Source organism: Pteronotus mesoamericanus, unplaced genomic scaffold, assembly GCF_021234165.1.
Source record: "Pteronotus mesoamericanus isolate MK-2021 breed Mesoamerican mustached bat unplaced genomic scaffold, CSHL_Meso_final contig_116, whole genome shotgun sequence".
Classification (NCBI taxonomy): domain Eukaryota; kingdom Metazoa; phylum Chordata; class Mammalia; order Chiroptera; family Mormoopidae; genus Pteronotus; species Pteronotus mesoamericanus.
Window position 1 is genome coordinate 37,991,969 of NW_026555027.1, and position 72,089 is coordinate 38,064,057.

Here is a 72,089-nt window from a genome sequence, read left to right on the forward strand (position 1 = left end):
CCAACAGCAAAATTAATGGGATTTTTTTCCTAATGCAACATTGAGTACCTAAAATATTTCTAGATTGTCCATCAAGTACTGGAAATAAAAGGTGATTAAAACAAGGAAGTCATCATTCTATAAAGAACATAAAGCCACATATAGCCCATTCTAACTCAATGAGATGCATGCTGTAACAGGGGCACCGATAAAAGCCCCGGCTGGTATGGCTCAGTGGATTGAGGCAGTGATGAAGTATTGTGGGAGCTCTTTGACACTACCTACCCAACTTGCTCTCTTGAACCTCTATTTCTCTGTCATCCTCCATCTCTGTTGCATATCCATACTCCTTGATTGTATTATTCTCAAGAAGTTCCCCCATGGATCCCTCCTAAAAAATGCCATGTTCTAGACGATTTTCTGATATGCCTTGTCCTGCCGCCACTCCTTGCCACCCTCGCAAAACACATTCTGCATGTTCTATTTCTTCACTCTTCTTCAAGACACTGACTTGGTAATCGGGCAATGATTCTAGCTCAACTATTAAAACTTAATGATGGTTTTATGACCTACTCTTTTTAGATGACATTGCATTTTTAAGGGCGCAGAAATAAGGAAATTTCAGTCAGGCAGATATTTGGGGAAATGTTCTGATTCTTTGTTACTGAGACTGGAACTAAGCTACAATCTAGAGGCCAAGAAGGATTGGACCAGGCAGTGCCCTCAGTGCCTGGGAGATAGCTGTATCTAAGCAATGAGTATGTATGATAACTGAGGAGGAGTGCCAATCAGAATGTTTCCATAACAGCATTAGGAGTCACGGGTTCATTCACCCTAGTGCATTCAGAAACATGGAGACCAGGCTGGAGGTCAGAAGGCAAGGCTGATAAACACCAAGCAAAGTAGCATGAGGAGCCAAGTTGTAGACTGTGAACACCATAGCCTGATGGTCCCTGACACACACAGAGTGCTAACTGTTCAACAAAGCCTTTGGATAGACCTTGGTTTTAGGTGTGGGATCAGAATGAAAAAGGAAAGGGAAGTATCTTCAGTATTAATCATAATGGTGCCTAACATTTGTTTAGCATTTAAAGTGTAAACTTTATTTTACATATGTGAAGTCCCCATGGTCCATTAGATAGAGGAAAAACATTGTTTTGGTTTATAAATGACATATGAGAAACACCCTATAAATGTCTATTGGGTGGTTGATTTGTTAATTGTGATTAATTGTGTCATTGATTGAGCAATAATCCATAAGAAAAGTGACAGTTCTTTCTTCCCAATAAGGCTGGGTAGGAGGAAGATGTGACCATTTTATCAATGAGGAACTAAAGCTTAAAGATGTGATTTGGCTATTCTCCTAACACATAACTTGTAAATTGACCCAGAGTTTGAACTAGAGTTTTCTAAGAACATTTTGAGAATTATTTTTATTGTACTCATTTATTTATAGATCAGCTTTTCCGGCACTTTTGATGGTACCATTGAACTATGTCTTTGACATCAAGCTAGCTCTAAACCTGCTAATAGAGAAAATGTCCTAAAAACCTACCTTGGCTGCAGGGTATATCTAACCAGGAGGACTACACCAGGATCAAGAGCAAGATGTAAAGACGTCTTCTGCTGCTATTCCCTTCCAAACCTCTGTATTCTGGCTATGATAAATACATATATATACACATATGCATGAACTATAAAGGGTGATAAGGTTATACTAAAATAATTAAGTAGGAAAAACACTTCAAATTCCTTTCTGAAAATGTGAAGCAGAAATTCTAAATTTTTCCTTCTTCCCTAGTAGTTTATTCCAAAGTACTTTATTCATTCTTTTTTAGTATAAAGCTTTTATAATCTAGATGTACATCAATAGTAATTTTATTTCCTCTTCTGTGTTTTTTTCCTTATCAATGAATGGGACAGCTGGGTGATAAACAATTCTGAGAACAGATGAAAGGAAAGCAGAAGTCTTTTCACCCACACTAGATTTTAAAAGTGAGATAAGTATTTTGTGTAATATGGATATTGAGTAGGATCTAAGAAAGAGAAGAGGGAGAAGGCTCTCATTAACAGTTGGGTGTCAGGAGTTTGGACATAATTGAATATCTAATTCAGTGTAAACAACCACCACTTACTAAAATGATCTGCTTGATGAGTACAAATAAGACTCATAGAAAAGATCTTAAAAAATAACAGGGGGTGGATCTGTAGGTTGTCCTAAAATTCAGAATGAGGAGGTTGAATATGATTTTTAAAAAAAGAAAGAAAAAGAAAGCAATGGTGTTTAAATGAATCATATTTAAATACCTATTCTATGAGAAAATACTTGTAAACAAAATGTTTGAATAAGTTAATGGCACCTATTTAAAATAATAATTCAAAACATTCTACATCAACAGAACTGTTGCAATATAGAATAAAATATCATTTAACTATCATCACCTTCAAAAATGTATTTGCTGAAGCTTCTCACATGCATAGAACCAATATCTAGTAAGTCATCAGACATTTTCTTTGAGCTTATAATTTTTTGAAAGTATTGACATAGGAAAATGTTTTAAATAACAAGCAAATCTAGGATATATGTGTGATTATGTGGCATATATACAATATGTATATATATATAAATTACTGAAACAAGGTTATAATTGTTGTTCCAGTAATAAAGAATATGTTGTCAACCTAGTCAGCTAGTTCCTGATCACACATTTGCAAGAAGACAACAAAATATATTTTGTCACCATGGTGAGTTCCTCCCTAGGCTAAATTAATTGGCTTAAATCAATTTCAACTTGGAAAGAAATGAGGAAGGTAAAGGAAGGAAGGAAGGAAGGAAAAGGAATAGAGAAGGGAGAGAAGGGACAACCCATGGAGAGGCAGAAAGATAAGAGGCAGAGAATATTGAAAGAACGAGAAAGGAATAAGAGAAGTACAGATTGGCAGTTACAAAATAGTGACGGGGCAGTAAGGTACAGCATAGGGAATATAGCCACCAATATTAGGATAACTATGTATGATGCCAGACGGGTACTAGAAACGTCAGGGCAACGCTTTGTAAAGTATGTGATTGTCTAATTTCTATGCTATACACCTGAAACCATTACAAAATAATATTGAAAGTAAACTGTCATTGAATTTTTTTAATTTAATTCTTTTTTTAAAGAAGAGAAGAATAACAGGGCAACACATATTGTCTACTAGGAACTTACATATCACAAACTCATTTCACCAACACAGCAATCCTGCTTTGGGACCATTATCAACATCATTTTCTAAATGAGAAAAGTGATGCTCAGAAGGTATGGTTACTTGTTCACAACTAACAAATGGTGGAGCCCGATTTTCAATCTAGAACAACGACCCCACACCCAAGAGTGCTTTACTCCAGGCTCTACCTTGGGCTCTCCTGTGGTCCCATCACAGGGCTGTGGGGCCATGGAGGTGCTTGCTCTCCCTTCAGGAGAACCCGCTCCAGGAAGCACAAGAAAACTGGCCATCTCCATCTGCCACACCTTTGAACCCACTGCAGATTCACACCACGCCTCTCCCAGCTGCTTCCAGCCAATGAGTGAACACAATTATATATGAAATCAGGCAATTTCTGTCAACCTGGGATTCCTGTAACAGGCACCTGTAGCACAGGGATCCCCCATTGGTGAAGCTGAAACTTCCTCAGCAGTGTGCTGGGGTTGGAGATCCTCACCTGATCCCTCCTTTCTGTCTTCTCACAGATGGCAGATCTGCACTGCAGTCTGAAGATTCTTCCCTTCCCCAATCCACTAACTGTATGCTTCACAGGTGTTTACCCAATAAACCTCCTGCAGGTCTAATCCCACTTTACTGTTTACTCTTTAGAGGACTGTACTGACAGAAGTGCACATTCTCATGCATAACAACACCTGGGTAAATGTATCATTTTACAGTCTAGATGCAGCCTGGATAAGATAGGTTATGGATTTACATACAATTCTCAGCACACTTATTGTAACCTCCAGAAAAATCATGGTAGACCATAAAACTCTGCCAACACCACTGCTACTAGCGAGTAAACAAAACCACGGGAAGATGATATGCTTTCCGCGGGGAAACCGTGACTCCAGTAGGATTGAAGGCATGCAGCGATCTCCTTGGTGTGAGTTAGAAACTGGAAGAGACACAGCCCATGGAATTCATTCATGTCAGTCCCCGTCAGAGGTTTAGAATGTGAATGAGCTGTTTAAGAGGTGATCCCCCAAAGCTACGCCCTTTAGAGTATCATTGTCATCCCTAAGATTTTTTTTAAGACTCTGAAATTTATTCACACCTCAGAGGAGAAAGAGGCACGATCACAGGCATGTAATCCTTCACCAGTCCATTTCAGGACACAAACCCACTCTCATACATTCCCTTCAGTGACTGCAGATTAATTTTATAATAAATTAAATCATAATTTGGAGAAAGAGGACAACGAATCACAATGCTCTTATGATAATCAATAGGTAATTCACTGTTTTCACAGCACTTTTCTTACAACTTATATAAGTAATATCCCAGGCATGAGAATAAACACAGCGCAGTGGAATGTCCATAATCTTATAGCACAGTGTGGAGGAATCAAATAGTGTATACAGGAAACACAGAAAGGTCACTGGTCTTAATTTATAAACTTTTCCTTTTTTATGCTTTTAGACAAATCAAATTTACTGACCACATTTTTATGAGGATTTGGTCAAATTACTGTGTGCCTCAGCTATTCCTACCTCCTAACACAGAGTCTCTACCTCTATGTAAAAAATTCTCTTCTATCTTCTCCCCCACAAAAAGAAATCTGCATCTGGCTCTTAATTCTAAATTATGTTATTTTTTTTATGGTAATGTCTTTAAATCCTACATGTCAAAGACAAGACAATTAAATAACTGCTGAAATCTGAAAAATATACAATTAGTTGGAGTTTTACCTGGCATTTCATGCCAAAAACTACAATCATTGGGATTAAAATGTAACTATTGTAGTATAACATAATAACTCCATCATTAAAAAAAGAAAATATGGTTTCATAAAATATAGACAAGAACTACTGCCTTTTTACTATTTTAAAAAACAAAATTTAGGCCAATCTTAGGTCAATTTAGGTCAACACTCATCCTTTTGCAATAGTAACTATAGATTTTTATCTATAGATTACTATAGTACTATAGATTTTTATAGATTTAAAATTTTTTTTAAATAAAAATACAAAAAAGTAAATTTTGTGTGGCCAAAATTACTTCACTCTGTTGAAGTGAAATGAATTTTCAAGGACTGACATAGATTAACTCTTACATTTAAGTTGGCATTTTCCACTTATTGTTTTCAGCTTTAAATAGCAAAGCATTATTCTTATTAATAACAGCACTGAGCTACAGCAACTTTAATGTATGGATATTGGTTACAACAGTTGTGACCCACTGTAAGGAAACCTAACATATAAAAAACTTATTTATAAAGACTTGAAACTGATTATTAATATTACCAAAAAACTTCCTCCCTTCAGAAATGACTTAATACAGAGAGCTTTCTATTGCATTATGTAATCTATTTAATATTAAGTAGTAAATGTTTAAATGGTGACCTTTAAGCTACTGTCTCCTGGAGAATGTTTAATCAAGTTGGTTCAGAAATGTCAAGATGCCACACAAATGAATGATTCCTTTCTAGTCAAATCTCCAGGCAGAAGATTTTACCTATGAAATGTCCACAGAAATCTTCCCAAAAGCATAGCACACTAAATGAATGGATTCAAAGGACAAGGAAATGACATACTACTACATAGCTATTAAAAAGCAGGTTGCAAAAGTATATTGAATGACACAGAAAAAATTTTTAATACTACTGAGTGAAAAAAATACATAAGAAAATTTTTAGTATAAATTCTATTTTTTTAAAAGTACATGTGTATTTCTAAATAAGCATATATATAAATTTCTAGGTAAATAAGCATACATATAAACTTCTAAAATTCCAGGAGACATTTACCAAGATTTTAGAATAATAATTGTTTTTTTATTTGTACAAAATTCTGTATTTTTCAATTTTTTGAATGACCACATCTTTCCTTTATAACAAATTATATCAGTAAGTATAGATAACATTATACTGTGGTAACAAACAATCCCATGATCTCAGTGGCTCTACCCACGAAAAGTTTATTTCTCATCTATTTATTTACACAGGCAGCAGAGCTCTGCTCATGGAGTTAACCAGAGACTCTGACTCCTGGAGGCTTCATCTCCATATCCCTCCCTGATCCCTGAGACCAAAAGCGGATGGTGGGGAAATGTGCACAGCTCCAAAGACTTCTACCTGGGAGTGATATAGGTCATTGCCACTCTGTTCCATTTGATGAGCAAACACATGGCCAATACTAACTTTAAGAGGGTTCTATAATCCAGGAAAACTGGCTAAAAATCCTTAACAAATACTAAATCACAAGAATAATAGTTTTTTTAATATATTTCTGAGTTTTTCAAGTTTTCTAAAATATGTGCTTTTTGCAAGGTCTCTGGGAAAACTCATAACAAATATTATTCATTAAAAAAAAAGAAAAACTCATTCTCATAACATGGATGAGAAAAAAATTATCTTCCAAATACAAGATAACATCACCAAAGGAGAATATTAACTCTAACACAAAATAAGGTAAGCTTATATTAGAGAGAAAACAAGATCTGACAATATGTCAGTGATCCTGGAGTACAAAGTAAAGACTGCTTGGTACAAAAACATAAGCAAGGGCATTTTGTAACATGACCTAAAGAAGTTCCCTCAGTCCAGACAAAACTATTGATTAAAGAATATCGCCCAGTGAGAAGGAATCAGAGAGTAATATGAGAGTGTACCCCATAGCGTTGGTGGTCCATTGTTCTCAGTAAATTCTAGGTTTTCATCATTACAGAGCCTGACTATGGTCATATGCTCATTTTAGTTAACCCTTTTGTGCTTTTTATTCATTTATCAAATATTTATAATGTAATTAACTATAGGCTACACATCATTCATTATAGGTCTTAGGACAGAGCAATGAACAAAACAGACGTACTACTCCCTGGTAGGAGGCTATTATAATAGTCTACGTAAGATAACTTGAAATACAGTGAGAATGTGGAGGTGAGGAAAAGACTGAGGATATCATTTCAGACAGAGCCAATGGTGTTTGCTGATGGACTGGACTTGGTATGTGAGAGAGACATTATTTTATGATAAGGCATAGAACTCCCTTCTACGTATCCTTACATAAAAATCTCTAGAATGGATATACCCCCACCTCACACAGAATTTTTTTTTAACAAAGCATATTTCTGTCTGGCTGGGTTACATGCTAAAATTTCAAAATGAATTCTAATTTTTAAAAAACACCTGATGAGGATATAACCTTTCATATCTACTAAGTTTAGGTACCAACCCTTGTTAAGTGAATGGAATCTAAACAAATAATTCTTTCTGATTCATCTGTGGACTTGAGAGATCTTAAAGAATAGTGTAAATAAAACAAGGACAGAATTGAGTAGCAGTAGAACACTCTTTCAAGAAAAATAGTGTAGATTGCAACAGTTTCCTCCCAATACTCTTATTTAATTCAAAGAATAGGATCAATCTTTTTTCCTCAACAATTCTCTATATCCTGAACAGAGTTATTCCCTGGTATAATTTGAGTTATCTTACCAATATCATTATGACTTAAGATGGAAGGAAATATTAAAATAACTTAAAGTTTAAAAAAATAAATATTTTCAGGAGAAAAGTAAAAAAATGAGCATCTGTAAATTTTGTGAAACAATTTTCAACGTGAACCTTGAGAAGAATTAACATTAAAAACAAAATATGTAAGAACTATGGGAACTTTTGAGGGCAAAAAAAAGATCTGGAGGAAAAAGCGGTTATAGTAATGGAACCATAAAAGAAAATGTAGATATTATATTAAGTTGATAAATCACAGCCAAAAAATTCCAATGAGAGAAGAGAGGGTAAGATTTGCCATGTGCAGCATCACTTAGAGTGAAAGACAACAGTTACAGATACTCTTCACCTTCTCTTCTTCATCATTCCACTACAGCTGAGGAATCTCTCTCAGCTCTCCCTCTCCAGCTAGACACTTGTTAAAACAAAAATCTTATCTCCTATAGGAAGGTTTTCTAGACTTATTTATGAGGATGGTATTTTTTAATATCAAGTAGGAAAAATGAAATTTTTCTCAATATGCAGAAACATTTTTAAACAAAGTTGAGTGAGCATTTTATAAGAGAAAAGCAATTCCCATGTTAAAAAAAAAAAAGTTCTCTTGCCAGCACTCTATAAAAAACATTTCTAAAATAACCGAGAACTGACATGGACAAACCCTGCCTTACTCAATTTCTCGGGAATAATTGTGTGTCCTCTGGGGCTCCAGCTAGGTATGCTTTCTTCCCTCTGTATAAAAATAAGTCTGTAAAAGGTCAAGAAAAAGCTTATTTTTCAAAAATATAATGACTGAAGTGAAAAGGAAGACAAATATTGGATAATATGTCCAATGTGATATCCTTGCCTTAATTATTAGCATGTTTTAAGACAAGTATTTAGTATTCACTTATTAATTAATAGATAATGACCTCCACTCTGTTATTTACTTCATTAGGAAAAGTAAATATCTAAAGGAGTGGTTCTCACTTCTAATTTGAGGGAAAAGGAGGGAATATTGGACTGATTATTAAAATCTTCATTTGAGTACAATATGAAACACACCTCCAACAGGTGATTCAAATCCCAAGACCCCTTCTCTTTATCCAGTCACCATCAGTTGTAAACAACTAGCCTATATGTGAATTATGAATACAATTCTATCACCTTCTAAGCATCCTACACCTGAGCAGGGAACTACCCTTATTTTCAGTCAAATACAACTACTTAACCTAACCTAATGAGTAACATCAATATAGCTAGGCTGGCTCACATGAGATATTTACATACTGTCACCTATTAACTCTCCAAAAGACCACCAGAAACCTGTTGAGCAAAGGGCACTAATTTGTTAGTAACACCACCTTGACCAAGTCTGAGTAGTGTTTCAGACAGAGATGGTAGACAAAGACCTTGCTTGGGGTCTGGGCTCAAACGATATAAGGCAGGTTGCTAAGGCACAAGACAGATAAGGATTAGACAAGATTTGTGACATAAAAGTTTCTAACTAATGGACACAGTAAAGCAAATACCTTGAAGAAAGTCTTTTTTTTTTTTATTCCTCTGCTTCATCTTTATTTTTTTTTATTTTTTCAAATACATTTGTCTCTGTCTACCCCCCACCACTTTCCCTTGCCCCCTCCCTCCTTCTCTCCCTCAGCTCTTCCCCTTTGGTTTTGTCCATGAGTCCTTGCTATATGTTCCTTGACTTTCCCCTTCCCTTCCTTTTCCCCGCCCTACCTCCCTCCTTCCCTCTTGTCTCTGTTTTCCTTTCCTTTCAGTGTTGCTGGTCTTATTTTCCTTGCATCTTTGTATTGTTGGTTAGGTTCCACTTATAGGTGAGATCATATGGTATTTGTCTTTCGCCCCCTGGCTTATTTTGCTTAGCATAATGCTCTCCAGTTCCATCCATGCTGTCGTGAAGTTTAGTAGTTCTTTTTTTCTTTCTGCTGTGTAGTATTCCATTGTGTATATGTACCATCACTTTTTGATCCAATCATCTACTGATGGGCATTTAGGTTGCTTCCCACACTTGGCTATTGTAAATTGTGCTGCTATGAACATTGGGGTGCATAGGTTCTTTTGTATTGGTGTTTTGGGATTCTTAGGGTATAGTCCCAGCAGGGGAAACACTGGATCAAAAGGCAGTTCCATTTTCAGCTTTTTGAGGAAATTCCACACTGTTTTCCACACTGGCTGCACCAGTCTGCATTCCCACCAACAGTGTATTAGGGTTCCCTTTTCTCCACAGCCTTGCCAGCACCTGTTGTTTGTTGATCTGTTTATGAGGGCCATTGTGACCAGTGTGAGGTGGTACCTCATGGTGGTTTTGATCTGCATTTCTCTGATGGCTAGTGATGCTGAGCATCCTTTCAAATGCCTCTGGGCCCTCTGTATGTCCTCCTTGGAAAAGCGTCTGCCCAGGTCCTTTGCCCATTTTTTGATTGGATCGTTTGGCTTCTTGGAGTAGAATTGAGTGAGTTCTTTATATATCTTGGAGATCAAACCTCTATCTGATGTATCATTAGTGAATATATTTTCCTATATGGTTGGCTCCCTTTTCATTTTGCTGATGTTTTCTTTAGCCATGCAGAAGCTTCTTATTTTGATGAGGTCCCACTTGTTTATTCTTTCCTTTATGTCCCTTGCTTTGATAAGTAAGCTGTTGCTTCAGAAGCAAGCTGCTTGCGTAGGTGTACAGTCTGTTGCTGAGAAAGAAAGACAGTTTAACTAGATGAGCAAATTATTTGCCAGAATAAATTAATTTTCAAAAATTTCCTAAAGTGAACAGTGGGGTTATTTGTTGGTTTACAGTCTTATTTTCTTTTATTAAAGTGTTTATTGTATTTTTTCCAGTACCCTTTACCCCCTTAAACCCCCTTGCCGCCCTGCCGTCACCACCCTCTTGTCCATGTCCATGAGTCCTTTCTCCTTCTTGCTGTATCCCTCCACTCCCTCACCTCCCCCACCCCCCGCCCCAGCCAATAGCTGTCATCCTGCTCTAGTTAAGTTTTGCAGACACAAGTGGCCTTAGTCATTAGCCTAAGAGTTCAGTTATGTTGGTACTGATGGTGTACTTCTTACTACGAAGGCCAGCAGATGCTTAGAAGTTCAATTCATAAAATGGGTGTTGGGATTCATAATTTCATTAGGATTAAAAGCAAACAAAAGAGTTAGCTGGATCCATGAGGAGAAAAATGAGTCAAAAATCAGTACTTGGGAAGAGAGAAACTAGTAGGAAAGCAGAATGAGAAATCATGTTAAGTAAGTCATCACAGAAACCAGGAAAATTGTGAAGTGTCTGTTTGCTCACTTGCAGTGGATAAATAATGCTACAGGTATGGACCTAATTATTTAAGGTACCAGGCTGAATGGAGAGGTCAACACATTTTGCTCTTAAATTCATTCCCTGTCTGGAGAAGGACCAGGACTAGAAAGTAGAACCTCTAGTAGTGTTGTCAAAAGAGAGCAGTAGGGGAAAACTGATGAAATTCAGATAAGGACTCTGGTTTAGTTAACACTGTTATACCAATGATACATTTTTTATTGTTATCATTGTACTGTGATCATATAAAACATTAACATTAGGGAAAGTTCAGTGAAGGGTATATGAGAAGATTTTATTTTGCAACTTTTCTATAAGTCTAAAAGATATATCTCAAAAAATTTTTAATTTTATTTACAGATTTTAATACTTATCATTTGGCAATGGGTTAGTCTAATTAGAGGCTATTTGTCCTACCTCAGTGGGTGCCTGTTAACTGAGAAGGCGTGATTTGAGTAGGGGCACCCCTTATTTGGGTTGTCCTGACTCTGGAAAGCCATATGACAAAGCAGCACTACTATACAAGAGAAGCCAAGTTCTATGTCAAGATAGGCAGAAGGTTCTTAATAAAGCATATGTAAGAGGACATTCAAGTAACGAGGAAGGGAGACGAGCAGAGAAATCATCCCTAAAGAGGTGGCAACACGTGCATTAAAGGGCCAAGGCTTCGAATGCAGGGAGGTGGCCGTCCTGAGCTGTGCCAGGCAAGAGCATCCTGAATTCTGATCCTGCAGTGCCAGCCCAGAAACCTACATGTAGGCTTGCTGGCAGACAACAGGAAATGAGGGGATTTGAGATGTAGGTCACACAGGCCCATCTAAAGGTATTCCTTTTTTTATTTTTTAACTGTAAGAGCACCCGAAGTTTGTCTATGAGTCACAGGTTTTCAATCCAGGTAGGTTCTCGACTTCATGGGAGCAAAGTACAAAGGATTTTGAGGTACTTGTCTAGTCTAGCATTAAATAAAAAAGTCAAGACAAGTTGAACACAGAAGCCCAGCACAGTACTAAAGAGCTGACGTTTGATGTCCTTTGGAAATAAGACCACAGGCTTGGAATACTTCCATTTAATTAAAAGTCTGCACACAGAAGTGAGGGCAGCAACTACCAGACTCCTGGTGAACATCTCACCTTAAACCTTAACACATCACTGTGTGCGTTTTATTCATAAGCACATCCTGAGATTCCCTCCATTTCACAGATTTCCAGGAACTGTTTTTGGGTCTGCAGGGAAGGGAGCCTCTTATATTTAAAAGTAAATGAATTTCAAAAGGCTGAAATTTCATTTGACTAGTGATTTGAGTCTGTCTAAGTTTGAAATAGAAACCATAACAGTAAATGAAGTCAAACGTATTTTTTACGAAAGAGTCAAATAGGTACATTGAAAATAAGGGCATTCTTGTAAACAATGTAAAACATACATCTGAAAAGAGATTTAGATAAACATTCATAACGGAGCAGAGTCACAGTATTCTATAAGTAAAACAAATAAAACTTGATATTGAGTATCTACAAAAGACTACAGGTTTGTTCCAGGGAATAAAGTATTAAAGGTTCTTCTGTTATTTGGGCTTTAACAAAAAATATGACTTGGGGACTCCTTTCTCTTCAGTCAGTCTCTGTAATCTTTCTCTCAGTAATCTGACTCCTATAGCGACAGCCAAGAGAGGAAACCCCAAACACTCATTATTTTTCATAATAAAAGCATTTTGCAAAGAGAAACAAAATTATTCTTTTATATAAAATACTGCAAAAGGTTTCATAAACTCAAATACCAAAGTGTATAAGAACTTAGAAATGGAGCCATTATATCAATGTGATTTCAGCAACTTATTATTTTTTCTTTTTTGGAGGAGAAACTTTTTATTTTTTAATAAATATTTTATTACTGTTCTATTACAGTTGTCCCAATTTCTCTCCCTTTGCTCTCCTCCCCACAACATTCCCCCCCCCCCCGCTCCCACAGCCAGTTCCCACCCTGTTGTCTATGTCCATGGATTATTCATACATGTTCCCTGACTAGCCCCTTCCCCTCTATCCACCTTTATCCCCTCCCCCCTCCCCTCTGGTCTCTGTCAGTCTGTTCCCTGTTTCCATGCCTCTGGTTCTATTTTGCTCATTTGTTTACCTTGTTCATTTGGTTCCTCTAATAGGTGAGATCATACAGTATTTGTATTTCACTGCCTGGCTTATTTTACTTAGCATAATATTCACCAGTTCCATCATGCTGTCATGAAGGATAGGACTCCCATCTTTCTTTCCTCTGTGTAGCATTCCATTGTGTAAATGTACCTCAGGTTTTTGATCCACGCATTCATTGATGGGCACCTGGGATGTTTACAGCTTTTGGCTATTGTAAATAACACAGCTATGAACATTGCGGTGCATAGGTTCTTTGAATTTGTGTTTCAGGACTCTTAAAATGTAATCCCAGCAGTGGAATCACTGGATCCAAAGACAGTTCCATTTTCAGTCTTTTGAGGAAATGCCACACTGTTTTCCCCAGTGGGTGCACTAGTCTGCATTCCCACCAACAGTGCACTAGGGCTCCCTTTTTGCCACAATTTCACCAGCACTTGTTTGTTGATTTATTAATGATAGCCATTTTGGCAGGTGTGAAGTGGTATCTCATTGTAGTTTTAATTTGCATCTCTCTGATGGCTAGTGATGTTAAGCATCATTTCATATGTCTCTGGACCCTCTAAATGTCCTCCTTGGAGAAGTGTCTGTTCACGTTCTCTGCCTACTTTTTAACTGGATTATTTGTCTTCCTGATGTTGAGTCATATGAGTTCTTTATACATTTTGGAGATCAAATCCTTGTCTGAGGTATCATTGGCAAATATGTTTTCCCATTCAGTTGGATCCCTTTTCATTTAGGTGTTTTCATTTAGCCATGGAGAAGCTTTTTAACTTGATGTAGCCCTATTTGTTTATTTTTTCCTTTATATCCCTTGCCCTAGGAGATATATCAGCAAAAATACTGCTTCATGGGACAACTGAAATTTTACTGCTTATGTTTTCCTCTAGTACTTTTATGGTGTCTCTGGATCTCTCCAGGATGGCGCTGAGGAGAGTCTCACAGCAATACTATACCATGGGGCAGCAGCAGGGTGCTCTCCCCACTCCCTCCAGCGATTCTCAGTCTCAGCCGGGGCTGCTCCCACCATGCTGTTTCTGCAGCCAGCACCTCCCCAGGCCATCTCTCCATGCCCATAGCTCTCAGCTCTTGAGCCAGTCCGCAGATGCTCCCAAATCTGTGCAGCCAGAAGTACCAGGTGGCGTAGTGGCAGTGGGAGCAGTTGCTCCACTAGAAGAGTCTGGGCCACCCTCTCACAAGTGCCCTGCAGGCAGGCAGGCTCTTGCCCACTCACACACACTCCCCACACTCTCGTCCATGTACACACTCACTCACACATGCTGTCACTCACTCTCTGCTGGATTTTCAAGTTGATCGCTTTGTGGTTTAGCGGCAAGACCAGTCTGGGCCTGGGAGCAATGGACACAGCTTCCAGCTACTCTGTAACCATCTTGGATTCCTCAGCAGCTTCTTTCAATTGTTGAAGTCTAACTAAAGTAAATGCATTGAAAATAATGACACATTATTTTGCAAAGGTCTTTCATTCTCTCCAACTCATAAGGATTTGTGTATTATACTTTCATCATCTCTAAAGTAAGATAATGAAAACAAGAGTCTATATCTTTGAAAAACCATTTTCTGACCACCTCACTCTGTTCTAACTTTTCTTTGTTTGTCCAACATGAAATATTATTTGAGCAAAATTAAACATCTCCACAGAAGAAAAGTCAGGCTGCACAGCCTATTATAAGGGATGTTTGTGTATTATAAGAACTGGCATAATGACATCCTGCTTCATAATGACTACTCCCAGGTATAAAAATCACAGGCATCTTTTAAAACCAGGCAAATTCTGACCACCTTGGCTGCACCTATTTTCCATCTTTCAAGCTTGATAGTTATTCCTTTCATAAGGATAATGAGTGTCACGCTGAATTCTTCAACTCAGCTACATCTGTTCTCCCTTGTTTTCTAGATATTACATTCATTGTATTTCACAGCAGGAGCCTCCAATCAAGATCCTGAATATTGCCTCACGATAAATGTCACAGATGAAAAAATGGTCCAGTGCCAAAGTCATTATCACAGCTCTGGCCCATCTCCGTGAACAATGCCTCTCATTGCTCACATCTTTCCTTAGACAAAGATACCATAGAAACTGCCTTTTCAAACGTAGAAACTTTCTGTCCAATATTTGTATGAATATGCCAATCGTGAATTGGCTGATAGGCCTCTCTTGCATATTTTACTATTTGGAATCATTCTCCTATTCTACCTGTCAGGGCTCACAGCGTTCACCATCCTGTTCCACTTCTCTCTGTAGAATCAGAAAGCACACAAAAGTGGGAAAGCACGGAGCAGAGCGCTGCCTTGCACTGCCCAACAGCTCTCTGACAAGACAGGCTGTGGCACATTCACACCAGCCGGAAAATAGATTACTGACTTAGCCTAAAACTTTGATTAACCAGAATATGGTGCATTTTAGAATCAGACCTACACAGCATCAGAGGGACTTTAAAGTTAATCTAATTGGACCACTTATATTATGCATAAGAATAATAAGATAGAAAGGTTAAATAAGTTAGATGTCGCCAAATAGCTGCTTGGCTACAGAACAAAGAAACTAGAACGCTTAGCTTTCTGGTATGTCTTTGGGATGCCACATGTCTCTGTTACTTAAAGTAAATAAAGTTTCTATTAAATCTAATTACCAGAAGTTTTCCCTTGTCTTTAGGTTTTTTTAAATCTCATTTCAAAAATCATTAATCCAAATATGTATCCAATTTCTATCTTTATTCATTAAGTAAGTTAGTAAGAATAGAACTCTTAATGATTAATCAAAAAGATGGCATTGTGTAGTTGAGTGATCATTGTAGAGTGAAGTAGATGGAATTGTAGAAGTTGATGGTGACTAGATGAAATCTATACTGATTTGAATCAAGATATCACTTTCAATATATGCTGATTACTTTCTTGTGGTTTTCTTCCTTTCCCTAAAATTAAGGGGGAAAGTAATTTGGGATAATGATTTCACATAATTGAATCTTTTCTGCTTTTATCTCGGGATTTAAATAACAGGACAGTTCTAATATGCTATAAAAGTGAGCCCAATTGTCCAGCACCAAACAATTTTTCCATGTATCTCAACAGAAGCCATATTTAATTAATTTAGCAAGTATTTTTGGTTCTTGTAGCCTGTTTTAGGAGAAGAGGAAGAGAGAGATCAAAATAATACAAAGTACAGTTCTGTATTTTTTCTTTTCTCTCTACTGATAATAGAAACTCTAAGTTACACTTTTGTTTTTTAGTTATTACTCTTCAATTTTGAAATAGTGTCATCTTCCTGACGAAGGCCTTACCATATTTCTGCACTCTGACCCCTTCCCTCTTATTCTAAACATAAACCTCTTTCCTTTTTGGTTAATTTCTTCTTATATGGATCTTTCAATAATGGCCCACAGGTAGAAAATATACTTCTTAGTCTTTATAGGTCTGCAAATACCCTTTTCTCCCTCTCTTGAATGCCAGTGTAGTTAGTTGCTGATTCCCAGAATGACATATTTGTTCCGCATGAGCACGTGAAGATATTTCTCCATTGGCTTCTGCTATCTATTGTTGTAGCTTATAGTTCAATTGTCATATTTTGAGGTAATCTATTTTTTCCACCATGAGCTTTTAAAATTTTCAAGTTATCTATATCTCCTGCAGTTTTATTATGATGCACCTAGATATCATTTAATTTTTATTTATTCAGCTTAGTTCTTGACATGCACTTTTATCTGAGAATATATGTAGGCTTTTTTATAATCCTGGTAAATTCTCAGCATTGTTCACATTTTTTTCTGCAATTCTCTCTAGTCACTTATTTTAGAAAGCCTATTAAACATGTATTGAAGTTTCTCAGTCATATTTCCATATCCCTTAACTACACTTTCATTTTTTTCTTATTCTTCCTATAACACTATTCTGTGTTCTGGGAGCATTCCTCAATACTAACTTCTAATTAGCTGATTATCTTTTCAATTGTATCCAATCTTCAATTTATACTAAATGTTGATTTTTTAATTCTAATTAACTTTTTCTTTTTATTTCCAAAATTTTAGAGTGGTTCTTTCCTGTATTTACATGATCTTTTTTCATTTCTGCCCAAACATGAGTCATAATTCCTCTCTTTTTCTTTAATGTTATTCATTCCTCAATCCTTTAGAGCTCCTAAATAAACTTAATTTCTTTCAACAATACCATTATTGTTTTACAAGTGAAATGATTTCGTCATTTAATTGTTGATTGTCTTGGCTATATTAATATTAATTCTTTGAGTAACTTAAACTTTTGGTTCATACACTTATCATGAGCATGGGGTATTTTTCCTTACTCTTTCTGACTAGATGTTTTGCTATCACTTCTACCAGTTCTTCAAGGGGTCCTTAAGTGATCCCACAGAACTCTTGACCTATGATGATAAGAGGGATATCACTGATAGAGTCAGTCATCTAGTAGGTGGCTTATCTCAAATCCTGGTTACTCGTCCATGTTTGGGATATTCTGTTCCCCTAGGCACACGAATAGACTATTACAGACTTTTTATCCAAACAGAATTGAACATCTGGTTAATTCCCTCTGCCTCTAGCCTTAGAGTCTAGAACTATTCTGTGCTCACTACTCTTCTTTTTGTTTGTTTTTATTGAATTTATTGGAATGACAGTAAAATTACATAGGTTTCATGTATAAAATTCTATATAATATATCATCTGTATATTGTATTGTGTGTTCACCATCCCAAGTCAAGTCTCCTTCTATCACCATTTATCCCTCCTCTACCCTTTTCTACCTCCCCCCCTTCCCTCTGACAATCACCATAATGCTCTCTGTCTATGAGGATTTTTCTTTCTTTGCTTAATCCCTTCACCTTTTTCACACAGCCCCTCAATCCCCTCCCCTCTAACAGCTATCAGTCTGTTCTCTGTATCTATGAGTCTGTTTCTCTTTTGCTAATTAGTTTATTTCGTCCATTAGATTCCACATATAAGCGAAATTATATGGTACTTGTCTTTCTCTGACTGGCTCACTTAACTTATGGTAATACCCTCCAGGTTCATTCATGTTGTCACAAAAGGTAGGATTTCCTTCTTTTTTACAGCTCTATTTCTGTTCTATTTTGAGGTCAAGGTATTATTGATTGCGATGTTTATTATGATAATAATTTGTTTCACTTACCAAATATTCCCACCTTTCCTTCCAAACACTGAGTAGGATGTTGTTTCTTATAGTGGACATGGTCCCATGATGTGATTTGGTGAATAAGGTAAGAGGGGACACGGCATGTGTCTCCTCTAGGTGGATTCTGCAAGGAATTAGGGCCTGCCTCATCTTGCACTCTTTCACTCTGCCATAACAACTAGCAACGTCCCCAAGAACTGGTCCTCTCATTCACCTAAATATCAAGGCGAAGACATCTGGAAGCACATTCTAGAGTCAAATCATGATGGAAATGTAGCACAAACAGGAAAACAACCTTTATTTTTGAAGCCATTAAGATTTTGATGTTGTTTTCAACTGCAGTCATACCTGAACCCTCCTGACAGGTTTAGTTTGTTAGTCTTTTTAATTTTTTTCTTTTAAAATTTGTATTTGTTCTTGCTTATGTGTTTGAAGCAGAGAGAAGATTCAAACATGAATTTACAATGCAATCTTGTTGGAAGTGCAGTATGTACCTCCAAGGAACTTTAAATATTGTGATATAAACAAAATAAACATGCATGAAACATTAAGAGAACAATATAAATATATATATATGTCAACGTATGTAGCTTCATTAGTAAGTGCATAAATTACTAAATCGAACTTACTCAAATTTTCTTCAGTTGTTTCTATTCTGAATGTATTTTTTAAAATATGGGGAAACTCTTTCAATCCCTTTTCTTCTCTGTAAAATCCATCATTAGTAAGTTTGTGATTACTCAGTAAATTTCACTTTATAGTGTCAAGAAGTCTTTGGCCAGGACCATCAGAAGATAAAGCTGCGAATAAGCAAATTTCCCACTTTTACTTTCTTGTTTCTTTGTTCCTTTGTTCCCTTTCTTTGTTCTTTACTGTCTGTAGCACATCCTTTCTTATCCCTTCAGAATCTCTTTGCCTGGTGGCTTTCCAGAAGATCAGTTCCACCCACTTAAAAAGTTTTTCCTCAACTCAGAATCTGATACCAATTGTGTCTGTCATAATCTGAATAACCACAGATCAATTCTTCTATCTACTATGGTTAATTGATTTTTAACCATTCAAATATTTCAAAAAATATTTATTAAGCATCTATAGAACAAACATTATGACTTTAGAGACAAAGATGAAAACAATATAGTTTTCTGATCTTGAAGAGTTAAAATTAGAAAGGGCAAAAATAAATAATGGCATAAATGGTAATACAAGCAGCAAAAAGTAACATCCTCTATAAAGTACTGAGAAGATGAAGTTACCCATGGGGGTTTAAATATAGAATGAAAGACTTTGTTCCCTATTTGAGAACTGCATATTGTGCTCCAAGAACAAAAAAGAGAGATGCTTTGAACCAATCAGTCATGGTGAATGGACAACCACATATTTTGTTCCTTTGCAACCTTAATACAGCCTGTTGTGACCCTTCAACCCAGATTTATTATTGGTGAAAGCTGTTTCCCCATGCCTGACAGTGAAAATAGGATTGAATTTGTCAGTTTTTAATTGCTTATTAAATTTTTTCCTATCAGTTATTTTAGAAGGTACTTTTATTTCCAAAACAATCAAACCAAAGTTTGCTTAAATTTTATTATTGATCTCTCAAGAAAACCTTGTCTAATAAGTATAAGTCACATGCTCAGGGACAGCCATGTAAGAGATCTAGGAAGCTCTTTCCTTGTCTTGACTCTGGGCTTATGAAATTGTTGAACATTTATGTAGTACATTACAGTTTTCAGAACCCTGCACATATTACCTAATTATTTTTTTCTCAGAACAACCTTGCAAAGGATTCAGGTCAGTTGTGAATCTAGGATCTGTGCTATTTCATCCATACTCTGAAATGTACCCAAGAGGTACATTCAACTTAAGGTCTTGAGGGACAGCAGCAAATTCTTACCTAAAGTCATTTCACTCTTTTTTTTTTTTTTTTGACATTTAGAAGATTTATAAGGACTGAAGGAATGTACCCTCAAGACACTGTTTGAAAATCAACTGATTATAGCAGAAAAAAATATTTCCTCTTTTTTTCAGTGTGGTGCATATCAAATAATTTCTGTATTTAAAGGGTTGGAATAGGAAGGAGTCATTGGGTTGCAGCTGAAGGCAGGGTAAGAAGAAAGGCATAGTTCCTCACTTGGCTCTTAAGAGACACTCTTTCCATCCTTTTCTTCATCAGAAGTTTCTTTAGTTTCAGTGGTAGAGACAAATAGATTTTACTGGGTTTCTTTCTTTTCCTCTCTCTCTCTTTTCTTTTCTCTCTCTCTCTCTCTCTTTCTCTCCCCACCCCCCAATTCTATGTTTTATAAACAATGTTAGAGTAATAACCAGAGGCCAGGGACCTAATCAAAATACTGGATGCACTGTGATTCTACTTACAACTAAATTGACAAGGGGGAGAAATGATAAAGGAATTATACCATAGTAACCCAACCAAAAATTTTTAAATAAGAGGTCCTAATTTCCCACTTCCAGCAAGAAATTTGGTTTTACTTTCACTGCCAAGTCTATCTACCCTTTCTCCTAACTCAACATTCATCTCAATCTCTTTTTTTAAGAAACAAAGTATTTTGTAAAAAATTAACCTAGTCTTTTCATAGCATACATATTAAATCTATCATGGAATTGTGAGAACTTGCTGTGTTTACAGCACGCCCAGCATTTCAGTAAAGCTGAAGCATCATAGGCATAGGACAAGAGAGTTAGGCAGAGACTAGAACTTCAATGAATTTTTAGACCATGCTAAGATATTTGGATAATTTTGATCACAGGACTTTTCCTAATATTACATCCTATCATATGCATAGCCCCACTTCATTAAAATTCCTTATAAATGCTATCTTAATGACTATACATTTCATCATACTGGTATTTTATGATTTGCTTAAGGATTACTTTGATGTTGGGTATTTAGTTTTTCACTATTACAAATATCACAACAATAACATCTTTATAAATCTTTGCTTGTTATAGTTCATCTCTGTTTCCTAGAAGAGGCACTTCAGGGGTAAGATTAGAAAAATACACAACTCAAAGAAGCCAGAAATAATCATGGCCCTATTCCAGGTTCTCATCTCTTCTTAGATTAGAAAAATGTTGGCATCTAAATTTTTTATACCATATACAAAAGTATGTTCTGTACTTGGGAATGGCTACATGATTTTCATGTCAAAATGAGATGGAGAGAAGCATTGACAATTTTAAGAGCATATTCTAAATAATACTTTACATTTTTCTTTTAATTAGAGTCACATTAAGTTTCATAAATGTAATGTTCCCTAGGGAAACATAGAATTTTTCTATTTAATCTCTTACTCATGGACATTCCCATGAGTCTCCACGTTTTCACTAGTTTTTCTGAGAACAAGAGTATATCACATCTCATCCTTTGCCTACAAATACCCCTTTTCTTTTTTTAATTTAATCTTTATTATATTTTTTTCCATTGCCATTTTGTATAATTCAAAGGATTTCTGAGACAGGACGGCTCTTTTAAATGCACACTAGAAACTCTTTTCTTAAATAATTTAATAATGGACTTGTAGAGCATGAAAAACAAATCATGTAGCCCAGTGTTTTCCAAACTGAGATGTACATTCTGTTAGTGATATAAACTGCAAACTGCATAAATGATGGGATGTGCATAATCATGGAAACAGTTCCTTGTACAATTTTTGCTAGCTGTCCAAAAGGGCATTTTCTTTAAATTGATATTTATTAATTCATTTTTACTGTTACCTTTATTGAAAATGGTAGTATTTTTCTGTTTGCTACTTATTTTAAATTTCCTTTTCAAATATATATGTGTGTGTATGTGTGTGTGTTTTATAAGTTAGTTAAGTCAACTAAATATGGTTAGTTGAGATACAAGAGTGGATAGTTGGTATGCAAACATGTGAAGGCCTTGAAGTGGAGGTACATAAAAACCAGTTTGTGAAACAACTATTTATTCTAGGATGACCTTCTTACCTGAAATACAAGAACCAAGGAGATGAAATTATTTGCCCAAAATCCAGTCTAATAATGGCATTCTGACCTCTAATTCCTGGTCTTCGTTCATATCTACCCTTCTGCCTTTGTAATGTTCTTCTTCAACAAAAATATTCCTTCCTGTATTTAAGGTAAGATAAATACATATCTTACAAATGAGAAATGTGGTGAAACTAAGAGAACATATTTAAAGTTTCTTCTTTTTTGAGTAGCTGTCGTTCTCATCATAGGTAGGGAAATTAAGTTGCTGTCCTTCACTTTGTCAAAGATGATTATTATGCCATTTCATGTGGGTGCACTGAGCCAGAACTACAGAAAAAATAGGTTATTATAGGAAAATTTGGCTTTGACATTTATATGATAAATTTGCAATCAATTAGATTAAAAATACTCCATTAAGTAAAGTGGGTGTACTTATTACTGTGAAGATAGCCCACTGTTAACAATATAATTGAAATTTAGAGAGAGGAGGGCTCAGCCCTCCAGGAACTGACTGCTTCAGGAACGGCAATACCATCATGTAAACGCTTGTGCTCTTAGCCATTTTCAGTTCTCAGAATTTTCCTAATCGAATGTCATTTTCATGTGTATATTACAATCTTGCCCTGTAATTAGCTTCAAGATGTTTCAATTTTTTGCCATAACATGTAAAAAAAAAAGTGAAACAGCTACACATGTCTACTTTCTAATGAAAAACATGCAGATAGGGAACATTGGTAATCCCAAGATGATATTTCTGAGATAAAACAAAATTCAAGCTTGTAGCTAGGTCAGTCATGATTGCTTTTAGTTCCTCTTGGAAGGGGGATATTTTAGACTCGCCGGCAGGGGAAAAAGAAACTCATCCCCATGGTGTGCCGCTCTCTACAGCTGTGAAGTAGCTCTCGGTGGCCAGCTGCCAAGGTGCTTCAATTTCAATTGAACAAAACGGGAACAAGAGGGTTCTAAGAAACAGTCCTGCAAAGGGATGGCCTAGTATTGAATTCTTTTTCATCTTCAATGATTTTGTGGCCCATATATATTTAAAATGTAAAATGAAATATTTATCAACAATCAAAAACAGGCATGTCTGACTCCATTATCTGAATTCAATACCTCTTTCATCTCAGAGAACAGAATGTTGCTTCAGAGGGACACTCGCCCGCCTCAGCACAGCCTCCTTTCAGAGGAGGCTCTGGGAAATGTTACCCCGGTCGATTCAAAGGAACTTCTCTGGGGAATGTTTCACCAAGTTCAAGTGAGAATTAAACACAAGGTTGCCCACCAACCTTATTCCGGGATTTAAAATTATTTTTCATTGGAAAAATATGATAATATTGGCTAACATTTAAGCCCTACCATGTGCCATACATGGTCATAAATGTTTTTTGTGTTTTTTTATTTATTTTATGTTTACAAAGCTTTGCAAAGTAAATGTTAATATCTGCCATTTTATAAATGAGGAAGATAAACCTTAAGTATGATCAATGGATTATCAAGTACTAAAGGGTAGACACTGAATTTAGACTCAGATCGGTCTCTTAAATACTGTCTTCCCATATTATAATCTTTATTATGTTTTCCATTACTATTTAGTCCCCTTATACCTCCTCCCCCCAGCAATCACCTCCCTATTGTCCACGTCCATGAGTCCTTTTTTCCTTTTTGCTCAATCCCTCTACCCCTTAACTCCCCCGCAACTAGCTGTCATCTATTCTCCATCTATGAGTCTGTCTCTGTTTTGCTTGTTAGTTCAGTTTGTTCATTAGATTCCACATACAAGTGAGCTCATATGGTATTTGTATTTCTCTGCCTGGCTTATCTCACTTAGCATAATGTTCTCCAGGTCCATCCATACTGTTGCAAAGGGTAAAATTTTCTTCTTTTTTACAGCTGAGTAGAATTCCATTGTGTAAATGTCCCATAGTTGTTTTATCCACTCATCTAGTGATGGACACTTGAGCTGCTTCCATTTCTTGGCAATTGCAAAAAACACTGCAATGTCTGTTTTCAAAATTTCTTCTTTTCCTAATTGCCTATCTTGATGCCTACAAAGGCCTCTCTTCGTTACTCTATGCACTGTGGGCAGGCTCCATTTGCATCCTGTCGGTCCTGCAACCTTTTCATGGTCATATAGATTATTTTTTGGTCCTAGTACCTGAATGCCCTTTTCTCCCATTTCTCTCCCCATGCTGTCATTTTTCCATTTCCAGACTTCAGTGCTTCATATAGTAGTTAAATACCATCTGCTGCCTTGACCTCCCAGCCTTATGTGAGTTATTTCCACAAGGCCTAAAATGACAGTTAGACACCTGATTCAAAGGTAGTTTTCAGAGACACCCTATTGGTCTCATGCTTTAACACTAAGTGTGGACTTATATATTCAACTAATCCAGCTAGTTCTTTCTTATTTTCTTTTTTTTTTCCTGATTATATTGACTTGTTATTTCAATCAAACTAGTGATATCAATTTGACCTAAAATCTAAAGTGAACCGAAAATTATGGGTCTTCATAAAACCACCTAGCAAAGGTTTAGGTATTCCTTGTGACTATCAGATTCTGTCTTATTAGATTTCTTTCCAAAGCTTCCCTGAAATCTAAAGAAAAGGGACAGAGGCACAATTAATAGAAAAATTTACTGATTTCCTCACTAGCCAGGTTGATGGGGCCTCCAGACTTTCAAAGCATCATCCCCCATTCCCTTCCAGTTCAATATCATTGAAAAGAGAGGTACTGTACCCACCCCTACCCCACCCCCCACCCCCACACAAAGTCTGAGGTGGGGATAGCCACGGTACAAAAGTTGATTCAGGCTGCTATGGCTGCAGTTCTCTAAATTGTTTTCCTACTTGCAAGGCACAGGTGATGAAAATATCCACTTTCACCCTGACCAGTGTGGCTCAGTTGGTTGGCCATCGTCCTGCAATGGGGTGGGGCAGGGGGATTGTTGTTTGGTTCCCGGTCAGGGCAGATGCCTGGGTTGTACATTTTGTCCCCATTCAGGGTTTTTGCAGGAGGCAGCCCATCAATGATTCTCTCTCACGTTGATGTTTCTCTCCCTCTCTTTCTCCATCTCTTCCCCTCTGTCTAAAAACAAATAAAATCTTTTTTTAAAGAAAAGAAAGTATCCCATTTCAATACACCGTGTCTTTCATGAGACATTTGTGGATCAGGGCTTGAGGAAAACTACTTATTTCCATTTTTTTAAAAAGAGATGTCTCTTAAAGACTTTAATTGTTTTTCACAGCTTTACTCAGTATTTCAACAAGTATCATATTTAATAGAACCCCAAAAAGTGTTAAGAAATGTGCCTTGTCTTTGCCAAAAATATATTTGTTGTTGGGCATATTCCTGGCTTAATCCTCATGACGACATCGAGAGGTTTGTATTGCCCCCATTGTAAAGTATGGAAACCACACACAGAATGTCACAATGCAGGTCTCTCTCTAAAGACCTTCATCTATTACGCTCAGTCTCCTGCTTCCCAATCCATTTATTCCTTCTGTGACATCACCCTTTGGCCCATATATTGTTTTGCCTAGATGGTGGTGAGAAAAAAAGTTTTCGTTCTTAGTCACATCATTAATGAGCTAGGATAACTTGCCTCACATTGTCACAGGCAGGTGCCATATAGAATTTCAATGTTTCCAACCAGGCAGAACTACATGCTTCTAAAACCCAAAGCAAAGACCACAATGTACACTGCCAGTGGGCTCCTCTTTGTTAGCAACATGAAAAGAAGTCCATTTCACTCCAGGAATAGCGGCCTCTTCCCCTTTTTGCAGCACAGCACACAAGACAGCAAAGATTCTCTCACACTATTTATGGAAATCATTTACGTTTGCACTTGGACCTTCAGGCAATTCTGCCAGGCTCCATTCACCACCTCCGGCATCCTGCCAGCCCGAAGCAGTCGCACCAGATGCATGGAGACTTCATTTTTTATTGTCCTACTGGTATCTTATCACTATTGCAGTAATAGTTTTATTTCAGAACCAAACAATTATTTGCTAGGATATGTTGAAGCTAGAAAATTGGTTTGTACCTCAAGGAGCAATGAGAAAGCAAGAATATCTGCTCTCTCACTGCTCCATTGATTACTGGAGGTAGAAAAGAATGGATAAGAATTAAAATGCCCCCCTCAGAGAATTGTTCTAACGGGCTTTGATTAAGCACAAAATCTTTTCGGAAGAGTTGCCAAAATTGTAGGCCTACTTTTAAGTCAAGGAAGCAGTCAGATAAATTGACACTAATGACCAAGTGTACAGATGTAAAGGTCTATATTTTTATCTGCTATAAATTCAGAAGGAGAAGAAAAAATAATCTTTCTTACTGCTCACATTTTAGAAAGTTTGCTGGATATATCTACTTTGGCTCAATCATTCAAAATTCAGTAAGCATATTTATTAATTGTCTTCTGTGTGTCATATATTCTGCTTGGCGCTATGGAGTTCCTAGTCTTCTGAAGGAAAAAAGCAAGTAATGTAGAGTAATAAGTATTCTAGTAGATGTTCCATTAGGATTTTACTGGATCCCACAGGAGGCACACCTGGTGTGAAAGTAGAGGAATAAAGGATTTTCTCATGGCTCCTAGATTGAATCTTGAAAGACAAACAGAAGTAAGCCAGAAAATAGTGGAGGAAAGGATCTAGACAACAGCACAGAGAACAGAGGAAGTATGATGTTTGGGAAACTACAAATATTTCTGGATAACCAACAAAGCTTCATAGAGTTACCCAGCCATCCTGCCATTACATTGTTCACATAGTCCAAATTAAATTTTTATTGCCCTCCTGAATCACAAATCTTCTGTTGTTGACTTTACATTCAGACTCAACACCTTGGATTTTCTTTCAATTTTTCCTTTTGACTCACCTTCCCATTCAGTCACCAAATTCTCTCTCTTCTACTGTTGTACCAGTGTTGGCCTTCATCTACTCCTTTTCAAACGCATTGCTAATAGACTAGTCAAAATCCTGTGTACCTCATTCCTAGACTGTTTCTATTCCCCAATGCATTCCACTAACTGCCATTAGATTGATTTCTTGCACTTGATCCTGTTGCTCCCTCCTCAAAAATCTTTAATGTGTTTACAGTATAGAGCCCATTCCCTTGGCCAAACAGGGAATGTTAATCTGGCCCAACACTACTTTTCTAGCCATAGTTCCCATCATGTATCTCCGTCACCCCTCCTTTCAGTCAATGGCCTGCTCATTCATCATCTTTCCCTACTCAGAGTTCTTCCTATCACTGCCCATGCTTAAAATTGCCCCCAGTAAATCCTGTATTTTCGTTAACAGTTTCACTCATCCTTCCATGAAGCCTTACAAAACCAAATCATAACTCTTCCTTCCTCCTAAGAATGTGCATGATTTGATGTTTTAATAACAAATTTTGTAAAGACAGGAAAATTGTTTATTGAGAACCTACTAAATACCAGGTTATTTAAAACTCTTGGAGTTAAGTGTTATTTTACAAATTAGGAAACTACAGTTAAAAGATACTAAGTGGCCAAATCATACAGCTAATATGTCTAAACCCAAGTTAATGCAATTCCAAAGCATTTGATCTTTTACTTGTACCATACAGACCTTTCTAAATTAATCCTTATTGTTGTCATCATTATCACTGTTACCAAAAATCTAGCATTTACTAGGTACAAACTGTGTGCTAATATCTTGAGATGATCCAACAAATGTTTAATAGGAATTTGTAAAGAAAGTAGGGAGAACTAAGGGAGTTTAATATTCAAAGAGATAATAATTTAGAACTGCCTGAAGTTATTAAAATTAATGAACACTTAAATACAGGAAACATGAACCTAAGCAGACTAAATAAAATGAATTCATCCCAGAGCAAATTATAGTGAAAAAAAAAAATTCAAAAACTCAGTTTCTCATTATTGTCCCACAGCTTCCAAAGTATCCTCTTTTCTAATCCATATACCACTGAGAGGGACTGTATTCTGTCATTTGTGGAATTATTGGTTGGTTTGGTTCTACCAAAGTCACTTGGATGAGACAGCTCTGAGATTTTCTAGAAGGAAAATCATTTTGAAGCATGAGCATCCACTCAGGAAAAAAAAACAGCTTTGAATGAGTTTTGCAGTAAGCGTCTTTGAATTATAAAAGAGAGGGCATAATGAGAGCACTTGCCACTGAGAAAAAAAGCAGGGAAACCCAAAAGGCAAAGAAAAACAAGGCAAGGTGTATGAAAAGACATAATCCACCTCAAATTTGACTTCAGGCCAATGTTACCTACTGAGAAACAAGAATTTTCAGAAAGTTATCATATGCCGCACTTCCCTCTGAAGGCTCTAAGAACAAATTTGGCTAATTCTGCAACAAATTATGCCCAGACAAATCATAAAACAATTCATTATATAACAGGGAGCATACCAAAGACCTGAATTTTAGTCCATGTTTCAATATATTCTGTGCTCCAGCATCAGCAACTAGAAGCAGGAAAAATACTACCTGTTTTACTTTTCTTATTTATTAGAATGAAATGAGTCAATATGTGTAAACATCTTATTAGTCTGTAACATGTGAAAACATATGAAGGGTTGCAGTTATTACATCAAATAATCCACAGTATTGTAGCGAATATCCACTTATGCTCTATATAACTAAAGACCATCATGAGCCTACTAAGAAAGGTCTTATGTCGTGACCCTTCAAAATCACTTAGACACTTTTATCTTTGGAAGTGAATAATTCTCAAGCTTATAATACAGAACTCAAAACGTAGACTCAAAGGTCACCTTGTCACTGATGAGGTGTGTAATAGTAATATTTTCAGGACATTTTAAAGATCAGAGTCAAGTTGTATCATTATCTACAGGTGGCCCATACTTGTGTCTTCCCCTTCTCTGCATCCTTTCTTTCAAAAAGCATTGGAGCATATATTTACTTGACTTTCACACAAATGACAATTGCCCCAAATACCAGGGAGAGAAGGCAAATTTCATTCTAAGATCACAATTTCTATGCCTGTCATTAGAAATATATCTATTTTACACATTTTTGTTTGATTCAGATGAACACATTCTTAAAAGTTAAAATGGTCTAATTTGCATATTTAAGAAATTCTCTTTATTGACAAGCTCACATTTGTATTGTGTCTTAGATTTGCCCTGAGCTACTTACTGTGTTGGAATAGAATCAGGCTAGGTACAATAAGAATGAATAAATTTAAAAAACCATCTTGCATGTTTTGTCAGGATTGAAACAGATCATTACTAATTCTGAGGACCAAATGAAGTAGGGCAATATTTAGGAAATACTTTCACTGGGATCATATTGAAGGTCTCTATGCAGTGGGTGTTTAACAAATCCTCTGAGCTAAGATGGGCATAAGGTAAGACGCTGAAAGATGAATCACCTTCTCTACAGTTCAGACCCTCCAGCTACAGAAATATTCCAATGCCAACACTTAAACTATTAGAAATAGTAAAATAAATTCTTACTTTAAAAGGAACCTTGGTGCAAACTATATATAATTTATTAACACTATATGGCATTGGACCTTCCTAGGCATTTCTTTTTCATTATCCTGTGTCTTATATTACCCTGGAAGTACATACTTACAACTCAAAACCTCATTGGTCCCTTACCTTGAAAAATCCCAATTATATGGTTTTATCTTTAAAGATAGAGATTAAATGTATTGACTCTGGAGACAGGCATCCCTGGGTTTGAATCACAGCTCTGCCAGTCTTATTAGCTTTAAAACATGGCGCCACTTTCTTGACTTCACTAACTCTGATATCTGATGTATAAATGGGGATAATTATCCCTGCCTCTAGGAGTGTTAGAAGATAGCGTTGTGATTAAAGTCTTGTCTCATGGATTTAAATTCTGGTTCCCCACTTCCTAGCTGTTTGACCTTGGACAAGTTACACAGACTTTCATGCCTCTATGTTTCCACTTATAAAATGAACTTCTTGGGATTGTTGCATTATTAAGCAAAATAACTCCTATGGAATAAACATCTGTGTCTCCCTACAGAAAAAATAAAATGACTGTTGAAAACCTAACTACTAATGTGTGTATTAGGGGGAAGGGAGTCAGGAGGCAATTAGGTAGTGAGGGCAGAACCTCTATGAATGGAACTATTGTCCTTAAAAAAAGGACCCCACAGAGGGTTCTTGCCCCTTTCACCATGAGAAGACACGGCAAGAGCCAGGAAGCAGACTTTCCCCAGACACAGAATCTATTGACACCTTGATCTTGAACTTCCTAGTTTCCAGAACTATGAGAAATAAAAATATATTATTTATAAGCTACCCAGTCTGGGGTATTTTGTTATCATAGCCCAAAGAGACTGAGATAATAATGCCTATATTACGGTTGTCGGGTTTAGAAAATAAAATTATGAAATGCCCGATGAAATTTTAATTCCAGAAAAATTAATAATAGTCCCATATGTACTAAACATTATTTTTATTTCATCTGAAATTCAAATTGAATGGAGCAGCCTGTATTTTTTTTTATCCTCACTCAAGGATATGCTTATTCATTTTAGAGAAAGGGGAAAGAAGGGAGGTAGAGAGGGAGAGAAACATCAGTTTGAGAGAGAAATATTGGTTAGTCACCACCAGCACATGCCCTGACCAGGGAACAAACTTGCAGCCACTCATGTGCCCAGACTAGGAATCAATCCCACGACCCTTCAGTCTATGAGCCAATGCTCCAACCAAATGAGCCGCACCAGCCAGGGCTAAGGCGTCCTGTATTTTATCCATCCACCTTACACATAATGCACTTAGACAAATGTTAGTTTCTGCTGAGTAATCAATATATGAATACAGGGCTTAGCACATGCTAACAGCTCATGGAAGCACTGACAGAAATCTACCAGCCACTCTCCACATAATTCCCTTGCGCTGCCCTCTCATCGTCAGTGAAGCCCTGTTAAACACAGGGTGAAGGGCGCCCCTCTAAGAGTCCAAAATGGGAGGAGAGGACGGCAGCCGCGGAGAGCGGACTGGCGTGATCAGGGGAGAAGTCCAGGGCAGGCACCTGGAAAGGAAAGCAACAACACCCAAGACAGATTTGTGGAACATGTCACTGCTCCCCGGGGGGTTTCAGGAATTTTTCAAGGCAAGACTGTACCTCCTGCAATGATGCAGAACAAGGGTTATGTGATATTAGTTGGCACTTCAGGGAAATGCAGCCAAACCCTTCACCCTCCTGCACCCTACCTCACAAGGGCAGGAAGTTGTAGGAATGTCTGGGTTATCACTGATTTATCTCCCAAAATCATTTCACCAAGAAAACTTTAATGGTGAAATAAGCTCTTCATCCTCTCCTCATGAATTCTGCTTTCTCTTTATTCTACTCACAAACTCATTCATTCCTGCTGTTTCCAAATTACCACTTTTGTTCAGTTACATGTATACAGCTGACTTCACTCCGCTATTCCTTCGTTTATTCCAATCTGATTGTTGGAATTGTTTCCTATCAATGCACTCTGTGTTTTGTCTGGGCCTTTTTTTCCCCACTGGGGAGGGCAGTGGAAAAGGCAAGAAAGAGCAGGTGCTTGGGGAAAAGTCCCGAATGTACTCAAACTGAAACTACGGTGGCGGAAAATACGCACTCCCAGCATTTTGCATTTTCAATACTTCCATTCAAGATGAATGTTCTTTGTCTCGCACAGCAAGTTAACTCACTTCCTTCTTCTTTCACAGAAGTGCTGTAGTCTCCATTTAGTGGTCTTCCAGGACCCTGAATAATACACCGCGTTGCCTTCCTGCCGGCCTCTGCGTAATCGTCTCTAGATGAATTGCCCAGGCTACAGATGTTTCGCTAATTATCTTTTTATCATAACAAAATGCAATCCCACTTGTATCCATCCACACCCTCGCTTATTATAATAATAATGTCCTGTTCTCTGACTATAGTCTCTCCATTCTTCAGAACCCCAGAGTGCTCAGGGAAAAAACAGGAATTGTTTTTCCTCTCTCTGAAATTAGTTAAACATTCCTAATGCTAAGTAATCCCTCACAAAGTTAAACAATGGAAGAGACGGGAGCAAGAAGAATTTATTTGATCAAAGCTCCAGGAGACCACCAAGAGGGTAAGAGTGGCTCCTCACCCCACCTCCAGATGGACTTTACCACACCCAGGAATGAGTGACAGTGTTGCAAGCAACGTCTTAGATTTTATTTAAAGGATTTCAGAGGTACAGATTCCTTCATGAAAAACCTATCCCTAAGTCATAACTTTGAAGTAAACTCCAAAGTTTCTAGATGTATTGTACTTGGTTAATTCTGCACAGTGATAGATGAACTCATGCAGCGGGCCTCTTCCCAGAGAGAAGGATCAACTATGAATCATGGGAGTCATTGTCACGTTAAGTTACGGCTTTCTATTTCATTCTTAATTTCTTCCATTTATAAAATAGTCACTTCACTGTTCTTTCTACATCATAGGAACATCATGAAATTTCAAACTAAAGGGAACTTACACTAAATTTCTTGCTGTCTCTCGAATTCTCTGAATTCTCTTTTCTTCCCACCCCTTCACATCCTAGTCCATCTGTGCTTACTGCACCTATATGCCCACTCATTCTTCAAGACTCATTGTAAATATCACCAATTTACTTAGTGTCCATTGTGAAGAGCTCCAGAAATTAAAAAAACTGAAATAATTTCTGCCATCAAAGAGTTTGTAAACATAGTTAGAGGAAAAAAGATACGTAAATAAGTAAGTATTATAAAATCTGTAACCTGAATATAACTCTAGCACCATGGTGTCCGTTCTCCATGTCCTGTTGATTCGAAGTGCAGGCTAACAGAACTAGACAATTGAAAGTAATTATAATTTTTGTGGTCTTTGAGAAATTATCAATCCCAAATAGATGTGAAAAAGGAACTCCTTGAGGAATACCTTCCAAAATACTTTCTCACATACTTATTATGTTCATTGCTTACTGTGTCTTCCTACAAGCATGTAAATTCTGTAGAGGCAGCGATTTTTGTTTTGTTCTTTGAGGTATTCCAAGAATGGGAATGATACTTAGCTCATAATAGTCAGACAGTAAATATTTGTTGAATGAATAAATTGCCTTACCTTTGATGCATATATTCCGAACTGGTACAAGCTACTTTTCAAAACTTACCACAAAAAATTCCCCAGAACTAGCCTGCAGCCCCCTCTCTTCATCAATTCACAGTCATAACCTCTTTCATCGTCCCCTATGAGGCCACATACGGAGTGCCGGGAAATGAAGCAGGGCAGGCTTTTACAGCTCCTCCAGGGCTGTGGCTTCACAACATTTGATTCATACCTATGGAATAAAGCATAATTATATCATTACAATTACGCATTGTATGTGTTTATTTGTCCAGCCAACTTCCCCTATTAAAATGTAAGATCTTCAAGATGCGTTGCTCAATATTGCAACAGTTTGGAAAAATAGGAGATGGTCAGAAAGTATTCATTGAAGATATTTAGTGTATGAATAAACAATGTTCCTTTGGAGCCAAATTTTCAAGACTTGGGTCCTATTTCATTCTTTGGGTACGGTATAGATCTAAACATGTATAGGCCTTTGAACAACTTGAAGATGGGCATTACTTTTAAAATAGCAATTACTACATTATGTATAGTATTATTAGACTTGATTTCCTTGAATGTCAGGCATTTTTCTGGGTGGAAATAACAAGAAAACTGCTGAGGCCACTGCTAGAAAAATGATGTTTGCTTTTTCAATCTCATTTTTAAAATACAGAAAAACTCATCTACACACTAGTCAACACACATGACTACTATCATTTACCCATATTGCACAATAAAATGTGTGTGCCTATATATTTGTAAAAGCTGTGTCAAATGCAAATGAATAAAAGACATCTCATACTACCTGAGATCTCAGTGATATATTGGTTTTAGAAGCAAAACATAATTTTATTTGATATTAAGAGGCAGTGTTCAATAATATCAGAATTTATCCTTACTCTTTCAGATCAGAAATCCTACAAGATAATAAAACAGACTTTCTCCTCACCCTGATTGACTATCTCATGGATTTAGTGAAAGTCATGCTTCCCTTAAGCAAATAGAGAGGAGTGAACAGAAAGTTTTAGTTTTTTAAAAAAAGATACAAATTTCTAGAACAGAAAGAAATTTAAGTAGCAGCTGAGACCCAACCAATAGGGACTGCCCAAGCCACACAAAACAAAGGAGGCTTCACATGACCAGGGGCAAGTTTTAAAACTCCCATGAATGTAAAGAAGATAGAAGCAGGGTACATCATACAGAGCAGATATAAAAACTGAATATGAATTTTGATTAAACACCTTTTTAAAGCCTTTGCTATGGCCCACGCAGCATGGCTCATTTTTTTAGAGCCTTTTCCCATAAATTGAAAGGTTGCATGTTCGATTCCCAATCAAGGCACAAGCATAGGCGTTACAGATCAGTAACGTAGGGTTCTGCTGCTCACCACCACCCTCTACACACATTGCTGGAGGCAGAGGTTTGGTGAAAAAAGAAAGTAGGCTTTTATTCCAAAGCTACACAGTTTTGGAAGAATGGCAGGCTTCTGCCTCAGAGCCCATTCCCTCTGGAACATCCAGAGAAAAACCCCACCACCCCCTGCCAGATCAGGTCAAAGCTGCACCTGGAGTTCCTGCTCCCATTTAAAATTACATTCTTTGAGAAAGCACAGGTGACCACGGCATGATCATCCAGGCAGCTTGGCTTCTTCCCCATCACTGTCAGGCCTCAGGCTTCTCCCTGGAGTCTGGAGATCACTAGTGTCTTACTCACTGCATGACTGGGCTTTTTTCTGCTTGCTGCCCATCGGCACCTCCTTCCTCCAGCCATTGGCTCACTAGTGCATCCATGTGCTTGGCAAGCAGGACCACAGAGTGCCAGGTGCCCACTTTGCCATTGCTTCGCACACTGGGGTGGGTCCCAGGGCCTGTCGCCTGGCCACACACCAGTGCGTGCTGGTCGGTGAACACTCCCACTCCGCAACAGGGTGAGCGAGGGGAAGGAAAACCTCATGTTTTTCTCTACACTCCATATAAATCTACTGGCCCAAAATTCTGTGCACTCAAGAAGGGTTCAGCTTCCCCAGCCAATCCTGTTCCTCTCCCAGGCTAGACTGTCAGTCAGCCCCTCCCCCTTGTTGCCATGTTCCAGAAGGGAGTCGAAGGGCTTTTCCTTCCATCAATCACCCTCTCTAGCCTGGGCAGACTCCACTCAGGGCCCCCATCTCTCTGCATCTCAGTCTGGGGGTCTGAAAATCTGTCACACACCATGCTTGCCTGGTTGTTGGGGGCAGTATGATGCTGCTGCACTGCTTCCAGCTTTTCCTCAGATTCCTCCTTCACTCCAGGGAATGCAGCCCCTCCTGCACCGTTCAGGGCCTCTCCTTCATTAGGCCCCTCCTCAGCCCAGAGATCTGAACAAAGATCTCCCTGTATCATAGGTTGTGGGTTTGGTTGTATGTGAGGCAGCCAATTAACACGAGGCAGGCTATATGCAAGGCAACCAATCGACATTACTTTCTCACATGGATGTTTTTTGCTTCTCTCTCTCCCTCCCTTACCCTCTCTCCAAAATCAAATTTTAAATTTTTTTTAAAAAATAAATCCTCTGCTTTAGACTGAGAGGAAGCAGAGTTACCCACCCCATATGCCTTTTTAGAATATTAATTTTTTTAACCTTGTTATTTTTAAGAAAAAAAAAGACTCAGGTAAAAGCTTTGACCTTCCCGCTAACTGCCTAAAGGTATTTAAAGAGAGGACCTGCTCTAGGAAGGGAGATGACATCACAAATAACTATAGTTTAATATGAACTAGTATGTGATTAACAGAGAGAAGGCCTATTTGATCAAAGTCCTCTCTGTCTCCCACTGTTAAAGATGGCCCAACAAACATTTGTTTACCAAATATTTGCTTTTCAATTTCCATGTGAATTTTCCCCCTGCTCTTTGAAGTCCCAACTCCCACCCCTTCTCTTTAGCTCGTGATTACATAAAAGCCTTAAGTGCGTATTTGTTCTCTGGTCACATATTCTTAGGGATATGTACATGTGTAATAAATGTGGTCATTTTCTCCCGTTAATCATCTCATGTCAGTCTGATTATTAGTCCATCCAGAAGAACTTAGAAAGGCATAAGGAAAATTATTTTTTCTCCCCCACAGATTTAATCTGATGGATTCTTGTCAGATTGCATTTTTTTTTTCAAAATATTTTATCCCTCCTTTTATCCTCACCTTTTATAACACCACTTTGCAGTTCCTTCTAGAGATGCTGCCCTGTCCCTCTGATGTTGGGTTTGACCAAATGACTTGATTTGTTCTGCCACGAGGTTTCAAGAGGCATTCCATGTTTCTGCTTGTTCTTTCCTCACTTCTGTCATCAATACAAGGAGAATCTGCCTGTCTTGCTTGCTGGACCAAGGAAATAAGAAATAGGGCTAACCCTGCCCTAATCAGCAGTTTGGATCCATGCCTCTCTAGTCCCAGCCTTGTTAAATCAAATCCCAGCTCATCTGCAGATGTGGGAAGAATAAAATGTAAGCGATGAATTGTATTCTTGATCTTGACTCCAAAAATTCTCAGTAAACTTCCAAAAATTGCATTTTGTTTTATGTAGCTGGATTCTTTGTCAAAGATGGAAAAGACACTGGGATTGTAAACAGGATAAAGTGGGCTTGAAAGAGGTGCAACCCACATGGATAAAAGGAATAGCCAAAAGCCAAGTGATAGATGAAAACAAATCGACCTATGATTTTTTATAAATAGACTTTAAGGTAAAAAAGTATAATTTGGTGACTTAATTTAATGTCTCAATGAATTCTGACTATAATTCATAATCTAGCATTGCTGAATGACTTGAAAATTCTTATTTCTTTCTGAAAAACACAATCATTGATTTTCATAATCGTACTGCTGGGGAAAATACTAGACAATTATATTTGCTGACAATAAAGCAAAATTATGATATAGTAGTTTAGCAGACTCCTTTTTCCCTTCTAAAGAATACTCACCAAATGTAAGAATTCAGTATTTCAAGGGCTAAAGTCTCTTGCAGTGCTTTGGGGTGAATATGAGCGGAGAGAGAGGAACAACATAAACCACTGAGGAAGGAAGGAAAGAAGGAAGGAAGGAAAAAAGGAAGGAAGGAAGAGAGGGAGGGAGGGAGGGAGGGAGGGGAGTCAAATATCTACCAACTCAGACTATTTGTCCCTCTCTTACTACTGACCAACACTTTGGGATAAGGGAGGAATAACTAAAGGAAAGAAGAGGATGGTGAAAAGAATAAAATAGAGGAAGTTAAGGCATGAGGGATACTCCAGACAAATTTAAACAAGGTTGGCATATGGTAGAAACAAGTATTTGCTGTTATTGTTTGAAACTGACCAAAATTAGGAAAAATTGAACTGCACATGAGTAGAGTGGGAACACTAGCTCGTCAACTCCCTAACATTAGATAACTAAGCACCCTCCAACCTACCTTCTGTATGTAGACTTACTGAGGAAATAAATCCAGACACCCCCAGAGGCTCATGTCCTCCATGTCCACCCCTTGCTCTCTCCGTTGGCTTTGGGAGCTTAGCAAGAAGGTGGCTCAGTGAGGCAGTTCAATGAAAGGTCAGGGTGACTTCCAAAACTAGACTCCAGAGAGTTCTCTTTCTACCAGAGGAATTTTCTCGACCAAGAATCACCCTTTTTACACAGTCACGCAGTTGTTCCCTGTCCTCTTTCTCTATAAATATTTGAGGCATTATAGGGAGGGCTCCCTCTTTACTAGAGCCCTGTCTATGCAGCTTTTGATTCATTCAGCCAGCCTCAGCATCCTCCAGAATAGGATCATGAGGGCTGGGGAGGAAAAATGAGTTTGGAAAAAAAATTAAAAAATTCAACAGCAGATGCAAACAGCTTCAGTCATGAGATCTGAGAGTAGAAATCAGGGTATTGGATTTGTTGTGCTCCATTTCTGCTTGGAAGAGTTTTACCCCTTAAACTGAAATGTTAATTTGTAGTATTATTTAATAATATTCAACTTTGCTAAGGAAAATAAGAAACTAGATGGAACAGAAAAAGCTAATAAAACGTGTAAGCACAGATAAGTAAATACTATGAAGCAGGCTCAGCTGTAGTAAATAGAACAGTGTACATTATAGATGGCCTAGACCAGAGGTAGCTAATAACCAAGGTATACTAGACATAAAACCTCTGAAGCACTGATGTTCTTAAATCTACTTTCCAGTGATGACCCCCCATTCTGGTTCCACATTTTTTCTGGCCAGAACCTCAGATAAAATCCATAGTTCCTCATGAAGCTAATTGGCAAGTTACAGTTACTGGCCAGGCTGACTTGCCTCTACAATTTCCTATATGGCAAACACATATGTTGACCTAGTACGCCTTCTATCTGATTGAGTTCCCCTTGGTTAACAGTAATCTGCCTTAATAATCACATCATCATCAGGGAAAGGCATTGAAGTAGGGACAGACAGACAAAGAAAGAAAGAGGAAAACATATGAATATCACATACCCCAAAATACAGATAGGATGACATTTCCTCCCCATTTTGACCCTATCCTAAGCATGTTAACACATCCCTTTGTTCCCCCTGTTTCTGTCTGTTTTAAATTCACTTAATAAGCCAATAAACCACGATTCAAGCATCTTAATTTTGTCTGGGCTTTTCTGTTGTTCTGTGACCTCTGGGATACCATACATGGTAATGTACTCAGAGGATATCTTTGCATGAAGGTAATTTCCCACATAATGAAACCATATTTGATATGTACACTATTTTGCAGAAAAGAGGTCTATGTGTGTGTTTGTGTATACCTCCTATGTGTGCCAACAGAAGGTTTGTTCAATAACTAAGCTAAAAATCTCTTAGGATGGCTAAAAAGGCCCTCTGGCTTTGAGTGCTGATTGTTATTCCAACTTTCTCTCTACTATGCCCACCTGCTCCATAGAGGTTATACACCAACCATATTAAGGCACCTGAAATTGTCTCAATCATGCCATATTCTCTCATCCCTCAGGATCTTTGAATGTGGAGTTCCTTGGCATAAAATGTCCTTCTCAATCTATTGAAATATTGTTACATAAGTGGCCCAACAATGGCCTCTGCATAGTGGCCCCCAAGTGTTTTCTTCTTCACAGCAGGCTGAGATCCATTAGCTCAAAAAGCTGTTACAGCAAAATTGCAAATCCAATTGTTTTAAATACAGCACCAAAGAGCAGGTTTTTAGCCATTTAGAGCTTGCTGCTTTGCACATGAAAAAATAATGAAATTGGCCCCTTACCTTACACAATACACAAAAATAAACGCAAAATGAAACAAAAACTTAAATTTAAGACACAAAATTGTAAAACTCCTAGGAGAAAACATAGGGAAAAATCTTGATATTGATCTTGGCAATGATTGTTTTATACGACACCAAAAACACAAGCAACAAAGGCAAAAGTAAGCAAGTGGAACTACATCAAACTAAAAAGCTTCTGCACAGCAAAGGAAACCATTAACAACAACAAAAAAGTAATATACTAAATGGGAGAAGATATTTGTAAATCATGTATCTGATAATGGTTTAATATTCAAAATACATAAAGAGCTTATACAACTCAATAGCAAAAATTTTTTATTTTAAAATGGGCAGAGCATTTGAAAAGACATCTCAAAAAATGTCTTTTTTGAATAGACATTCTTAAAAAAATATATATTAAAATGTCCAGCAGATACATAAAAATATGCTCAATATGAGGGAAATACAAATCAAAACCATGATGAGATATCACCTCACATCTGTTAAAAAAGCTGTTATCAAAAACATAAGAAATAGCAAGTATTAACAAGGTTATGCAGAAGAGGGAACACTTGTGCACTGTTAGTGTAAAATGGTGTAGCCCCTATAGAAAAGAGTACAGAGGTTCTTCAAAAAGTTAAAAATAGAACTACCATATGATTTAGCAGTCCCCCTTTTGAGTAACATATATCCAAAGGAAACGAAATCAGGATATGGAAGAGTAGGTACACTCTCATGTTCACTGCATTGCAAAATTATTCACAATAGTCAAAACATGAAAATAACATAAGTGTCCATTGACAGATAAATAGAATATTATTCAGCCATAAAAAAGAATATCCTGCCTTTTGCAACAATATGAATGGACCTTGAGAGCATTATGCTAAGTGAAATAAATCAGAGAAATACAAATACAGATACTGTATGTTTTCACTTAAATGTTGATCAAAAAATGTCAAACTAAGAGAAATAGAGAATAGCACGGTGGTTGGTAGAGCTGGGTGGTGGGGGAAACAGGGAGATGTTGGCAAAGGAGTACCAACTTCCAGCTAGGAGAGAAATAAGTTCTGGAGATCCAATGTACAGCACGGTGACTGTAATTACCAGTACCGTATTATTTTTTTATTTTTAAATCATGTTTATTCTCTTATAATTGTTTCAATTTTTCCCCCTTTGCCCTCCTCCACCCGTCCCTCCCCCCAGTCCCTCTCCCACAGTCAATTCCCACTGTGTTGTCCATGTCCATGGGTCATTCATACCTGTTCTTTGTTTAGTCCCTTCTCCTTCTTTCCACCATTGTCCTCCTTCCCCATCCTCTCTGGTCACTTTCAGTCTGCTCCATGTTTCCTTGCCTGTGGTTTATTTTGTTGAATAGATCCCACTTACAGGTGAGATGATATGGTATTTGTCTTTCACCAACTGGCTTATTTCACTTAGCATAATATTCTCCAGTTCCATACATGATGTCGCAAAAGGTAGGAGTTCCTTCCTTCTTTCTTTTTTCTTTAAATGCAGATTGATTTTATTTCTTTTTCAGTGTCAAAAACCATTATAAAGTATTTAAAAATTTAAATCCATTATAAAATCTCAGCAATTAAAACAACATGACACCAGTACCAAAATAATCAAGTAGATCAATGAAATAAAATGAGCGTTCTAGAAACAAATATATATATCTAACAATGTAATATATGTTAAACTGATATTTCAAATCAATGGGGAAAATAAGACTTATTCAACAAATAAGGTGCATGGACCATTATTACTTGAAAGAAAACAAATAGAGAGTCCTGTTTCACACATTAAACAAAAAATATTCAGGTGAGTTAAAAATCAATATGTAAAAATCTAAGGAGTTTTTGGAGAAAATTCAAAATAATATTTTTCTTACCCTGAAGTAACATATTCAAACCCAGAAGCTATAAAGCAAAATAATCTGACAATATGACTATATTAAACATTTAAGATGATATAGTAATATACATATACAAAAAGTAAAGGACAAGTAATAGAATAGAAACTATTTGCAACACATCTAAAAATAGGTTAATAGTTTTGGGGGGTCTTTTTTAGGGCAAAAATTCTACAAACCTTTAATCAAAAAATGGATAAAGAATACCATTAAGTCATTTAAAGCTTTTTAAAAATAATAGAAATAGGCAAGAAATATACAAAAGCAGGTTTAGTTTCAACAAATAATAAAGTAACAATTAAAATAACACATCATTGTTACAATCAGATTAATAAGTATTAAAAAATATTGGTAACACCAAGTATTGGTGACTGTGAAAGGAACTGGGTATTTATAGACTCTTTTTCTTCATCTCCTTAAGGCAGTCCCTTTAGCATATTTTGCAAAGCTGGTTTGGTGGATATGTATTCTTTTAGCCTTCTTTTGTCTGGGAAACTCCTTATTTCACCTTCCATTTTAATTGAGAGCCTTGCTGGGTAGAGCGGCCTTGGTTGCAGGCCTTTGCTTTTCATTACTTGGGATATTTCTTGCCATTCCCTTCTGGCTTGTGGTGTTTCTGTTGAGCAGTCAGCCACTATCCATATCAGGGCTCCCTTATATGTTACTACCTCTTTCTCCCTTGCTTCCTTTAGGATTCTCTGTTTGTCTTTGATATTTGCCATTTTCATGATGATGTGTCTTGGAGTCAGCCTCATTGGAGTCCTCTTGACTGGGACCCTCTGTGCTTCCTGGACTTGTGTAACTTTTTCTCTCCTCCAATTAGGGAAGTTTTCCATCGTTACTTTTTCAACAGGTTCTCTATCCCTTCCCCATCCTCTTCTCATTCTGGTAACCCTATTATATAGATATTATTATGTTTCAGGTTGTCCTGCCTAAACGCCTCTTCATTATTTTGGAGTCATTTTTCATTTTCTTGCTCTGAGAGCTTTTTTCTACCTTGTTCTCCAGCATGCTGATTCAATCCTCAGCTTCATCTAGCCTGCTTTTGATCCCTTCTACTGTGTCCTTCAATTCAGAAATTGTAGTCTTCATTTCCTCTTGTCTCTTACTGATAGTTTCTATGTCCTTTTTCATGCTGATATAGTTTGCAGTAAGTTCCTCATAGTTTCCCTGTAGTTTTTGGTAATTCTCTCGGAGCTCACTGAGCTCATTGAGCTTCCTCCGAACTGTTGTTTATAACTCAACATTTGATAGTTTGCTTGCTTCTATTTCATTTAGTTCTCTTTCTGGGGATTCCTCCTTTCCCTTCGAGTAGTGGGTATGTCTTTGTCTTCCCATTATTTGTGAGGCTCTTCTCTTTTGCTTCTGCTTCTTATATTGATCTGCCTTGAGTTCCTGACTTTGTGGTGTGAACTTCTATGGTAGGAGATTGCTGTTTTGTCTTTCTGGATCTGCCTCTGATGATATCAGATGTTGACCCTGTCTGACCTTAGGCGGGCTGTTCAAGACTCAGGAATCTACTGTCTGTGACTGTCTCCTTCAGCTGTTAATCTAGTCACTCTGCACTCAGCAGTCAAGCTTAGACACAACAGGGCGGGGGCAGAGTCCCTCCTGGGGGTGGGGTTATTGGGTCTTCTCACATTGTTGCTGCTCAGGGGAGTGGTCTGCCTGAGCAAGATGGCTGCTGCCATCTGGGGGATGAATCAGCACTGGGATCCTGCTGGTCACTCTCTCAGTTCTCTCCCCAAAGCCTCCTTCCCCAGTCTCTCCTCAGGCGTCTCCAGACTACTCTGTCACCATCTCCACCAAAGCCCAGGGTAAGTGGCTGCAAATAAAAATTTACACAATGGCCCTTTAAACTGCGCTTTGCGTCCCCAGCTGCCAGTCTCTGGCAGAGAGCAACCCTGTTGCTTTTCACAGCTGGCTGTTATCTGTGTATTTTGGGGGCTCTGGTGCTGTAGGCTGGAGATCCCCACTAATGGTTTAGACCCCGCTCTTCCCTGCAGGATCCAACTGGCCATTTCAATACCCTTCTGGCGCTGCTGCCCATGGGTGCCCCACCTGCCTTCTCAGGTCTCCACCTCACTCCTTACCAGTTAGGTTATGCTAAAGCTGATTCTTCTGTCTGTCTGAGGTTATAAGGCTCCTCTCTCACTGTTGTTCAGTTGTTTGTTCAAGGTGATTTCTCCACAATTTAGTTGTAATTCCAAGTTGGTCCTGGGAGGAGATTAGCGTGACTTCCACTCACTCCTCTACCATCTTGATTCTCTCCAACAGTACTGATTATGTACTCGAAAATTGTTGAGAGATTAAATCTTAAATGTTTTCACCACATCTTCCCCCACAAAGGTACTTATGTGAGGAAATGGAAGTGTTAATTAACTTGTGGCTATCGTTTCACAATATATTATATGTGCATCAAATCATCGTGTTGTAAACCTTAATACACTTATGTTATATGTCAATAATATCCCAATAAAGCTGGAAACAATAAATAAGAAAAATGGGGTTTAGAAAGGTTATATAAATCACACAGCATATAAAAGTCAAAGTCAAAATTCTACATGGGCATCCATTATCCACTATTCTATACTGTATCAATACAACACAAGAAAACAACAAGGGCACAAAGCAGCCAATAATTAACTGGAAAATGAGTGGGGCAAACAATGTACAGTTGAGGATAATCTAACATTTAATTAGTCCCTGTTACATTCCAGACTCTATGTAATTCAGAGTTAAGATGCTAAATATTCATACCTTACACTTAGGCTTTTACACCAATGGTTTAATGTTTGATTACCACCTACTTTAATACAGATCCTCAATGCCTTACTTCATAAAATAAATCCCATGTGTGACAATTTCCAAGGACTTAAAATTTAGGTCATTGCTCATTAGCACATTGGAGTTTTTATCAAAAATATGCATTCTATTAAAGGCTTCTGTATCTCAAGTGGAAAAAAATATCTCATTCAAAGCACAATTTCTTTGCTTATATTCACCTTGAACTATTCATATAATAGTTCATCCTAGAACAATAGTCACAGAGAAGTTTATGCCACATACACCCATTGAGATCTATCATCAAAACAGCAAACGATTTTTATTTTCTTCTGTTCTTTTTAATGCAAATCTACCATATATTCAAAACCAAGTATTTTTCTTGACTAAGTTCTTACTAAATCAATTCTTTACATTGTTCTTAGGAGCAAAGCAAGGAGAGAAAACATGCAGTGAGCTTTAGTCTGAAGTACTTCAAGATATACTGAAATTGCAATTATTTAAATACTCCAATATCTTCAATATGAAATAGGGTATAAAAAGAAATGGAAATTTTAATTCACTGTGAAGAACCTAATTACTTTACAGACAAGAACTAAAGATCTGTGTGGGCTTCAGCAGCATGCCCTAATCTCCCAGTCTGCTTAGGCAGATCGTTAAATAAATCTACCTGCACTTGGTTTTATTGGTTCCACAAAAAGTGACCAATGGCCCTGCCCTGGCTAAACTAATAATCAACTGCGAGACTAATATAATTCCTAGGAGCCACTATCTGATTATAACATTTCTGGCAACCTTCACTACCTAGGAGGGTTCTGCATACTTTTCTCTAGTGTCTAAGCCCACTCCTTTCTTTATGGGCCCATAAAGCCCTACCTCGTAGAGTATATAACTGACTGACTTCAGGGGACTCACTCTACCCAGGGCCTCTGGGAGACTGGTTTTCTGCATCTCTTACCTTGGTTCTGACCATGAGGTCCCTATCTTCTTGTCCTGACTACGTTTTCATGTGCATATGTTTTATGTCCTAACCAGACACAGGAAACATCATACGGCTGTGGAAGTATGCAATAATATTAAAAATACGGGCTTTGAAGACACAGAGCTGAGCTCAAATCCCAGACTCATAACTGGATACATTTTTTCAAACCTGGATGAACACCAGCCTTCTCTTCTATAAATAGGCCAAGGGAGGTTTCTGTGAAAAAAATAAATAAGAAGTAAATGTAAAGTACCTTGGTGGTGTCACCTCATAGCACAAGCAGGTGTACAAGCATGTGCACACACAGTTGCTCTATATTAAACACAGAATGTACTGTTGCTGAGCACAAGCTGCTTTTGCTATAAGGTCCTTTGCATCCTTCAGCTCACCTAGGATGGTGATTTGCACATTGTATGTACTCACAGAAATTGTTAAGAGTCTGGTTTATTAGACTCTATGCAATATACTCAAAAGACTTCATCAGAATATAATAATACATCTCTTGAGGAGGTATAATTGTGAGGTTCCAGTATACTTCAGAGGCTCTGGGGGAATTTTCTGGGCTAAAGTGGCAGACAGAGTTTTCTCTATGTAATAGTTGGACAGGTTCATAATTAACACTTTTAATTTAAACTTTCACAGATATCACATTCCCTTTCTAAAGGTATGTCCTATTTTTAATTATATTTTGTTGATTATGCTATTACAGTTGTCACAATTTTTTCCCTCATTGTCCCTCTCCACACAGCACCCCCCAGTCACTCAGGCAATCCCCACACCATTGTTCATGTCCATGGATCATGTGTATAAATTCTTAGGCTACTCCATTTCCAATCCTCAATTTTATATCCCCATGGCTATTCTGTAACTCTTTGTACTTTGTAATCCCCTCACCTCTTCATCCATTCCCCCATTCCCCTTCTCATCTGGCAACCATCAAAACACTCCCCATATCCATAATTCTGTCTCTGTTCTTGTTTCTTAGCTTGCTTTCTAGATTCAGTTGTTGATCAATATGTATTAATTGTAATTTTATTGTTCATAGTTTTTATCTTGTAGTAACGAACTATAGAAATAATCCCTGAAAGTATAGTCTACATAGTTTTTATCTTCTTTTTCTTAAATAAATCCCTTTAACATTTCATATAATAATGGTTTGGTGATGATGAACTCCTTTAGTTTTTTCTTATCTGGAAATCTCTTTATTTGCAATTCAATTCTGAATGATAACTTTGCTAGGTGGAGCAATCTTGGCTGTAGGTAGAAAAACCCTGTTTTCATGACTTTGAATATTTCTTGCCAATCTCTTCTAGCCTGCAAATTTCTTTTGAGAAATCAGCTGACAGTCTTATGGGAATTCCCCTGTAGGTAACTAACTGCTTTTCTCTTGCTGCTTTTAAGATTCTCTCTTTATCTTTAACCTTTGATGTTTTAATTATGATGTGTTTTAGAGTGGGCCTCTTTGCATCCATCTTGTTTGCAATTCTCTATGCTTCCTGGACTTGCATGTCTATCTCCTTCACAAAATTAGGGAAGTTTTCTTTCATTATTTTTTCAAATAGATTTTCAATTTCTTGCTGTTTCTCTTCTCCCTCTGGCCCCCTGTGGTGTGAATGTTGGATTGCTTGAAGTTATCCCAGAGGCTCTATACACTGTTCTCTTTTTCTTTTTTGGGGGGGGATTCTTTTTTTCTTATTGTTGTTCCGATTGGTTGTCTTTTGTTTCCCTATGTTCCAAATCATTGATTTGATTCTCAATTTCATTCACTCTACTGTTGTTTCCCTGTAAGTTGTTCATTATTTCAATTAGTGTATCATTCATTTATGGCTGGATCTTTTTTATGCTTCTGAGGTCCACACTAAGTTCCTTGAACATCCTTATAACCAGTTCTGAACTCTGCATCTGCCACACTGTGTATCTCCATTTCATTTAGCTTTTTTTCTGGAGTTTTGATCTGTTCTTTCATCTGGGCTATGTTTCTTTGTCTCCTCATTTGGCAGCCTCGCTGTGTTTGTTTCTGTGTATTAGATAGAGCTGCTATGATTCCCTGTCTTAGTAGCAATGCCTAATATAGTACATGTCTTATAGGATCCAGTGACACAGCCTCCCCTATCACCCAAGTTGGGTACTCAAGATGTGCCTTCATATAGACTAAATGCACCCTCCTCTTATAGTTAAGGCTTGGTTTCTGTTGACAGCTCAATGGGAGGGCTTTACCCAGGCCAGTCAGCTTCAAGGACTGGCTCTGACTATTGACCACCAACCTTTGTTTCCTGTGGAGGATCAGCTGTGCAGTAGTGGGGTGGTGGTCCTCTGACGTGGTCTGTAGCTGTCCACTGGGTGTGCAGACTATACTTTCCTAGTGGTGCAGAACAAAATCAGACCCTATCTGTGTTTTGCCCAGGGCCACCTTGCTCAGCTATAATGCAATCTAAGATGGCTGCTACTTGTGCTGGGCTTGGAGATTCCCAGGTGAAACCAAATGGTGAGTCTAGGCTGGCTGCTGCTAGTGCTGGGCCTAGAGCCACTGAGCAAAACGTTAGGGGCTTGTGACTCACTGAGGCCAGCCGTTGCTTGTTTGAAAGGATTTAGGAAGTTATAAAGCATGAGCCAAGACCAGCCATTTATATGGAAAAGCCACTGTTAACAGCTGTTAAGGTGGGTGGGATGGAGGCTTATGGTATGTCCAGAGCAGGGCAAACAGTGTTAGCCAGGTTGATGTAGTCTCAGATATGTCACTCACCTGCCGGCTCAGTTGGGGGAGAGTTTAGAAAAGGGGCAATGGCCTCTGCCCCCTTTTCTATCTGGGAGAAAGCTATCCACCAGTTCTTGCCTTGTTGCCAGACACTTCAGTCCCTCCTTGTGTGCCACTGGTATCTTTCAAGCTGCTACCCCAGTGATAGAGCTCAGAGGGAGTGAGTCTGAGTAAGTCTGCGTGTGGGTTCTTTAAAATGAACTGCCTGGGACTCCAGAAGTTTTTTCAATCCACTCAAACCCTCTGGTTTTTGCAGCCAGAAGTTATGGGGACTTATCTTCCTGACATTGGAATGCTGGGCTGGGGGGGCCTGGTGTTGAGCTGGGACACCTCACTTTCCAGATATCCCTCCCAAATTTTTACTTACCACACATAGAAGGGGGACCAGCCCATTCTGCATCTCCATCCCTCCTACCAGTCTCAATGGGTGTGGTTTCTTTCATTCCATAGTTGTCAACTTCCATTCAACTCAATTTCTGACAGTTCTGAGTGGTGGTTGTTCTACAATTTAGTTGTAACTTTGATGTGGTTATGCAAGGAGGTGAGTGGTATTTACCTATACTGCCATCTTGATCAGAAGTCCCTCTAAAGGTGTGATTTATATACCTATTTCATTTATTTCCAATGCTGCTTCAGCAGAACAAAGAAATTAAAAAGAAGTTTTTAAAAATGACCAAAAAATAACAGATGACTCTCAGTAAGAATTTTTCCAAGGAAAAGAGCAGGCAGGAACAGTACCTTGGACCTGGGTAGTTTTAAAATCACAATCAGTGCCCTGGCTGGTATGGCTCAGCTGGTTGGAGTGAAGGCAACCAATTGATCTTTCTCTCTTTTTCCCTTCCTCTCTCTCTAAAGGCAATGAAAAACAAATGTCCTCAGATGAGGATAAAAAAATAAAAAATAAATCTCAATCAGGGTAAGAGTTAAAATGACTTTGATTTCAAGTGACAGAGGACCAATGGAACCAAACAAAGAAGGAGGGGATTTTTTTATAACAAGAATTCTTAGTCTCATGAGACCCAAGGTCTGTGGAGCAGCTCAAATTGGTTATTTAAATGCCAGCATTTCTCTCTCCATTTCTCATGGCTCATCACTGCTACCCCCCAACATATGTGTTTCACTTCTTTCTCTTGCCTGCTGTTCACTCACTCACCCTCACTTTTCACATTCTCTCAGTTGCTTATCTGTCTCTCTTGTCCACATAGCAGTAAACTTGGCCACCAGGAGCTCTGAAGCAGTGTATTTTACAGCTTTGGTTATCAGACAGTAATTGAAGATATTTCTCAGTTTTAGTCTAGTCTTAGAACACGATGAAAATTGGCCCAGATTTGAACAAGGGCCCAAATCTGGAACTATGGACTGTGGCCAGGGGGTAAAGCCACATTGTCCACAATGGCTGCTCCATGATGACCGTAGAAGAGGGGATAAATCAGAAAAAAAGACAAGAAAGAGTATTCTAGACAGTGGACTTGGCCTTAGGCAGTTCTCTCCAATGGGAGGCCCTTTGGGTAGTTCTTTATCTGTTACATTTTACAATACAAGAAAATTCCAAAATGTCTTCACCAGCTACTGGGGGAGTGTCAGTCACCCTAACTGAATACAGTGGTCATGTGTTCATGAAGATATATTTAATTCTAAGGCTCAGTAAAGCAGTCCTGACCCTAAGATTAAGTAATTCATTAAAGCCTAGTGATAGTTATATAAGTTTATGGTATTTCAACAAAATACTCTGAAGCCCCTAAGATCATGCTTTTAAAGAAAGTAGAATGATATGCAACAATGCTGACAATAAGAACTTCAGTGAAAGGGCAAAACATAGAGCTTATATATACAGTATGTTGAACATAGCTCAATACAGCAACAGTTATATCTGGATGTTAGAATTATGGTGAGATTTATTTTCTACTTCATTTTCTTTCCATATTTTCTAGATGTTTTTACAAAAAAATATATTATTTTACAATAGGAAAATTAATAGATTAAAAGGGTTAATAGAGGGCTCATTAAAAGGGTTAACTTTGGGTCATTAAAAGGTAGAATGCCATGAATGCATACAGGGAGCTGTGGTTCAGGAGTCCTGTGTTTTTAGGGTTCTCCTGCTTATCAGTGACAGAGAGCCTATTCTGAACCCAGAGAAGATTTGCCAGAGAAGGTACTAACTTGCTGCGGCTGAAGAGAATGCTGAAGGAGGGAGGAACCTCTGAACACAAGTCAAGCGCCCCAGTCCAAATCCCACACACAGGCATTTTCCCTTCACAGGCACATTGTGAACCCAGCCTGCCATATAGACATCCAGACCCCAACATCTCTTTTGTGGATCAGTCCCAATGGGAGCTTTCTATCCTCATTATTTCCCTATTGAAACAAACAAAAAAAATCTTTTACTATTCACCTGATTTCCTTTTTTGTAGGCGCCATTATAGCCCCATCCTGTCCAAGACTGTTCACAGAACCAGATCAAGGAAACCGCTATCAGACTAACAGCAATGAAGCTGAAGGGCGGGACAAGGCTCCAGCTAGGTCTGATGGGTATTATAGCTGGACTTACGGTTCCCTAATCTTAAGTATCCTGAGGATCAGACACTTCTCTGTGAGCCGATCTGGCACTGAGATGGGCAGTGTAAGCTTAACTTTCACAAGAAAAAGAAAAAAAAAATCAAAACTACAAGCTTACAAATTCTGTGAGTCAGTAAAGTTCAAGGGAACACTTGAAATTTATAATCCAGTCTGTTTTGATAATCATAGAATCTTATACCCTGACAGAGGAGTGAACATTTAAATGATGAAGACTCTCTTCATGTTTATCAGGAAAGACATTCTGGAGACCTTTGTCTTTCCCAATCTTTCAAACTAGAGAACATTTGAGCACCAGGTCAATTATACTTCTCCCTCAGTGGCTGAAACAGCTTTTAAAAAATATTGTTGCCACTGTGTCAGATCAAGTGGAGAGGAGCAGAATATGATTTGGGAGTCTCAAAAGGTATTAGGCAGCAAGTTAGATAAAAATTAAATTCCATTTTCTGGGATTCCATATAACACTCAGAGAAAGCAAAAAAAAAATTATTCAATTCTCTTTATTAGTGCTGGATTTATGGTACAAAATGAAGATTAAGTTAAGAAAAATATCAAACTTGATGTTCTAAAGAGCTCTTTAAACTTGAGAGCCTCAGTCCTGTGCTTTGGCATCTGATGTGGCCTCCCTGGTTCCAGCGTCTCTCTGGAACCAATCTGCTGTGTTCATTGCCATTGAGCCAATTTTTACAAGGTTACATCCATCATGCCAGCTCTTTGCTCTGAAAACCATCATAGCTTTTGAACAAGTCTGAATTCCTCTGACCAGCTCTCAGGGACCTCCAAAATCCAGCCTAACCCTGCCTGGCCCACCAGCGGCTCCAACACACCTCTTGCCCCTCACCTGTGATGGTACTTCCTTGCCCTCCAGACATGCTTTTTCCCAGCATCTGGCCCTTCTTTGTGCTGGTTCCCTCCACTCCAAGCATCAGAATTTATCCTCAGAGCCTAGTCAAGCCTTATCTCATCTTTAAACCTTCCTTGACTTTTCCAGTCCACACAAGTTTTCCCCTCTCCAAATTCCTGCCACAGTGATTGGCCTGACAATTAACATTCACCTAGAATCCACTAGAAGATATGGTCTGTACTTGCTATTTTGAAAATTTATTTTTTCATCTTCAGAAGATCCTTGTAAAACAATCACTATTACCTTATTTCATCATTAATAAGCAGATCTTACCCCAATTTAGTTCATCTGAAAGTATGAGTTTCATGGAGCTGGTACTATGTCATTCCCCACCCCTTGCTGCCTAGTGATTGGTGCCCAGTATTTTGTTTTGCTCACACAACATCAACAAATTTATAAGTCAAAGAGCTGAAGTTCAGACCTAAAACTGTCTCTGAACACCATAGCTTTGTGTGCACCTACAGATATAGACCAGCAGTGATGTATCATGTGGGCAAGAATTCACTGAACACCAGTTGCTCACTTGCTATCACTCAGGACAAAGCAACCCACGACTGCACCTTCCAGAAGGGGAAGCAGCACGAGGAGCTTTATCAGGCACTACCCACAGCAGTGTCCACAAACACACAACATGAGTAAGAGCACCATGCTGGCTGTACAAGTGCCTCTTCAGGGCATGTCTCCCAGCCATGATGGCTCCCTTCCCACCTCCCTGCCACCCTCAAGCCCCTCCTACACAGAAGGGTTGCTGCCGTAAAATGAGCATAGCCAAATTAGCTATAGGAGCCTCTTTTATATATGTATGTACTTACTCACCCTCCAACACTCCCAAGTGGATAAGGCAATGAATACACTCTGCTCAGCTTTAAAATCTCCATCAAGTCACAGATGTGACTGAATTTGCCTCTGATACACTAAAACTGCAGAGGATTCATATTAGGTGAGACCTACTTCTTTTCATTGGCACAGACCTATAGTGACAAAATATGCATGCTAGCTCTTCACTGTTTGAGGGTAAGGATGCCCAGGTGTCATGATAAAAGGCATGGATACTCACTCATGTGGCTTCCAAGCCATGACATCTTAACAGTCTCCAAGTGAAATTAAATTTAGAAATTATTAATGTCCTCTAATCAAAGGGTAAATCAAAATCTTATGCCTTGCATTTTCAACTCCAGACAGAGAAGAATTGACCAAGCCTACAGCCCTGTGTCTTGAACCTGTCCAAGAACTTCTAGGATCCAAGAATGTTTCATCTGGCCCCTTGGTTCATGGTACTCATGCTAATAAACAGAAATTTTATTATTTAAAATAATGATTCTTGCCTGAGAAAATTTCATGGATCAGTATTCATGAATTTGTTAATTAAGCATCCTCAGTTTAACTAGATAGATGCATTATATTAGGCACAATGAAAGGTGAAAAACGTGTCAGGCTTAGTTGCTGCTTCTCAGTATTTGAGATTTAAGAAGGCTGTGTCCATATAGTTGAAAGGACTCTAAGAGAATTAAAATTATGAGAGGTGTTCAAATGAGGAAGGAGACAATACTTCCTGCCTGTCTAATCCACAGGAACAGACCTTGCTCCTCTGAGTGTAAGTTTAGATCGTTTACATATTGACTTCAGTCTATTTAAATACTGAAGGGCTCCCCTTATTCTGCTATGTATTTTAATTTATCTGAAGTTCTATTATTTACCCCTCCCCCCTACCAGATTATGTGCCAACTGAGAGCCAAGATGAAGTCTATTCACTTTCACTTTTTCTAATTCCCAGAACTGTGCATGTTATGTATGTGTCTCTTGTTTAAATGTTGGGAAACTGAATTTCTGGAAATTAAAAAAAAAAAAAAAAGACAAGAATTTCATTGGATTCAAATAGTTAGGGCCTTTATGGGAGCCTATTCTATGCTAAGCTGTGTTCTAGATATTTTACATACATTAGCCTAATCTTTACAACGACTCTGAAACTTAGGGTTTTTGACGGATAAGAAATAGGCCTGATAAAGTTGAAAAGTGACCCAAAGTCACACAGCTGTCAGTAGTAAAATTAGAACTCAGATCCAGAGATGTCTTTCTCTCCTCACTAGGCTGCTTCCTTGATGATATAAACCAAGGAGGGTAGCTCCTTGCAGAAGACAGCACCGGGCCTTCTCCTCCACATCCCCCCATTAAGCGTGGGCTCCCCGGGGCCATTGGCAGCCCCTCTACACAGCTGAAAGAGCTGTTGCACGTCCTGCCCTGTTTCAGCACCCCCGTTCCCCCAGGATGGCGCTGCCACAACTCCGGCTGCCAAAGTTTTTAAAGAGAAAATGAAATTAGAGTGGAAATGTGGGAATTCCCGTGCCACGTGGCCTCTGCAACGCGCCATCTGTCAAGACTCCGGGAGAGCTGGTTGCACAGACTTCAGAAACTGTCATTTCATTTGACGGCTTTGCATTATTTCTTCTGGGAAAACCCATTGCCGGGCTGAAGGAATTACCGATTTCATCTTCTCCTTGCCCTGAAACTTTCCAGCAAAAAGTCTTGCTGTCCAACTTCCTGCAAAAGCATAATTAAAAATTTCATTCTTAGGCCATCTTTATTTACAAACCACAAACCATACTTACCTAATGGAAAAGTATTTGCTTTTTTAAAAATTTTGTGAGTTAGGCCATCTTCCGAGAGTCTCAGAGAGATGTTGAGATCTAAAACGGAAACTGGTTTTTCTGAAATTTCTGAAGAGACATCAGTGGGTACCTAAGTTATGGTCAGCCTAATACTAATAATCATGTAATTCCATTCTCTCAGCCCCAGCATAGATTTTATGAGCTTTTCTAACTTAATAACAAAAACCACCAAAATCTTTAGAAATCCATATGCCTCCAGTGGAACAACTGAATTGTTGCCAAAGCTATAAGGCTACCCACTACAGTTTAAAATAATAAAAATTAATCACAGGGAGAGGTTACTTCAAACCACTTTCCTCAACTTTTGCAGGGTCCTAATTATTGCATCTATATTTTATCCAAATAAAGAATGGTTCAACGCACATATGTCTTAGAATTAAGTAAAACTCAGTTTTTTAGCTACAATCAAGTACCACATAACAATGATTCCATTAACGGTGGGCCACATATACATATGTAGGTCCCATAAAATCATAATGAGGCTGAGCTTCCTGTAAGCAACAGTGGGATATGTGGTTTCAGAAGGAATATTTTTTTCTCTGACGGGTCTTGGCAACAGAGTCCCTCTCACTCAGAGCACCTCAGTTTTGACAGCACAGATTACATCCCAGTCAGTCAGCCACTGACCTGTTTCAGCACGGAGGAGACTGCACACTCAGCACTGCATATCCAGGGAGCACTAAAGCCCTCCCACCTCTAGCCTGATGCTCTTCAGAGTACATTGCTGCACATTCTTTGTTGAGGACCTGAGATCCTGTGCAAGGACACGGGTTCAAAGGAGCTGCCTTAACAAGTAACGAGTGCCACCGCTGCTTTAGTAAAAGCTTTCTGTGGCAGCATGGAGCCAGCCTGTCCCCATACTTTGGAAATATTTTCAGTTTGTAATGATAAAGCATAGATAAGTTTCGGGGTTGTTTTTTTTCCATCATTTCAATACCCGAGAGGGCCCTATGTGTCAGAGTCAATGGAACCAAAAACAAACTTCCAAAGTCAAAATATTGAGTCCTCAGTTCTGCACCCTCTCCAGGTTAAACACCCTTTTGTCTATGATTACCACAAAATTCCTTAATCTGACCACTGCTTCATCATAAGACATTGAACACTATATTACCATGACAATCAGCTATGTTCCTTTATCTCTCCATCTTGGTTTCTTTTTCCTACTGATCCTCACACAACCATTCACTTCCTTCTGACAGTCATTTTTATGGTGATCTAGGCCTTCCCCAGCCAGTTTCTCCTCATATTTCCAATCAATCCAGCCCACATCCCTGTTCATGGAGCAGCACTCACAGCTTCAATGCTGTATTTCTGACATTGTCAGAAGGGAACAGGGAGAGGGCTTATGGGATATTGTTTATAAAGTCTACAGTAGTGTACTATAATGTTCTAGGCCTTCCCATTCACTCATCATTGACTCACCCAAAGCAACTTCCAGTCCCGCAAGCTCCATTCATGGTAAGGATCCTATATAGGTATACCACTTTTATCTTTTATATTATTTTTTAAGCTCTTAATTTTATTTGTTTATTTATTTTGATTCCAGAGAGAGAGGAAGGGAGAAAGAGAGAGAAAAAAACCATAGGTCAGTTGCCTCCCATACACACACCAACCAGGAACCGAACCTGCAACCTAGGTATATGCCTTGGCTGGGAATTGAACCCACAACCTTTCTGTTTGTGGCTCAATCAAGTGAGCCACACTGGCCAGGACTTTTCTACGATATTTTACTGCACCTTTTTTATGTTTAAATATGTTTAAAAACGCACATACTTACCATTGTGTTAAAGTTGCCTACAGTATTTAGTACAGTAACATGCTGTACAGACTTATGTCCCAGGAGCAATAGGCTAGACCATATGGTCTAGATGTGTAATAGGCTATACCATCTATGCTTGTGTAAGTGCACTCTATGATGTTAGCACAATGACAAAATTGCCTAGCAACACGTTTCTCAGAATATAGTCCCATCGTAAACAACACATGATTGTACAGTAGTCTCCCCCCTCATCCTCAGTTTTGTTTTCCACAGTTTCAGTCACCTATGGTCAATAAATATTAAAGCGACATGTCCAGAAATAAACAGTTCATAAGTTTTAAATTATGTGTTGCTGTGAATGGCGTAATGAAATCTCATGCCGTCTGGCTCTGTCCCACCAGGAATATAAATCATCCCTTCGTCCACTCTCCAGGCTCTCTACATGCTCCCCGCCCATTAGTCACTTAGTAGCCACCTTGGTTAGCAGATCATATGCCGCAGCGTTGCAGTGCTTGTGTTCAAGTGATCCTCATTTTAGTCAGTAATGCCCCGAAGTACCAGAGTACTGACGCTGGCAATTCGCTTGCAGGCATCCACTGGGAGTCTTGGGAGGTGTCCCCCGACAGGTAAGGAAGGACTACTGTACTTTTTCTCCCCCCTCCTTCATACAGGCATAAAAGAGTTCATAGAGTACAGTTTCTTCACAATTCCTGATAATATGAAGGAAAAGATATTAACTAATTGTATCTGAGACTTTCCCAGCTGGGTTTTTTTTTTCTTTCCCAGATTCATAAATCTCAAAGTACAGATTTAGGGTCTAAGAGACCTGGGTTTGAGTGGGTAGGTCTATACCTTTCCCAACTGCATCAAACTCTATAAAGTTACTAAAATTTCTGGAATATAAGTTTATTTACCCATATAATGAGGACAATTAGACTCATCTACAAGTTATGTTGATCAGATAAAATGAGAAAACATAAGTAAAATACCTCACATAATATATGGTAGATTCTAGCATCAATAAATAGAATTTCCCATTCCTAAATGAACAGTACAGTGCTCCATTCCTGCATTTCTGCTTCATTTCAACATGGCAGGGTTTTTTAAAAGGTGACACAAAGGAAAGGCGTATTTATTCTTTTTTCTCTTTTCTCTTTGAAATATTCATTTGATGAAAAAAGATCCTGTGATGCATGAGTGCCATGTTCCCTTTCATGTAATAACTTAGATGGGTGATATTCTCAGCAATAATCATGTCAAAATATTAATGAATAACTGCCATGGTTCTGTTTGTTGACATATTTAAATAAAATGTCACATGAATATAAAGTCACTTTTCATATCTTCTTGTGAATGGTGCAGCAATGAGGATAAGCTTTCAAATCATACAAAGGGAAAAGGAATACAAAATTACTTACTTTTAATTTTTTCCTTCTTCTAGCCAGAGAAAGGCATTAATCAAAGTATTAAATATAAGAAAACAGCAACTCTGAGTCAATTCTGGAGTATCTACAGTTGCATAATTGCATAGTTATGCACTGAAAAGAATCTTACCTTCCAATTTATTTATAAAAAGAGATTACATGGTGAACTAGGGAAAAAAATGGGATTTGGTCTTGCTTCTTTCATTAAGTCACTTTATTATGTTGGGGAAATCATTTATCTTGCTGAATATCAAGGTAGAGTTTATGTCAAACTAGAACAACTGTCCACCAGCTAGGACCTATGAGTCAAACCCTGCATGCTGCCTTTTTTAAAATAGTGATTTATTGGAACACAACCACCCCCATTCATTACATATCATGCATGGCCTCTATGGCGTTAAAGCAGCAGAGTTGAGCAGCTGCAACAGAGACCATATGGCTTACAAAAACTAACATGCTATTTGGTCATTACAGAAATTTTCAGTTTTGATGAACTCCAGTTTGAGCTTTTTTTTTATGATTTGTGCCTTTGTATACCATTTAAGAAATAACCTTCCCCAAGTTCAAAAAGTTTTCTTTTATGCTCTCTTCTAGAAGTCCTAGAATTTAAGCTCTTACATTTATTTCTTAAATTCAAGTTAATTTTGGTTCAAACTGTATGTTAAGAATTGAGTTTTATATTCTAGACTATAGATACTCAGTTATTCCAGCAACATTTATTGAAAATACTTTTCTTTCTTATTAAATTGCTTTGGTACCTTTGTGAAAAATTAATTGGCCATATATTTGTGGTCTATTTCTCAACTATCTATTTTGTTGGGATAATCTGTATATTTCACCATATGCCAATACTACATAGCATTAATTACTGTAGAATTACAAAAATCCTCAAATTTCTGGTGCAGATAAGGTGAGTTCTACAACTTTCTTCTTTTTCAGAATTGTTTTGGCTATAATGAGTCTTTTAGATTTTCATATAAATTTTATAATCAGCTTGTCAAATCATAAAAATAAACTTGCTGTCATACTAGAGAGAACTATACTGAGTCTATTTTGGGTAGTTTATTCTGAGTCTATTGATTTGGAGAAAAATAATGTCTTAACAATATTGAGTCATGAACATGACATGAATCTCCATTTATTTATATCCTTTAATTAACAATATTTTATGGTCTTCAATGTGCAGGTCTTTTACATACATCATGTTTTGAGATGCTATGGCCAATGATTTTTTGTTTGTTTATTTTTCATTTAAAAACACAATATGGACACTGTATAGAAAGACAATATTTTTTGTATATTGACCTTGAATCCTGTGACCTTGCTTTTTTCCAGTCACTTAGGATTTTCTATGTACACAATATGTCATCCTTTAATATAGACAAATTTATTTCCTTTCCAATCTGACTGTTTTGTTTCTTTGTCTTGCTTTATCGCACTGATTAGAACCTGAAGTACACTGCTGAAAGAAATTGAGAGACCAGGCATCCTTGCTTTATTCCTGGTGTAGGAGGAAAGCATTTAGTCTTCTGCCATCACATATAATGTCAGCCTTTTATTATTTGAGAAAAATTGTCTTCAATTCTTTGTTTTCTATGAGTGTGTATTAAGAATGGTTGTTTAGCCTTGGCTGATGTGGCTCAGCAGATTGAGCGCCAGCCTATGAACCAAAGGTCACCGGTTTGATTCCCAGTCAGAGCACATGCTTGGGTTGCAGGCCAAGTCCCCAATAAGGAGAGTATGAGAGGCAACCACACATTGATGTCTCTCTCCCTCTCATTCTCCTCCTTTCCCCTCTGTCTAAAAATAAATAAATAAATAAATAAATAAATAAATAAATAAATAAATAAAATCTTTTAAAAAATTACGGTTGTTTAATTTTGTAAAAAATTTTTTTCTGTATCTAATGACCTGATGATCTGGATTTTTTAATATAAATCACCTAAAGCAAACTCAGCAGCAAGCAAAGCTGAAGACTCAAACTGTAGTTTCTCCACCATAGGTCACTTTCAATGATTTCCTGTAGGAATAACTTGATATACCATACAATCTACAAGAGTTTCAAAAACAAAAAACTGGCAATGCTCAAGGAAGACAGAATTTCTGGGCAGACTGGCAGCTCACAGATACTCCTCATAGTAACTTAGTGTTTGGGAATCAATTATCCAAAACATTCCTTAGTGTGACCATTAACATTGTAGGCAAGAAGTCTTTAACTGAGCATACAAAATCCTACAGCTTAGCCACCATTTCATTATAAGACCAAGCAACAGTCACAGTTCTCACACGAAAAGTAATGGCAGAAACTTGACTCCTTAGGTCCTACTTGACAGGGTATTAATGTTATAAAACTCATTATTTCCCACATAACTCGTGTCTCTATAGTACATGGATCATTAATTACATTGGGTTTGGATGACAGATTAGTCATTGTCATTCCATTGTTATCTTTTTCTTTTCCTGCTATGACAAGGTTACCTTCAACAACTGTAAAGACAGAGCATTCTGTTTTAACATCAACTGTTAAGGTTGCTAGTTATCAGGACTACATCAACCCTGAAGTCATAAGGGTCCAAGAGAAACAAAGAATGTTAAGGATAGAAAAAAATCTATCGCAACCTCCTCATTCAGCTGACAAGAAACTGAGGTTCAGAGAGAATTCTGTGACTTTCCCAAGGTCACAGAGCCAGAAGTATAATTCAAGTTCCCAAATTCTGAGGCCAGAGCTCTTTTCTGAAAATATTGTAAGGCTTCTAGAGTAAGTTTATCCTTCTGTCTGTTTAAAGACAGAATTTTATTCTACTTATAAATGTCTTGGTGGTTCAGTACTTTGAAATATCTCAAGAGATTTTACAAAATGAGCTTTAAAAGTACACATAGCCCTGGCCAGGTGGTTTAGTTGGTTGGAGTGTCACCCCATACACCAAAATGTTGTGGGTTCAGTCCCCAGTTGGGGCACATACAGAAGGGGCAACCCACCAATGCCTCCTTCTCACATTGATATGTCTCCCCCAACCCTTTCTTTCTGTCTCAAATAAATAAACATATCTTCAGTGAGGATTTTTTCTTTAAGTATGCATAGTTCCATACAAAGAAACATTAGGCTCTATGAATCCTAGAAACTTTTCCTTTGGATGGAAATATAATGAGCTTATCCTATTTTTATAAATAACCCTAGACACCTGTTCAAATGTATTTCTTCCTGGCTCATGAGTCCCTTATCTATTAAAATTCAAATTTCTATTAAATAGACTACCTTTTTTGTTTTTGTTTTATTTTTATTTTATTTGTTTTATTTGTTCTATTATTATTCATATTGCTTTTCTTCCTTTCTTCCTCTCTCCCTCTCTCTCTCATTCTGATAGCAGATGATGTGGAATCCAATTAAGTGTACCCACATGATTTTCCTAGTCACTAATATATAGCATGAAAATCCATTATTGGGTTGTTACACATCGAAAACCATACATAAAGAAATTATATCTTAAAGTCAAAAAACAGAACTCTCTTCAATCACAAGAAAGGTATTGAGTATGGTCTTGGCCTTGGTCCTCTAGGAATTCTGAGTCCTCTGAGGCAAAGATGAAGATGTTAACACTTCACTTGGAGTGCATAATTCTAAAATGGTTAAAGAACAAAAGAGAAAGAAAACAAAGGGAAGATACAATACAAAGAGATGCACTGTGTTACCATGCTGGCCACATGTCACAACAAAATGAGAAGACACATACACACATAGTCTTTCTGCACATGAGACTTCTCTGGAAATATGCAAGGAAGACCTGAGCAGGAATAAGTTCTGTTTATTGAATACGTACTAATGGAAGAAGTTAATAGCTATATTGTCTCAAAGGAAATATAGTTCAGGAACTTCTGAAGTTCACTGTTCTTTCCCATATATTTCCCAATGGATAATAATGTCCAGAGTTAATAATAATGACATAATGGAAAGCAAACAAACTGATAAAATTTGTAAAAAATCATTTTTTTAATTTATAAGAGGAATATTATATGACTGATCTGATATTCAAAGAAGATATCAAGGAAATTAGGACTTTTCTAAACTTCAACTCAAAAACTGCTGACATGAGAGGATCTAAGATGGCGGAGTGAATGGGAGTCACGCTGACCTCCTCCCAGGACCAAACTGGAATTGCGACTAAATAGTGGAGTAATCACCTGGAAAACAATGGAACGATAGAGGGAGAGGAGCCTTGGAGCCACAGACAGACAGTGGACTCAACTCCCACACATCCCAACGGGTGAGAAGTGCGGTGGAGGCTCGAGAGGGTGGGCTGGGCGCCCTCGGGCACCAGCACCAGAGGGACATTGAAACGGCCAGTTGGATCCCCCTGAGAAGAACAGGGTCTGAATCATAAACAGGGACCCCTAGACTACAGCAGCTGAAACCAAGAAAAGGCCCAGACAAAACGCAACCCCGAAAAGCTTAGGGACGCTCTCTGCCAGAGACAGGTAGCTGGGGATGCAAAGAGACATTTAAAGGACCAACGTAAAATTGCAGTGGCAGCCGCCCTCCTTGATCTCTGGGTAGAGGCGGCAGCAGGGTGGGCTGGTGCCTGGGAAAAGATTGGTGAGGAAAACTTTGCGAAGAGAACTGAGACAGCAGCTGGTGAAGCCCCGGTGATAACGCACCTCCCACTCTGCAGCTACCATCCTGCCCAGGCATAAGGGAATCAATTAACCTGCCTTTTGTGCGCTCCGCACACAGCTTGTGCGCCTGTGAGCTGGGGGGCTGAGTGCAGACAAGCGGGAAGAAATAGAGGATCCCTGGCCAAAGGAGTAACAAAGCTGCATAGAGCCTACATAGAGGAGAGACTGGAGACGGAGGCATTGGGGAAAGAACAGGAGGAGGAACTGGGGAGTCCGGACTCCTTCTCCTTTCCCTAGTCTCCATTGCGCGGGAACAGGCCACACCCCCAAAGAGCCAAGAGCCAAAAAGCACACAATAGACAGCCCAAGACCACCCAGTGCAGGCGCCCACACTCACGCCGAGTGGCCAGCAAGGGTTGATGAGTGGGTGTGTGGACCCACGCGGGCTGGCAAGGGCTCGCACACGTTGGCACCCACGGGGCCTGCGAGGGAGTGCACAGATCGGCGAGGGCAGGCTGAAACGGACCCGCGCAGGCCCGTGAGTGCAGAGCAGTCCACAGAAATAGTGGATCCTGGGAGGAAGGGGTCACAGAGTTGCCCGGAGTCCCTGGAGGAGAGACTGGAGACAGGATTAACGGGAGAGTCCTGGAGCTGACTTCCTCCCATTTCCGTAGTCTCCATTTGGCGAGGGCAGGTAACGCACCCAAAGAGCCCAAAAACGGGGAAAACACGCAATAGAAGACCCTAAACTGACCAGTGCCGGGGTGCCGGTTGGCCAGGGGGGCCAGACGAGTACGTGAGATCGTCAATAAGCCCCCTGGGCTGGGGCAAGCACGAGCAAGCCCAGGCGGGCGGGGGTCCTGCCCACCGGGGGGAGTGCACTCAAGGAGCTAGCGGGAGAGTGCAAAGCGATCCACAGAAATAGTGGATCCCTGGCTGAAGGGGTCACAGAGCTGCCCAAAGCAGGAATCACACACAGACAATAGACTCCTGGAAGGCTCAAACAAACAATCCAAGGTCATATAGGGTCAACAACTGACATCATCAGAGGCAGGCCCAGAAAGAAAACTAAATAAATAAATAAAAAGACCTGCCTACTACCATAGAAGTTTAATTGACAAAGTTAGGAAATCTAGACGCCTCAATTGAAGCAGAGCAAAAATAAATAAATAAATAAATAAATAAATAAATAAATAAATAAATAAATTACTGAACAGACTCTCACAAAAATGGGAAGAAAAAGAAGTTTGTCCCAAATGAGTGGAAAAGGGGACTCCCCACAGAGGCAGCTAAATGAAATAGAGGCAAGGGAACTATCAGATATTGAATTCAAAACAATGGTTCTAAGGAAGCGCAATGAGCTCACCCAGCTCAAAGATAACTATGAGAAACTTCAGAGAAACTGTCAGGATCTTACAGCAAACTATATCAACCTGGGAAACAACATAGGAATTATCAAGAAGACACAAGAGGATATGAAGAATACCATTTCTGAATTGAAGAAGACAGTAGAAGGAATCCAAAGCAGGTTGGATGAAGCCAAGGATCGAATTAGTGAGATGGAGGATAAAGTAGAAAAAAGCTCCCAGAAAGAACAAGAAATGGAAAAAAGACTCAAAAAGAATGAAGAGGCATTTAGGGAAATGCAGGACAACCTGAAACGCAATAATATCCACATAATAGGGATACCAGAAGGAGAAGAAGAGGAGCAAGGGATAGAGAACCTCCTCAAAAAAGTAATGATGGAAAATTTCCCTAATTTGAGGAGAGAAAGGGTCTCACAGATCCAGGAGGCACAGAGGACCCCACTCAAGAGGGACCCAAGGAGGTCCACTCCAAGACACATCATCATTAAAATGGCAACTATCAAAGACAAAGAGAGAATCCTCAAGGCAGCAAGGGAGAAGGAGAAAGTAACATACAAGGGGGCCCCGATACGCCTAGGAGCTGACTTCTCAACAGAAACACTACAAGCCAGAAGGGAATGGCAACAAATATTCCAAATAATGAAGAGCAAGGGCCTACAACCAAGGCTGCTCTACCCAGCAAGGCTCTCCATTAAAATAGAAGGGGAAATACGGAGTTTCCCAGACAAAAGAAGGCTAAAAGAATACATCTCTACCAAACCAGCACTCCAAGATATGTTAAAGGGACTGGTTTAAGAAGATGAAGGAAAAGAGCAAGAAAGAGAAAAACACAGGTACAAAGAGAAAAAAATGAATAAGTTTCTATCAGTAATAACTCTCAATGTAAATGGACTAAATGCCCCAATCAAAAGACACAGGGTAGCTGAATGGATAAGAAAACATGACCCACACATATGCTGCCTACAAGAGACCCACCTCAGAGCCAAAGACCTACACAGATTGAAAGTAAAGGGATGGAAAAAAAATATTCCAAGCAAATGGGCAAGAGAAAAAGGCCGGGGTTGCCATACTTGTATCAGACAAAGTAGATTTCAAAACAAAGGCCATAAAAAGAGACCCAGAGGGGCACTTTATAATACTTAAAGGAAGAATCTATCAAGAAGACATAAACATTGTAAACTTATATGCTTCCAATATAGGAGCCCCCAAGTATATAAGGAAATTGTTGGATGACTTCAAAAAAGATATAGACAGCAACACACTGATAGTAGGGGATTTCAGCACCCCACTGTCAAAAATGGACAGATCTTCCAAACAAAACATTAATAAGAATATTGTGGCGCTGAATGACGCACTGAATCAAATAGACTTAACTGACATATATAGAACCTTACATCCTAAAGAAGAAAAATACACATTCTTTTCAAATGCTCATGGAAGTTTCTCAAAGATAGACTACACGATAGGACACAAAGCAAGCCTCAGCAAATTCAGGAAAGTTGAAATAATACCAAACTTTTTCTCGGACCACAAGGGCTTGAAACTGGAAATCAACCTCAAAGAGAAACTTCAAAAACTTGCAAACTCAGGGAGACTGAACAGTAGACTATTAAACAATGAATGGGTCAATAATGAGATAAGAGAAGAAATCAAAAAATTTTTGGAAACAAATGAAAATGAACTTACAACCATCCAAAACCTATGGGACACAGCAAAGGCGGTCCTGAGAGGGAAGTTCATAACAATACAGGCTTACCTAAAAAAGATAGAAACATTTCAAATAAAAGACCTAACACTACAACTTCAAGAATTGGAGAAACAACAACAAATAAATCCCAGAGCAAGTAGAAGGAAGGAAATAGTCAAGATTAGAGCAGAACTGAATGACATAGAGACAAAAAGAACAATTCAGAGGATCAACCAATCCAGAAGCTGGTTCTTTGAAAAGATTCATAAAGTGGACAAGCCTTTAAGCAGACTCATCAAGAATGAAACAGAGAGGACCCAAATTAATAACATCAGACACGAAAGAGGAGAAATAACAACTGATACCACAGAAATACAAAGGATCGTCAGAAACTACTATGAACAATTATATGCCAAGAAATTTGAAAACCTTGATGAAATGGACAAATTTCTAGAAAAGTATAATCTTCCAACACTGAAGGAGGAAGAAACAGAAAGCTTGAACAGACCGATAACAGTTGGGGAAATTGAAGCAGTCATCAAGAAACTGCCAGCCCACAAAAGCCCAGGGCCAGATGGTTTCCCAGGAGAATTTTACAAAACATTTAAGGAAGAGCTAACCCCTGTCCTTCTCAGACTATTCCAAAAAATCCAAGAGAAGGGAAGACTCCCAGACTCCTTCTATGAGGCCAGCATCACCCTGATCCCAAAACCAGATAAAGACCCTACAAAGAAAGAAAACTACAGGCGAATTTCACTGATGAACATACATGCTAAAATCCTCAACAAAATATTGGCAAACCACATACAGCAATACATTCAAAAGATTATCCACCATGATCAAGTGGGATTCATCCCAGGGGTGCAGGGATGGTTCAATGTACGCAAGTCAATAAACGTAATACATCACATAAATAAAAGAAAAGACAAAAACCACATGATCATCTCGGTAGACACAGAAAAAGCATTCAATAAGGTACAGCACCCATTTATGATCAAAACACTCAGCAAAATGGGAATAAATGGGGCATTCCTCAACGTAATAAAGGCCATATATGAAAAACCTACAGCCAACATCATACTAAACGGGCAAAAACTGAAAGCTTTCCCACTAAGATAGGGAACATGACAAGGATGTCCGCTCTCACCACTTCTTTTCAACATCGTATTGGAAGTCCTAGCCACAGCGGTCAGACAAAAAAAAGAAATAAAAGGCATCCAAATAGGAAAGGAGGAAGTAAAGCTATCATTGTTTGCAGATGACATGACAGCGTACATAGAAAACCCTGTAGACTCTACCAAAAACCTCCTCAACCTAATAAGTGAATTTGGCAAAACAGCAGGATACAAAGTCAATATTCAGAAATCAAAGGCATTTTTGTACACCAGCAATGAAATAGAAGAAGAATAAATCAGAAAAAAAAACACCATTCGATATAGCAACAAGAAAAATAAAGTACCTAGGAATAAATTTAACCAAAGAGGTAAAAGACCTATACGCAGAAAACTATACAACATTGAAGAAAGAAATTAAGGAAGACACAAATAAATGGAAGCATATACCGTGCTCATGGATTGGAAGAATTAGTATCATCAAAATGTCCATACTACCCAAAGCAACTTATAGATTCAACACAATCCCTATTAAGATACCAATGACGTATTTCACAGAAATAGAACAGACATTTCAAAAATTTGTATGGAACCATAAATGACCCGGAATAGCCGCAGCAATTTTGAGAAAGAAACACAAAGTAGGAGGGATCACAATACTGGACATCAAACTATACTACAAAGCCACTATACTCAAAACAATCTGGTACTGGCACAAGAACAGACCCATGGACCAGTGGAACAGAATAGAAAGCCCAGAAATAAGCCCAGATCTATATGGGCATCTAATATTTGACAAAGGGGGCAGAAGCATAAAATGGAGCAATCATAGCCTCTTCAACAAATGGTGCTGGGCAAGCTGGATGGCTACATGCAAGAAATTGAAATCGGATCATCAGCTGACACCATACACAAAAATAAACTCAAGATGGATAAAAGACTTAAATATAAGTCGCAACACCATCAAAGTCCTAGAGGAGAACATTGGCAGGAAACTCTCAGATATCCCACGCAGCAATTTTTTCACTGATATGTCTCCTAAAGCAAGGGACATAAAGGAAAGAATAAACAAGTGGGACCTCACCAAATATAAGAAGCTTCTGCACAGCTAAAGAAAACATCATCAAAATGAAAAGGGAGCCAACCATATGGGAAAATATATTTGCTAATGATACATCAGATAGAGGTTTGATCTCCAAGATATATAAAGAACTCACTTGACTCCACTCCAAGGAGACAAACGATCCAATCAAAAAATGGGCAAAGGACCTGGGCAGACGCTTTTCCAAGGAGGACATACAGAGGGCCCAGAGGCATTTGAAAGGATGCTCAGCATCACTAGCCATCAGAGAAATGTAGATCAAAACCACCATGAGGTACCACCTCACACCAGTCAGAATGGCCATCATAAACAGATCAACAAACAACAGGTGCTGGCGAGGCTGTGGAGAAAAGGGAACCCTAGTCCACTGTTGGTGAGAATGCAGACTGGTGCAGCCACTGTGGAAAGCAGTGTGGAATTTCCTCAAAAAGCTGAAAATGGAACTGCCTTTTGATCCAGTGTTTCCCCTGCTGGGACTATACCCTAAGAATTTCAAAATGCCAATACAAAAGAACCTATGCACCCCAATGTTCATAGCAGCACAATTTACAATAGCCAAGTGTTGGAAGCAACCTAAATGCCCATCAGTAGATGATTGGATCAAAAAACTATGGCACATATACACAATGGAATACTACGCAGCAGAAAGAAAAAAAGAACTACTAAACTTTGCGACGGCATGGATGGAGCTGGAGAGCATTATGCTAAGCAAAATAAGCCAGGGGGCGAAAGACAAATACCATATGATCTTGCCTATAAGGGGAACCTAACCAACAATACAAAGATGCGAGGAATATAAGACCAGCAACACTGAAAGGAAAAGAAACCAACAGAGACAAAAGGAAGGAGAGAGGGGGACCAGGGGAAAAGGAAGGGAAGGGAAAAGTCAAGGAACATATAGCAAGGACTCATGGACAAAACCAAAGGGGAAGAGCTGAGGGAGGGAAGGAGGGGGCAAGAGGAAGTGGTGGGGGGAAAGCAGAGACAAATGTATTTGAAAAAATAAATTAATTAATTAAAAACAAAAAACAAAGAAACTGCTGACATGAAATATGTAAGAAAAAATACCACAGCAATTTTAAATTTAACCTTTCTTTTTGATCTAAAAATTTCTCTTGATTGTAGCAATAAATATTCATAAATATAGGAAAGCCTAATATTGGGTTAATTTTTTTTTAACATGAGGACACTTTTGGAGGAGTTTGCTTTGCCTAAGCTTTCTTCTCTTGAAATACCACCATACATACACATCTTCAATCACAAGAAAGGTATTGGGTATGGTCTTAGCCTGGGTTCTCTAGAAATTCAGGGTCCTCTGAGGCAAAAATGAAGATGTTAACACTTTACTTGGAGTGCATAATTCTAAAATGGTTAAAGAACAAAAGAGAAAGAAAACAAAAGGAAGTTACAATACAAAGTGATGCAGTGTGTTACCATACTGGCCACATGTCACAGCAAAATGAGAAGACACATACACACTTAGTCTTTCTGAACATGACCTCTCAAACATGTTTCTAGAACATGACCTCTCCTCACCACATATCACAGATCATCAGATAAAGAAAACACAGCTAACCCATGAAGGACTTGTCTGGAGACAGATCTGAGCCAATCTCATTTTCTTCCCTAGGGAATTAGAACTGAAATACTGAGAAATGGATCTGTTGGACTTAGCCATTAGACTTTACAGATTCATGGGTATTTGGAGCCAGATAATCTTGTTGGGAAGGTCTGACAAATTAAGTAAAGGAAAGTCTGTTCCACCAAGCAAAGATGAAGAGAGGAATGACTATGGCAGCCTACAAAATCTAAGAGATGGAAACAGTGCTGTATCAGCTCACATAACTTTCAAAGTTCTGGGTCTAGTCCGTTATATGTACAGTAACCACACAATTTGTCTTCTAAGCCAGGTGTATTTGTTTCATAAGACTGTCCAATTACCCCAATCTTGGTGGCTTAAAATAACAGAAATTTATTTTCTCACAGTTCTGGAGGTCAGAAGTCTGAAATCAGTATCGTAGCAGCAGGAGGGCCAAACTCCCTCTGGAGATTCTAGGAAGAATCCGTTTCTTGCCTCTCCCAACTTCTGGTGCCTGCCAGCAGTCCCTGGCTTGTGGCCACACCACTCCAATCTCTGTGTGCCAAGTCTCCATCTGCCTCCTTCTTATGAGACTTGTGATTGTATTTAAGGCCTCCTGAGATAAGCCAGGATAATCTCTCCGTACCAAGATCCTTAATAATCACACTCACAAAGACTCTTTTTTCTTATGAGGTAAAATGTACAGGTTTCAGGGAATAAGGCCTATCTGATATTTGAGGGGAACCTTTATTCTACCTACCACACCAGTACATTTTTGAACATGAAAGGAGAGACCACTTTGGAATTCCTTAAGGATAAAAGACAAGATCCAGGTCTGTCCCAAGCAAACAGGATGTATATCTCCAAATATACATACGTGACGTAGAGATAGCTTTGTAGCCCTAAGCCATAACAAATCTCATTATTTCGCCCCTGCACTGATTATAAATGTTCTCCGTGAAACTGCCACAGCAAGTAAATACCAAATTCACTTCCCACCCCTGAGTTCTATGAGAGATTACCAAATCTTTCTAATATATTCTCATTTATCTTTATAAAACTAGGTCAAGAAATTTTTATCCTTTATAATCAGATGAACCCTGGTTAAGACACAGGACAAAATTCTGAAGAGTTAACTTTCATTTCTTCTCCCATTTTTAAATATATGGGGCCCTCCTTGAATGAACCCACAATTAAGTCTTTCCTATATAAATGTTAAATGACAGACTTGAATCTCTGTTTAATAAATTAAAGTAAATAAATCCTCCAGGTGTCAGCAAGCAAGAGGGAAAAATCTGTAATGACAAACAGACATGCTGATATTCCATGGAATGATACCGTCCCGAGGACTGTCCTCTTGCCACCTAAGCTAAGGCCCCCTTCATTGGACTACATGCACAGCCAGTCCTTGTCACTTCAGTGGTAGCAAGAAACTCTTTCATGTCACATTGCTTATTTTTGCAATAATTCAATTATCATGTACCATCACCCATAACCACATTCCAGCATCTTTCAAGGCACAAATGAACAAATAGCACTTTCTGGGAAAACTACAAATCACATTCGCACCACAGAAGACAGAAGAGAAATCACAGAATACAGAGAAGCAAAAGAAAGCTTTTGTCTATGTTCCCACAGCTTCTAAAACTAAAGCTACATAATACTTTCATTCCAACACAATTGTATACAGTGTAGCGCTGCACATATTACTTGAGTGGCCACTAAAATGATTGCTCATGATTCAAAGAGCCTTTCCAGTACAGCTTTCTCATTAAGATTACTCTGCTCCCGTTAGTTTGTTTCAGTTTCAGGGCCCTAGCAAAGCAAAAAGATATCTCTTCCCTCTTTCTACTATCAGACTTTGCATTTGTTTGATATAAAGCACCATTCGTGGCTCATCTTTTTATGTTTTCTCCCACTTCTTTCTTCGCAATAACACAGGATAGAACTGTTGGATAATTTAAAATAGTTTTCAGGTACTGTATCAGTGCCATAGTCTCAGCTGAACCACCCAAAAGTTTTCATTCATAGAAAACCATATTATTCTGATAAAGTCAAGAAATCTTTAAGAAAAAATACAGTAGGGGCTTGGTAAAAAAAAATAATAATAAAAACTGCTTCTTTTCTTGAGAATATAATTTGAAACATATTTCTTGAGCCCACTCAACACCAGACACTATTCTAAGATAAATTGTCTATCCATGAGACATTTGCAAATACCTAGAGGAAACAGGAAAATCTCAAAAGATAAATAAACAACATTTATTGCGCTGTCAAATCTCCAAAATAGAAGACTATGTATTTTTGATTACCAATGACTCCTCAGTCTTTAAAACATATTAAGGACTTAATAACTGTCAAATTAATTTAAGTAGTACACTATGCACAATGTTACATGACAATTGCCTTTATAATGATTTATAAATGTCTGTGGAAGACCAGAGGTGGGAAAACTTACAGTGGGTTGGGGACATTCAGACAGGTGATATTAGGGAGGGAGAGATCAAACTTGAATCCTAAAGGGCAGATGAAATTTGCATAGTGATACAGAAGAGCCTAGGAGAAATACTCAGGTTGCATTCAACAAATGAAGGAGAGGCTACCTGTGCTAAAACCAGATATGGAATATAAGATTAATAGATGCTAAGACTGGAAACAACAGTTGGAAAGAGATTATATAAGAGTCCTTCCAAGTGCACATAGCAGTTAGAACTTTCTTCTATCCTATAGCAGTGAAATTATCAGCCAGGCTGGGAGTAAGGAGACCTGGGTTTAAGTCCCTATTCATTCACTAACTAGATGTAGAAATTGAACCAGTTCATTCAGCCATAGTTTCATTATCTGCATTAAGAAAAAATCAGGCTAGAAATTGGCTTAAGGCATTGTTTCCCAGCCTTGCTGAATATGAAAAAAAAAATTACTGTAGAAATAATGAATTACTTGAATGATTATAGTTGTACTTTTCAAGAAAACCTGATTGAGAAATACCTAATAAAAAAGCTATTTTTAACTTAAGAATGCTTTTCAACATATGCCTTACTCTGTTGCCCAAAATAGTATCCACATATTCATTTAAAGGGCTTATCATATTATATTTTTAATTTGCATTTTCCTGATTAGCACTGAGATTGTGCACCCTTTTGTGTTTTTACAGACCTTTTTGAGCCTTCTTCTATGAACTGCCGATTCATGTCTTTTGCCAACATTTTTATTGTGTTGTTTTTTTATGATTGAATTGAAGGATATTTTGTATATTCTGCACAGAAAATCCTTTTCAATGTTTCCCTTTGCAATTGTTTTCTCCAAGTTTGTGGATTGTTACTTTTACAGTTTTTATAATGCAGAG